This window comes from Pomacea canaliculata, linkage group LG4 (assembly GCF_003073045.1).
Source record: "Pomacea canaliculata isolate SZHN2017 linkage group LG4, ASM307304v1, whole genome shotgun sequence".
Classification (NCBI taxonomy): domain Eukaryota; kingdom Metazoa; phylum Mollusca; class Gastropoda; order Architaenioglossa; family Ampullariidae; genus Pomacea; species Pomacea canaliculata.
Genome location: NC_037593.1, coordinates 33,754,003 through 33,826,091, shown reverse-complemented (window position 1 = coordinate 33,826,091; position 72,089 = coordinate 33,754,003). Strand labels below are relative to the sequence as shown.

Here is a 72,089-nt window from a genome sequence, read left to right as displayed (position 1 = left end):
TCAGCAGCCTGTGACCCAGTTTACCTGCAGCCCAGGAACGAGGCCAGGTCAGGCGAGGTCAGGTCCAGCGGCCTTGCCCCATATTTCCAAAAGTCGGCGACTGCAGGTAACCGCGCGGATCCAACACACACCTGTCTGCTGCTGGCTGGTAAACATGGCCGCTGTGTGGTGGTCTACCATAAACATTCCATAAACACAGCTGATTCCTCACCTTCCGCACTCATCTATCGTGGTCATCTACAGGATAAACACACGGCAGCTGAGGTTATTACAATAAACACACGACAATAAACACACGACAGCTGTATAAACACAGGGTATCTGGGGCTATTATAGTAAACACATAGCTGAGGTTATTACAATAAACACACGGCAGCTGAGGTTATTACAATAAACACACGATAATAAACACAGCAGCTGAGGTTATTACAATAAACACACGGCAGCTGTATAAACACAGGGTGTCTGAGGCTATTATAGTAAACACATAGCTGAGGTTATTACAATAAACAGGCGTTAATAACACAGGAGAACTGGGAGTACTATAGTAAACACAACAGCCGGGCTATGACAATAAACATAGCATAGCTGGGACTATTACAACAAAACACAGTAATAAACACGTGACAGCTGGGACTATTACAATAAACACACGACAGCTGGGACTATTACAATAAACACGTGACAGCTGGGACTATTACAATAAACACACGACAGCTGGGCAATGGTTTCGCGATGAGGATGACGATGTTAATGATGATAACACTAGGGGCGATGATGTCGCGAAGGATGAAGACGTTTTGATTGGAAGCCGTCAACACCTTTGTCAGGTAAGAACATCAGATGTGACTCCTTCTGTCTCGCACCGACGTCATCAGCACCGGAACTCGTCCACACTTCAAGGTCTGACGGCCCCTCGTCCCTCACCTGGCCACAAGGGGCGACGCTGTGTAGACAGTGACACCTGTCTCTGATGTCTGCTGACAACAGCTTTACTCGGTGGTGAGTGAGTGAGTGAAGGGGTGAGTGAATGAGTGAGTGCGTGCGTGACTCTACTTCAACATGTTCCTCATTATCTGTCGCTGCAGTCCAGTCCAGTCCAGTCCAGTCCAGCCCATCAGGCCAGTGAGCTCAATTCCTCAGTCCGTGTAAAGAAGGAAAGGAGGCAACTACGTCATGGGGGTCACAGGTAGAAGAATTTTCCAGAATCAAAGCAAGAAGAGAATGTTGATACGAGGTCACGAGGTCACCAACGAGATTAAACGGACCGAGAATGAGAACAAGATTTGCCGAGTTCCTTATGATGCTGTGAGAAGACATGCCAGTCTCAAATGTTTGTCAACAAGGTATCAGCCAATGGAAATGCGTGTCTGGAGCCTCCGGGGTAGAGTGGGGGCAGCCACAGTTCCCAGGGTTAGGAGTATCTAGCCTCCCAGTGCTGTGTTGGAGGGTCAGGGACACACATGGCGTGCACCCAAAGCAAGGAAGGCATAAAAAAACACACAAAAAAACAAAAACCCAAAAAACAAATATAAAATATGGAAGACACGGAGCGAACAACCTCTCCTATCAGCAAAACCACGAAAAGAGCAGTTACAGAGTTACAAAGTTACAGAGAACATTTCAAACAGCAGTCAAGAGTCCAAGACAGCAGTCCAAGTAAAAGTAACGAATGAGACTAGACAAAATGACCTGCAGGGAGGTATGGCCAGGGTCGACGACTCGCATTACAATACTTACAGACCTTACAGTCAGGTCAAAGGTCAACCCACATCTTGGAGGGATTGAGAAAGGAGCAAACAGGAGGAAGACAATTCGCACGATGTTTGAAAGGTAGCATTGCTCTGCCCTCGAGACGTGCACGTGACAAACGTCGCTGATGCAGAAGCAGACAGCAGGTGGAGCCCGGGGGCTGATGGGAGCGCGGGTCAAGGACAGGTGGCGCTACCCGAGGGTCAATAAACGCTCTCTCATCTCCTCGCAGCGCGTGTGGAGCAAGGCAGACCAGGTGGGGGAGACAGGCACCACCGTTCCATGTCCATGCAGGTAGACAGACCAGGGCTCGCTGTCAGTCTACACCTGACCCCGCCACAGCCTACCTGTGAGGATACAGGGCTACACGGCGACAGAGAGGAGAGAGAGAGGGTGGGGTGTGTGTGGGAGGGATGGGGTGGAGGGGCAGGTGTAAGCAACGTAGTGTGATGATGGCCGAGTGCCGCTGACTCCGCAGCAACTGTATCCTCATCCCCAGGGTAGTCGACGACCTGTCAGCGCCGTGGTGAGGACGTGAAGACGTGGCGAGGACGTGGTGAGGACGTGGTGAGGAAGTGGCGAGGACGTGGCGAGGACGTGGCGAGGACGTGGTGAAGACGTGAAGAAGTGGCGAAGACGTAGAAGTTTCGGAAGCTGAGTTTTGTTGCTTTGCTGCGCTTCATGCTTCGAGGCCCTGTCAGCTGCTTGCCGAGGGTTGTTGCCACAACGGAAGCAAATGGCTGACCCTCCTTCTGTGGCGTGGACCGAGAGACAGCGGACCACAGACCGAGGTTAAAGCTGACTTTTCAAACACGTGACCCTGTCCACTGTTCTCTTGTGGAGGAAGCTACCCCCCTGTGAGTTCCGTGTCTGGTCCTCATCGGCTTTCCCCACAAAGGTGTGGACAGACTTTCCTGGATCCTTGCGAAGAAAACAGACGAGACGAGAAGTTCCAAACGCAAACTTTTGGAATTTTGATTTCATTTTAATTACATTACTGAAGGTTTAGAGGGCCTGAGCATCTTTCAACATCTCTCTCTGATGAGGAAGCTGATCTGGAGGCCACACAGTGACCTCAGGAGAGGTCAGCTCGATAACTATCGCGATTCGCTGATGGACAGACGTTGCTTGAAGTACGCGCGTGACGAGAGGTAAACTTTGTTGTTGATCCTTAATTAGACAGCTCATCAGCGTCTCCGCCCACCAAACAGACATTTGTCACAACTGTGCCTTACACTGGACCCCCTGTAAGGGCCTGACAGCACATCCAACATCTGTCCTCCAATGTGACATCGTCCTCTCCTCTAAAGACGACAGCACGTCACAATAACGACAGCGAAGCCAGCAAAGCAATCAGCAGCAAGGGCCGCCACCGGAAACCTCGAAGACAAACTCCTGGCCAGAACTCCGCCAGACATGCGCACAGGAACCCCATCGCCCGGAAGGAGTTCGGCGGAACCGGATATCGGTAGGTGGCGCCAGCTACAGAGTTTGTCATGCGCCAAGCTGTGGAGGGCTGAAGTAGTCTGCCTCCTCAGTGTCGTGCTGCGTCTCTTCACGTCGGGTTCTGGCTGCTTCTCCATGCGGCCTCGCTCTGGGAGAGGTGAGTGCGGCTGACTGTGCGCAGTGCACGTGTGGCGAGTGTTTATTTTGATTCGGGAAACGTTCATATTTATTCTGAAAAAATGTTCATAGTTTTGCTTATTTTTGGTGGACATTTATGTTTCTGTCTCGGCAATATCTGGTGTCTGTCGAGACCTACACCGAACAGGACAACCATGGAGCACGTGACAGGGGATGGTAAACATGGGGGAGCACGTGACAGGGGATGGCAAACATGGGGGAGCACGTGGAGATAGAGAGAAATCGAGTGTTGTCCTGGGTGTAAGAGTTCCCACCCTGGTAGTTGTCTATCAGCCATTGTTGCTACCAGCTGACAGGGAAATAACGGGCCGAGCGCTGGCTTACCGTCAGGGTGGGCGGCCATCCTTTACATTTCACGTCAGTCACGTGGACGTTTGACTTGCGAGATGTGACTGCGCGAGACAAGGGGGATGGGGTCTGGGTGAGTGGGAAGGAGGAGGATAAACACCTGCTGCACGATGTGCGTTGTTTTCTCTTTTACGCTGATTGATAGCCAAGTAGATTACCTCCCCTGTAGACGACATATGGAGTAGATTACCTCCCTTGTACACTAACGTTATAGACACTCAGCCCCCGGCCTCATCCCCGGCAGCTTCCAGTAGTGTAAGGGGCTAAAACACTCTTATCACCACTGCAGGCAGAGGCCCTGGGTTCACATCTCGTCTCGCGGCACTACCCTCAACGCTACATCACGTGACGGTGAGTCAGCTGAAAAAAACACTCACAGAGAGCGAGCAGAGAAACGAAAACCGAATGAAAAAACAAAGCGGAAAAAATAGAGCTCACCGACCAAACCACTCCTTCTCTAAATAATCGAACCAACAGCTGATCCCGCGCTTACCACTGCACTAAACAGCACTAAAACACTAAGCACAACACTAAACACAACACTAAGCACAACACTAAGCACAACACTAAACACAACACTAAACACAACACTAAACACAACACTAAGCACAACACTAAACAGAACTAAAACACTTAACACAACACTAAACACAACACTAAACAGCACTAAAACACTAAACACAACACTAAGCACAACACTAAACACAACACTAAACAGCACTAAAACACTAAGCACAACACTAAGCACAACACTAAAACACAACACTAAGCACAACACTAAACAGCACTAAAACACTTAACACAACACTAAACACAACACTAAACAGCACTAAAACACTAAACACAACACTAAGCACAACACTAAGCACAACACTAAACAGCACTAAAACACTAAGCACAACACTAAGCACAACACTAAAACACAACACTAAGCACAACACTAAACAGCACTAAAACACTTAACACAACACTAAACACAACACTAAACAGCACTAAAACACTAAGCACAACACTAAGCACAACACTAAACACAACACTAAACACAACACTAAAACACCAACAGTTCTACATTTAATTCCCAGTGGGGCTAACCCTATCCATCTTCAAACGCGTTTTGATTGGCTGCAGTGTGTCGGCCGTGACTGCTGACTGCGGACACCAGGCGAGTGCATCCATGCGTGTAATCAAAGACTAATTAAGTGTCGACAGTTATTGACTCACATCAGTGACATGATCAGTGGCAGTCAACGACGTCACAACCCTCCACGCCTCACGTCACGCTGTGACCTCGCTGAACTTTACCCTGTTTGTCGCCGCAGTGTGTTTGTTTACGTGTTTATGTAGACACGTGTCAGTCTATGTCTATATGTGTGTTTACGTGTTTATGTAGACATGTGTCAGTCTATGTCTATATGTGTGTATGTGTGTTTGTTTACGTGTTTATGTAGACACGTGTCAGTATTTGTCTATATGTGTGTATGTGTGTGTTTACGTGTTTATGTAGACACGTGTCAGTCTATGTCTATATGTGTGTGTGTTTGTTTACGTGTTTATGTAGACACGTGTCAGTATTTGTCTATATATGTGTGTGTGTTTACGTGCTTATGTAGACACGTGTCAGTCTATGTCTGTATGTGTGTATGTGTGTGTTTGTTTACGTGTTTATGTAGACACGTGTCAGTATTTGTCTATATGTGTGTATGTGTGTGTTTACGTGTTTATGTAGACACGTGTCAGTCTATGTCTATATGTGTGTGTGTTTGTTTACGTGTTTATGTAGACACGTGTCAGTATTTGTCTATATATGTGTGTGTGTTTACGTGCTTATGTAGACACGTGTCAGTCTATGTTTATATGTGTGTATGTGTGTGTGGACTTCACTGCATCTTGCACTTGTGTCCCCCATACACTAGCCACCATCACATGCCGTGATTGGCAGTCACTCCAAGACAACCGTCGTTATCGTCCAAACACTGACAGCAGCCTCCCTCCCGCACAGGAGAGTCTACAGAGAGTCGCAGTCTGGTCGTTGGCACCGACGACAGTGACGAGGTGACAACCTACCTGGCCATTTCCTCGTCCATTGCTTCATCATTCATGTCTCCGCATCTTGAAAAGAGCCGCGGCTATGAGGCTAGTGAAGGCGACAGGTGAGGTCTGCTCTCGCTCGCGTGCAGTCGATGTCTTGGGGGCGATGAGTCGCTCGTGACGTCAGTACCCAGAGTTCCTTGCGGGTTCCACCTTGTCCCCATCGACCCGAGAGATGCTGGTCTGGCGCGGGTGGGGACCACAGGCAGTTGGCGGGGTGGGCAGTGGGACCGTCAGGAAGGGACTGTCGATTCGTGTCAGGCTAGAGGCTCGTTCGTTATCGGAATCAAGCAGACCAATCGCTCCACCTACCAAGAACAGCCATGCACCCCGCCCACCCGAGTATATATATGTATCAGCGTCTCAGTCCTTACAGTGTCGGCACCGGGTGAGTTTTCCCGTGTTGAGCGGCATTGACCCTGCTAAATAGTACTTTTGACCTATGACCTCTCTAGGGAGTGAATAGAAGAGTGGAGGCAGCTGTCCACCCATGATGCGTGGCGTGATGCGCGAAGCTGTGTAGAGGAGGAAGAGGGAGGATAAAGGCAGAGGGTGGGGTAGGAGGTAAACAATTCGTCCTTTAATTTTCCTATTAGAGGGCAGATAACCCGAGGTACACGAAAATGAAGGCGGTAATCCCGCTTATCCTCCCATCCACAGCACCACCGCTGCTCCAGGATGACTGACAGCCTGGGTTGGTTCGTGACCCGGGTGGCCGAAAGACGATGAGAGAGCAAGGGGAGGGAATACGTTAGCACTGGAGGGGGCGCTACTCTGCTGCAGCTGCTCCTAGTCTTCTTCCTTGTTTGTTCCTGAAATTGTCACAACAAATTTTCTCCGTACCTGTCCCTCCGTTTACCTGCAACCTGCTGAGAAGTGCCGTCACCTTGGTGATGAGTGCACTGTGAGTGAACTCCCCTTACAGACCAGACAGTCGCTGCTTCCAGACGCGCTCTCCTTTGTTGCTGGACTACTTTCCCTGCCCACCCAGCGGCAACAGGTCCCTGCTTCGTCAGAGACGGCGAGAGGGAAGAAAGGTTGGTCGAGGCAGGTAGCAGCAGATTTGTAGCTGTCTGGCTGGCCGGCTGGCTGGCTTACATCACTGGAGAGCACTTGCACCTCTGGATGACTTGGCACCACGGGGGCAAAGTGTGGCGAAGGGAGAGAAAGCCAGAGAACTCACAGACCTGAGGACCAGCTCCATGAGTAGGTGTCAGTGAGTGATGTCCTGATGATGTGTCACTGAGTGTGTCACAGTCGACACTGTCACAGCCCCTCACAGTGACACACACAGGGACAAATTAACTACGTAAATGTAGTGATGAAGTAAATAGAATAGTTTGTAGTAAACATAGAGGAAGGTGGATATGTACACAAGTGGTGGTTAAGAAAAGGATGTATATATGTATATGTCTATGTCTATGTATATGTATATGTATATTTTTACAAGGTTCCCTGGAGTTGAGAGGAATCTCTAGAGGCCTCATGTATGTGTCTACAGTATGGAGGTAGACGGCGGCGACACGCCATGACAGCCAGTGACGCTGTGGGTGTCGGTGTGTACACTCAACGACTGTTGTTGTTGTTGTCACAGCCAGACGTCTGCCCACTACACCGAGCCATCGGGGCTCAACAGTTCGTTAGCTCCAGGTATTCGTGAATGTTTTTGTCTGACACAGTGTCCTGACACACCTGTCTGTCTTCCTGTCCTGACACACCTGTCTGTCTTCCTGTCTTCCTGTCCTGACATTCCTGTCTGTCCCACACGTGTCTGTCTTCCTGTCCTTAAATGTCTTGATGTACTTATTCTCAAAAGACAGGAGAATCACACAAAGCACACGTGCTTACACATTTACTGAATGTCAGCGTGTGGACGTCACACTGTATGTCTGCGAGATGTGTGTGACGTCACATTACGTGTCTGTGTGATGTGACGTGTGCGTACTCGTGAACTGTTCTCTCGGCTGCCGTTGGAGGGAAGAGGGCGGGGCTTAGGAAGGTCGTGGCATGTCTGACCTGTTGTTGACAAGTTGGTGGCTGACTGTACAATGCGTCATGTTGACGTCACTCCGGTTTCCGGTCCAGTGGTTAGTTGATACGCGGAAGTGATAAAGAATGTTAACTTGCACGACAAACAACTGGGGCGCTCAGCTGTCCTCAGCTGGCAGAAACAGTTGTGTGTTGGTGTGCGTGTGTGTGTGTAGGTGCGTGGATGTTGGTGTAGGTGCGTGGATGTTGGTGTGTGTGTACGTGTGTGTGCTAAGGTGTGTCTACTCCGGACGAGGTGATCTTACCCCGGTGCTGAGTGGTGTGTGTGTGAGGGGTGGGTGGATAATGATGCTGACCTCGGCTTTATAGTGAGTGCTGAGGTCGCTGTGGCAGCCGAGTGGTACGCTGTCTGCAGGCTGCTGGCATGTTGTCTCTGTAGTCTCTGGTTTGGTTGACAGCCGGCAGTTTGGTGTCAGCTTCTCTAACCTCGCGAGCCCCACTGATAAAGTCGTCGTCACGCGTTTTGACAAGTCGAGTAAGGCACGCGACAAGTTTGAAAACCACTTTGTCTTAAATGTCGTTGGCAATGCTTTGTACACCAGGACCCAGAAGCTTCCTGAAGGCAGACGTTTGATGAGAGAAGTCTACTGCAGACGACCACACAAGTCACCCACAACTGGTGTGACCCGCCGAACGTCGTCATCCCGCTCGTGGGTTGTCCAGATGGCGGCGCTGGCACCACGCTTGCCGGATGTGGCTGTAATCGCCGGCTGTTCACGTGACTTCTTTGCTGACGTCAGACAGTGAGAGCGAGGAGCGGGGTGGGGAGTCGGGATGTAGCTCCTTCCTCCTCCCATCTCCACCGCCCGCAGTGAAGTGGCGACGAAGGAAGCACATCGACATTTTCCTCAGCACGTGTGGTGCAAGTCAGGGAGGACAAGCACAGGCCGGGGGGTGTTGCCGTTTTTCGGTTACCTCCCCGTCTGTCTTCAGGCCAGGGTCGCGTTCACACGTTTCCATGGCAACTGAAAGGCCACCATAACCAAGACTGTAGCACAGTAGTTCACCTGCAGCCGTGGAGTCTTCTGCCGGATGAGCGGCTAGTTTCCTAAGTGAGCTTTGGGCAACTGAAGTTGGAGTCTCTTGTCCTCACAACACCGGCCTCCTCTTCCTCCTCATTTCTCTCTTTCCTTCGTTCTTTATATCTCTGTCATTTCTCTCTCCCCACTGTGGCCCTAAAGCACAGCCAGGCTACTCAACCACAGTTTCTTTCTTTCCCACAATATGCGGATGTGAGTTACAGCTATTTACCTAAAGTGTTTGACACACCGTTTACACACACAGACAACAAGCACAACACACACACACTCACACAGACAACACACACTCACACAGTTGTATCCGTCCGGAGCACTCTTCACCTCCTTCCTTCCCCGGTACACCCCCCAGCATCCGAGCCTGTAAGGGGGGGGGGGATTGGTGTTTTACGCCGTGTCAGCAGCTAAGGCTACATCACGGCAAGCAGCCAGCCCTGTAAACAGATGCCACGTGCAGAGAAAGATCAGCGTGCCCGAGACGAGAAATGAACTCTGGGCAGCCAACCTTCAGTGTATTGGTGACAGGCGATAACCATTGCACCACCGGACCGCTCTGAGCCTGTAAGGAGCTTTATGAAGGGGAGTGACCTCGTCAGCACATAGGTCATTGAAACCGGGGTGTCGCCAGGGTGTAGGCAAGGTGTAGCAAGGGTGTCGCCAGGGTGTCGCCAGGGTGGACACTCAACTACACAACCTTTCACTCGTGTGTGACGGCTGTAGGTAATGCGCCTGACAAGTGACAAACGTGATTCCTCCCTGAGGCCGCTTGTAACCTGGGAGGGTGCACTCCGGTACACAACACGACAGGTGTGCTTACAAGGTAAGACAAGCGATGCATCACAGCAGACAGGTGCTGTAACATCTTTGATCACACAAGGTGGGAAAGGGGCAAGGTACCCTGGCCTCGTCGCGTCCCCCTCCCCCTTCCTGGCGCAACTGAATGGAAGAGAGCCTGAGGGAGATAAGAGAATCGGATAGTCTCGAGGTTAATTCGTGACCTCTACGTGGCCTTATTCACGATGATTACAAACGGTAGAAGGGAAATTATAAACTAACTCACCCTCTCGTGTACCAAAAACATTTTATCAGCAACATCAGGTGTCCGCATCCTTTTCTCCACGTTGTCATCTTGTTTGAAGTTTGTGACTGTGTGGGATGACTGGTGCTCCTCGTGGAAGCTGTTGACCAGCGGTTTGCACTTTGTGACCTGCGGCCTGTGTGGCTGCCAGTTGAGCAGAACAGATGCTGGACCTCCACACCTTGACGGTCACGTTGTCGGGTGCCGGATGTCGGGTGTCTTGACAGCCACAAGGAATGAAGTTGATGAAGACGATAAAGACGATAATAATGATGAAAGTTCGTCTCACGCTGTCCTAAAATATCTGTTGACTGACTCTGTGACTCACAATCAATCCCGACTGTCTGCCTACCGCAAGCTGACTGCTCCACCTGATTCTTGTTGACTAACCACCTGACTCTTGTTGACTAACCACCTGACTCTTGTTGACTTCTGTTTACTCAGCGCCTGCTCACCCGCTACGTCCGTACTCACCCTCATGCAGCTCAAGTAAACTGACAAACAGCCTCATGTCCATGCTGTCCCCCTTCCTCCCTTCAGTTCAGTTTGTTGCTAACCTGAAAATTCCTCTGGTGGTCAGCGGCAAAGTTTCAAGTAACCCTGAAAACTTCATTTACATGAAATGTGTTCACACAGCCTGTCACACTGACATCATAGCGTTCACACAGCCTGTCACACTGACATCATAGCGTTCACACAGCCTGTCACTGACATCAGATATGTTCACACAGCCTGTCACTGACATCAGATATGTTCACACAGCCTGTCACTGACATCAGATATGTTCACACAGCCTGTCACACTGACATCAGATATGTTCACACAGCCTGTCACTGACATCAGATATGTTCACACAGCCTGTCACTGACATCAGATATGTTCACACAGCCTGTCACTGGCATCAGATATGTTCACACAGCCTGTCACACTGACATCAGATATGTTCACACAGCCTGTCACTGGCATCAGATATGTTCACACAGCCTGTCACACTGACATCAGATATGTTCACACAGCCTGTCACTGACATCAGATATGTTCACACAGCCTGTCACACTGACATCAGATATGTTCACACAGTCCGTCACACTGACATCAGATATTTTCACACAGCCTGTCACACTGACATCATAGCGTTCACACAGCCTGTCACACTGACATCAGATATGTTCACACAGCCTGTCACACTGACATCAGATATGTTCACACAGTCCGTCACACTGACATCAGATATTTTCACACAGCCTGTCACACTGACATCAGATATGTTCACACAGCCTGTCACACTGACATCATAGCGTTCACACAGCCTGTCACACTGACATCAGATATGTTCACACAGCCTGTCACACTGACATCAGATATGTTCACACAGCCCGTCACACTGACATCAGATATGTTCACACAGCCTGTCACACTGACATCATAGCGTTCACACAGCCTGTCACACTGACATCAGATATGTTCACATCGCCCGTCACACTGACATCAGATATGTTCACACAGCCTGTCACACTGACATCAGATATGTTCACACAGCCTGTCACACTGACATCAGATATGTTCACACAGCCTGTCACACTGACATCAGATATGTTCACACAGCCTGTCACACTGACATCAGATATGTTCACACAGCCTGTCACACTGACATCAGATATGTTCACACAGCCTGTCACTGACATCAGATATGTTCACACAGCCTGTCACACTGACATCAGATATGTTCACACAGCCCGTCACACTGACATCAGATATGTTCACACAGTCCGTCACACTGACATCAGATATGTTCACACAGCCTGTCACACTGACATCATAGCGTTCACACAGCCTGTCACACTGACATCAGATATGTTCACACAGTCCGTCACACTGACATCAGATATTTTCACACAGACTGTCACACTGACATCATAGCGTTCACACAGCCTGTCACACTGACATCAGATATGTTCACACAGTCCGTCACACTGACATCAGATATGTTCACACAGCCCGTCACACTGACATCAGATATGTTCACACAGCCTGTCACACTGACATCATAGCGTTCACACAGCCTGTCACACTGACATCAGATATGTTCACATCGCCCGTCACACTGACATCAGATATGTTCACACAGCCTGTCACACTGACATCAGATATGTTCACACAGCCTGTCACACTGACATCAGATATGTTCACATCGCCCGTCACACTGACATCAGATATGTTCACACAGCCTGCCACACTGACATAGATATGTTCACACAGCCCGTCACACTGACATCAGATATGTTCACACAGCCTGTCACACTGACATCATAGCGTTCACACAGGCCGCAGAAGGACGGACTGCTCAGTACAGTCGATCAGCTTACAAGGCTAGCTCGTGGATGTTCATGGAGGATGCTCACAGAGCTCTGGGAGTTGTCTCCCATTACTGTCAGAGTAGGATGTGACGTCAGAAGTAAGCTAGCGTCAATAGGAGGCTGTGACGTCCTGTCGTCAGAAGGAAGCCAGGTGGAGGAGCGCAGGCTGTAAGCACGCGCCAATAACGGGGGGGGGAGGTGTCACGTGTACACCCACTGACCCGACGATTGATGTCATCCCTGCCTTTCTGCGCACTCTCACGTGACGTGAGTGCACTTTCCGCTGTTTCAGCGCCATCTGCTCACCGCCCTCGTCACCTCCACCCCATGTGACCCCTACTATGACCCCAGACCTTTGCGACGCAGTGTGTCTCGGTGTAGACTGACGAGACCCACCTGTCCGTCCACACCGACGACCCGCGACAGCAGGTGTCACTGACTGCACGCTGCGCACTTCCTGTCTTCCCTTTAGTAGTGGCAGTGACGTATGGTGACATGACAGTACACTGTAGTCTTCCCTCTAGTTGTGGCAGTGACGTATGGTGACATGGCAGTCCACTGTATCACTGTGGAGTGTAATTGTGTGTTAATGTCAGCGCGTCAGTCCTCTGAATGTGTAGATGTCGCCATTACAGTATCGTGTGGGTGTCAAACGTCATCATTACAGTATCCTGTCGGTGTCATACGTCATCATTACTAAGGTGACCAGACGTTTCGGGGGCGAAAGCGGGACACGTGCCGATGATGGTGTCGTCACCGTCAGAGAACGCCGAAAAAAGTGATTTTTAAAGACAACTGGGACATTTGATGGACTTGCCAGAAAGCCAGAAAGCGGGACATTGGGCGTGCCGCCCGATGAGCAGGCGGGACACGAGGTCAAAAGCGGGACTGTCCCGCTAGTGTCATACGTCATCATTACAGTATCCTGTGGGTGTCAAACGTCACCATTATAGTATCCCCTAGTGTCAAACGTCATCATTACAGTATCCTGTCGGTGTCATACGTCATCATTACAGTATCCCCTAGTGTCAAACGTCACTACATTGTAGTGTAGCGGACCGCAGGTCGAGTGTCGCATGGCCACGTTACCGTGTAGGTGTGCAGTGCAGTGTACGTGGTGCACCGAGTGCATGGCGCAGACTGTGTGGAGCGTGAAGCACAACTGTGTCTGCGCCTGTCACTTTGGCCGACGAACTAGTGACGCGTGACTGCTTTGGAAGGACGGGCAAGATTGCGACCTTCGTCATCTGAATGTCTCCTAAGTACAGTGAACCACTCACGTGATTATCTCATGCCGGCTGTTCCCTTTGATCTTTAGCTTTTATGTTTCTCAGACAGAATGAAGGAGATGAAGGAGTGTCATGTGTCTGAATATTCGTCAGTCCTTAATTCTGTTATTCGTCCTGCTCGCTCACTCTCTCGTCACCCCCAGTCCCACCCCAGGTGGCGTTGGTGTGCATGTGTGAGGTCGTTGCCCCCAGTACCGTGGCCACCCTCCCAGGTGTGAAGCTCTCAGCGAGTCTTTGTGTTCGTCAACGATGCAATCCTAGGGGGAGCCACACAAAGCAGCCAGACTAGTGCACGTGCACGGGCCACCCTCAGCAGAGCGTGACGTCACAGCCAAGAGGAAAGGCGCGAGCATTACCTCCCCTACGCCGGCTTACGCACATCTGTAACGGTGGGTAAGCAGCCGGCACGTGCGACTGACTGACCTGTGGATGTGAACACCGACAGCAAACCTGGAATAACTGCACCCACTGACCTGTCGCTACACGGGGCGACAACTGGGACAGCGCGCGCATGTCAGGACTGGTGGGTACAGACAGGGAGGATACTGGTACCCTGTTGTGTGTTGGTTGGTGTGTGTATTTGTATGTTGGTGTGTGTGTGTGTTGGTGTGTACGTGTGTTGGTGTGTCTGTGTGTTGCTGTGTGTTGGTGTATCTGTGTGTGTGTGTTGGTGTGTACGTGTGTTGGTGTGTCTGTGTGTTGGTGTGTATGGGATGGTGTGTGTGTGTTGGTGTGTCTGCGTGTTGGTGTGTGTGTGTTGGTGTGTGTGTGTTGGTGTGTGTGTGTGTTGGTGTGTGTCTGTGTGTTGGTGTATCTGTGTGTTGGTGTGTACGTGTGTACGTGTGTGTGTGTGTTGCTGTACCCACTGACCTGTACACACCACCTAACAAGCCTCTGGCGCCCGACCTATGGAGTGGAAACACGTGGAAGGTGGTCAGGGACCGGACTAACAAAGCCTCGCTGTTCCACGTGTCACTCCTCGTCATCAATATTCACGCACAAGGTAGTGGACGTCACTAAGGCTATGACATGACATGACTACAGGCAGTGGACGTCACTAAGGCTATGACATGACATGACTACAGGCTGTGGACGTCACTAAGGCTATGACATACTGCTATGTGAACTGTGTGGGTACAGACGTGTCGCACCGCCATCTACATGTCAGTTGTGATGTTTTTGGTGTCGTTCACCAACATACGTTTGTAGGGGGAGGGGGGACTGAGGAGCGCTCACGCGACGGGAGAGCTTTGTGTGGTGTGACTTGTTACATATTGGCGGGGTGTGACGTGTGACGTATGTGTTACATGCTTGCGGGGGTGGGTGGTGTGGTGTGACGTGTTACATGCTTGCGGGGGGTGGGTGAGACCGCACAGTGAGGGGTTGTGAGGAGTCGCAGAAGCTGCCAGCAGTGCTGGCGACTGCTCACCCTCCCGAGCCGTTTACCTGTTCGTCCCGTGTAATAATAGCGCCCTCTGACGTCAGTGTGACGTCAGTGTGATACTTTTGAAGTGTGCCGCTGGCAAGGTGGGAAAACCGCTGTTCCAAATATAGAAGGCTACCTGCGGACTTGCCGAGCTGACAAAGTCCACGGCCCATTGGGCTCGCAGGTAAAAACGAAGTTTCACAGGTCACGTCAGGTCACTTCCGCCCTCTTCCTCCACCATCCACCCGCCTCTCTGTGAACCTCTGGCAACTCACCTTGGCACTCACTTCCCCAAGACGCTGACCGGTCATATTCTGTCCCCCCCAAACCCCCACATCTCCCCACATCCCCCCACATCTCCCCATCACCTTCACACTTAGCAGCAGCTTCCCTCGCTCTCTGTGACCCGACTACCGGAGTGCAGCTGTTGACGTGGCACGAGGAGTGTTTGTTGTACACCGTCTACTCTCCTCCCTCCTTCCAGCAAGTGTAGTCGCTACTGGCTACCACGTGCACACAGCGGCCCTCTCGGCCCTCAGTTGTGCGCAGCGCGTGCGAACCCTGGGCCCGGGGCTGGCGGCGCCACCAGCTGTGGGGCGGGCGGTGATGTTGTCTGGCAGTTGCTTGGCTGCTGACTTGTCTACACACGCGGTGGTGGATGTCGTCAGCAACAGTCGCTCTCGCCACTCGCCTCATCAGCCCCCCACCTGCCGCTGCCCCACCCCCACGTCCAGCTGTGCGCCCCATCCCGCCCACGTGTAAGGAGGGGGGGAAGCAATAAATTGTGGCTTCACGTCCAGCCAGCCAACACTAGCCGATCTCCGTCTCCAGGCGCTGAGCTGCGCCCGCCTGCACTCGACGCACCTTTCTCGGCCTGGTGTATGTTTTGCTGTAGACTGCACGTGCGAGGATGTTTGCAAGTCCGCACTGGGTGGGCTGCAGTAACTAAGTCGCCTCGCCACCCGACTGCCACGTATGGTGTCGTCAGTCGCTGGATTTTGTTTCACCTGTAGAGCTGCCGACTGTGAAATTCCACGAAGACGGTTGTGGTGGTGCTACCTGCTGCACCTGTACCTGCAGCACCCTCTGTGAATGGGGTCCACAGGTGTTCACAATGAACGAGGCCGTCTGTCAGGTACGTGTGCTACCCAGCTTCCTTTGCCTGCCTACGTGCGTTCGTGTGTGTGTTTCTCTCTCTGTGTATGTACAGTATGTGTGTACTGTGTGTTCTATTTATGTGTACATGTACAGTGTGTGTATAGTGTGTACAGTGTGTACGTGCACAGTGTGTATACAGTGTGTATGTACAGTGTGTATGTGTAAGTGTGTTCTGTCTATATGTATACAGTGTGTGTACAGTGTGTATACAGTGTGTGTGTGTACTCTGTGTGTGTGTTTGTATGTGAGAGAGAGGCTGTGAGGCGATGTGTGTTCCAGTGTTACTCGCCTGAAAACAGCGACGACAACTGAAAGCACGTGAGAACTCGGGGAACGACTACAAGAGTTTGTTTTCACGTGGATGCGACTGTCCACACAGTCGAGTTTGTTTATTTGTTTGTTTGTTTGTTTGTTTGTTTGTTTGTTTGTCCTGCTGACAGCTGGCTGCACTAAGTACTTACAGTATCATGTGGTCACCATGACGTCACCCACACACCTGCCGAGCTGACATCACAGACAGCTGACAGTGAAGTGACGCACGACGGTAGAATATTCTGGATGTGTGCACCCTGGATACACCAAGCTCTCCTCATTCCCAACTTCCAGTAGGTCTGCCTTCCCGAGATGCCGCCGTCATAATGCGCCCCCTGTCTTCACAACAACACGGGATGTGTGTATGTACAATAATAATGTCGGTCCTGTGACAGGCAAGTGAGGCACAAGAGGACATGACTGTCATGGCTTCCTGTTAAACAGGTTGACACATTTGTGTACAGTGTACACCGTTGTCATGCCAATGACCTGTGGGTTCACGCGATGCAGGCTATGACCGCGCAGTTTGCTGTGACTGAACAGTACAAGGGGGCTGTGAGGTGTCACTAGGGGACTGTGAGGTGTCACTATGGGACTGTGAGGGTGTCACTACGGGACTGTGAGGGTGTCACTAGAGGACTGTGAGGGTGTTGCTAGGGGACTGTGAGGGTGTCACTAGGGGACTGTGAGGGTGTCATTAGAGGACTGTGAGGTGTCACTAAGGGGCTGTGAGGATGTCGCAACAAAGCATTGTACAGACGCACGTGTCATCAGTCAATGAGGAGACAGCGCCATCTGTTGGACACGTGTGTTAACATAGCACCAGCCCCCTTCATGCATACTCTCATAGGTGTGACCTTTCTCTGGAGGTCAGGGTCAATGAATGCACCAGCAGTGACACCATCATGGAGAGCATGCTTACAGTTGATTGTCTGTTGACTTTGCTTTGTAAAGTAGGAAAACAGCTTTTTCACTCCCTGCTTTCTTCCACAGACCTCAGTCGTCATCTGTGTTTGTAGCCAGGTGGTGATGAGGTGAGGTGTGAGGTGTGAGGTGTGATACGTCACAGGTTACTGGCCACACGGTTTACAGTCGTCCGGTCACACTAACTCCTGCTCACTCGTTATTCTGAACTGTGAACTCTGGGGAGCAAGTCACCGAGCTTCAGTCTACAGATTATTTTCTTTTCTGCAAACATAATGAGCTATATACACACATAGTAAAGTAGTAAAGAGACTTAGTGGTATCATGAGTGGTTCACAGTGCCAAAAGCATATCAGGTGAATGCTAAAGTCCAGCCTCTCCTTTCGTGACTTCCCCTCTTACATACTTTCTTACATACACACAAACATCCGAGAGATGGACTATGCTGATTGAAAAGGTCAAGTTCCGCGACCCTACATCTCAGGTCAGTGTTTGTGAGGGCAGTGAGTGAGGGCAGTGAGTGAGTGAGTGAGGGCAGTGGGTGAGTGAGTGAGTGAGTGAGGGCAGTGAGTGAGGAGAGTGAGTGAGGGCAGTGAGTGAGTGAGTGAGGGCAGTGAGTGAGTGAGTGAGTGAGTGAGTGAGTGAGTGAGTGAGGGCAGTGTGTGAGTGAGGGCAGTGAGTGAGTGAGTGAGTGAGTGAGTGAGGGCAGTGAGTGAGTGAGGGCAGTGAGTGAGTGAGTGAGTGAGTGAGGTGAGTGAGGCAGTGAGTGAGTGAGTGAGTGAGGGTAGTGAGTGAGTGAGTGAGGGTAGTGAGGGCAGTGAGTGAGTGAAGGCAGTGAGTGAGTGAGTGAGTGAGGGCAGTGAGTGAGTGAGGGCAGTGAGTGAGTGAGGGCAGTGAGTGAGTGAGTGAGTGAGGGCAGTGAGTGAGGGCAGTGAGTGAGTGTGAGGGTAGTGAGTGAGTGAGTGAGGGTAGTGAGGGCAGTGAGTGAGTGAAGGCAGTGAGTGAGTGAGTGAGTGAGTGAGTGAGTGAGGGCAGTGAGTGAGTGAGTGAGGGTAGTGGGTGAGTGAGTGAGTGAGTGAGTGAGGGCAGTGAGTGAGTGAGGGAGGGTAGTGGGTGAGTGAGTGAGGGCAGTGGGTGAGTGAGTGAGTGAGCGAGGGCAGTGAGTGAGTGAGAGTACACACAGGAATGCCGGGTGCCGACCTGTGGCTCTCAGCCCCAAGAGGTGAAGACCCGAGCCATGAGCCACTTCCCTGTGCACCAGCAAACAAAACCGTTAAGTCAGACATGGCGGGTGGGGGATGGGAGCTGAGTGGGTGACTGCCCCTGACAGCAGCTCTTTGTGGCCTCACCCAGGCTGTCAGTGCGCGGGCTTTATGGCTGATCGGATGGCTGATCGGACAGGTGGGGGGAGATGGAGGAGGTGCCTATCGACGGCGTGTGAAGGCCGCCGTTGTTGTGACTCACAGAAGTTGGGCAGACGCCGCTGTGGCTCCAGCAACAGTTTGGCCTCCAAGCCGATGATGCTGGAACTTTCCACCGACAGGACTCGCTGACGGCGGCCATGGCGGTAAACGCTGGTCCTGACATCCCATGTCTGCTCACCTCCTGAAGCCTCGCATCACTGACCTGGTGGGGTGGGGGGGTGAGTACAAAGGTGAGAGGTTGACTAGCCCCCCGTCTTCTCTCTCTCTCTGCCTCCTGTGTGCGCGCGCATGCCGACACTAGTGACGTGGCTACTAAATATAGCACCAAGGCCACTGACTGTAGTGTAGACCTTCGTCTACCCGCATATCCACCCTGTCCGCAGCTTCTACTTGGTGTGGGATGTCAGGATAGTGTTTGTCAACAACAGCAGGTGTGTGATGTGTGGAAGTCGTAGCGGTCTCAACGTGGGCGTCTCCTGTGTGTTGTGAACCATGTGAACCCTGTGAACCTCTGACTGCCGGAAGTTGATTCTGTGGAGGGCCTGGTGCATTTTATTCTGGTAACAAAATTAGCGTTTATTCCTGGGGTTGTACTGGTCTCTGTTTTCATATTTCTTTCTTCACATTTTTTGTATGTAACAACACGCTTTATGACAAACAACTGCAGTCACCTGTCACCTGAGTCCTGCCTTCCTCTCGTGCGCAAACAAACAAACAAACAAACAAACAAACAAACGAGAAACTTGTTGACAAACAAACAGCGGCTGGTCTGGTCGTACTGTATAGAGTGTAATAGGTCACGTGTGTGGTGGTACTGTATAGAGTGTGGTAAGGTCACGTGCTCCTTGTTGCAGGTCCCATGGTTGTGGGGGAGGATGGAGCGAGCGGGTTGCGGGCGGCTGTGGCGCTGTGTGTGATGTACTGGCTGCTGCTGTCCTACCCACTGACACTGGCTCTCACCTGCCTGGGCACGCTGCTCATCACCGTCCTCATCTACCTCAAGGTAAGACTTGTTGATTGTCCTCATCTACCTCAAGGTAAGACTTGTTGATTGTCCTCATCTACCTCAAGGTAAGACTTGTTGATTGTCCTCATCTACCTCAAGGTAGCCCCCCCGTCCATCATTGTCCTCACTGACCACAAAGTCAATGCTTCTCCTCGTCATTTCCTCTCCTTTGCTTGTCTTTTGTTCCTTCATCTGCTTCTCTCTGTCTTCCTTCTGTTAGCACCCTTCTAGCTTCCTTACCACCCGATGTCTCCCTCCCCAGCCCTCAAGGAGAGCCGGCCACGCCCTCTAACCCCACGCCCTCTAACCCCACGCCCTCTAACCTCACGCCCTCTACCCCCACGCCCTCTAACCTCACGCCCTCTACCCCCACGCCCTCTAACCCCACGCCCTCTAACCCCACGCCCTCTAACCCCAGGTGTTGTGTCCACAGAGACTACTGCGTGCCCTCGAGTGTCCTGCGCGCCTCACCTGCCGGGACTCGGCGCTGGCCCGTCACGTGGGGGCCCACTGTCCCACCTTTCGCCGCATCCTGCGCCTGCCAGCCTGGGCCCGCAACTGTCACGTACAGAGTTGTCTGGGCCTGCTTGCCTGCCGCCAGGGGGCGCACTTTGCGCGCGAGTACCTACAGCTGCACGACGGAGGGCTGCTGGCCCTGGACTGGGCGGTGGGCAGTCAGTACGTCTCGCCTGCTCACCCGCTGCTGCTGCTGCTGCCGGACCTGACAGGAAGTGCCGTGCAGCTGTCGGCGCTGTGCTGCCAGGCCTTGACCTTGGGGATGAGGGCAGTCGTGATCAACAGACGCGGACAGGCGGGTAGCATTGTCAGCACCCCAAAGCTACCTGGTTATGGAGACACCTCTGACCTCCGTGAGGTCATTGGGTACCTGCAACGCACCCACCAGAGAGCCGCCCTTTGCGCTGTCGGGGTGGGGACCGGGGGAGACGCGCTTCTGTCTTACCTGGGGCAGTTCGGCTCCTCCGCCAGGCTCTCGGCCGCCGTGTGCATCTCCCCATCATACAACGCGGCTGACACGCTCCACGGCCTCCCCACACCCTACCTGCAGCTCTACCTGTCCCACCTGAAACAGGCGGTGCTCAGCAACGCCCAGGTGTTCGGGCCCCTGGTGCAGCGGGCGCGAGGCGCGTGGTCCGTGAAGGAGTTCGACCAGAAAGTGGTCAGCACGTGCGCCGGTTACAATGACCTGGAGGACTTTTGGGAGGACAACGAACCGCTGCGGGAGGCCGACGAGGTCAGCGCCCCCGTGCTGTGCGTGTCCAGCCTCGACGACCCGGTGTGTCGCCCCCAGCACATCCCCTACGACCTCTTCCGCGCGCTGCCCAACTTCTTCCTGCTGACTCTGCCCCACGGGGGCCACGCGGGCTTCCGACAGGGGCTGGGCGGCCTGTCCTGGGCCGAAGCCGCCGCCATGGACTTTGTGCAGGCCATGCTCAGCTTTCAGCCATGCACGTGCTACGTGGCCAACGGCGTTCACGTGGCCACGCAGACCAACGACTTGCTGGACTGGACGCCGGACCCCCTGACCCTCGACCTAGTGACCTTAGAGCCTGAAGACACGAGTCGACTTCCTCGGACGCTGCCTGCGGAGTGGCACGGGTGACGTGCGTGCTGGTGACGTGAGGCTGTGTGACGTGACTGCTTTAGCAGCGTGCTGTGACCTGCCTGTGACCTCACACTAACTTGGAGGTAACGGAGGGGTGAGTACCCGGATTATTTGGGACTCCCCCCACCCTGAGTACGGTGCGCCCTACCCTGAGAGACCTTCACCTGTGACCCCGACGCCCACCACCTGGACAAGAGGAGGGACAGGATGGACACGCAGGACCTGCCACATAGACGGCAGTGGTCACGTGACGGGACGCCAGGACCTTGACTGTGATGGCGACAAGCAAGTCATTGACCTCTGTGTCACTGTCATGTCACGAAGTTGTATGTCATATGTTAATTGGAGGTGTAGAGGATGTTGACAGACGACTTCCTACTTCTGGGAGGAGCCTGCTGCCTCGCTCTGGTGGTCAAGGTCGTCAGAAAGGTCTTGAGGTCAAGGTCGTCAACATCGAGAAGAAGGAGACGAATGAGAACAGGTGTGACACTGTAGGGAGTCTGTGTGTGAGTGTCAGCTAGGATGTACTAGCCAGTGACTATGTCAGCTAGGATGTACTAGTCAGTGACTATGTCAGCTAGGATGTACTAGTCAGTGACTATGTCAGCTAGGATGTACCAGTCAGTGGCTATGTCAGCTAGGATGTACTAGCCAGTGGCTATGTCAGCTAGGATGTACCAGCCAGTGACTATGTCAGCTAGGATGTACTAGTCAGTGGCTATGTCAGCTAGGATGTACTAGCCAGTGGCTATGTCAGCTAGGATGTACTAGTCAGTGGCTATGTCAGCTAGGATGTACTAGTCAGTGACTATGTCAGCTAGGATGTACTAGCCAGTGACTATGTCAGCTAGGATGTACTAGTCAGTGACTATGTCAGCTAGGATGTACTAGTCAGTGACTATGTCAGCTAGGATGTACTAGCCAGTGACTATGTCAGCTAGGATGTACTAGCCAGTCACTATGTCAGCTAGGATGTACTAGCCAGTGACTATGTCAGCTAGGATGTACTAGTCAGTGACTATGTCAGCTAGGATGTACCAGCCAGTGACTATGTCAGCTAGGATGTACTAGTCAGTGGCTATGTCAGCTATGTCAGCTAGGATGTACTAGTCAGTATGTCAGCTAGGATGTACCAGTCAGTGACTATGTCAGCTAGGATGTACTAGTCAGTGACTATGTCAGCTAGGATGTACCAGTCAGTGACTATGTCAGCTAGGATGTACTAGTCAGTGACTATGTCAGCTAGGATGTACCAGTCAGTGACTATGTCAGCTAGGATGTACTAGTCAGTGACTATGTCAGCTAGGATGTACCAGTCAGTGACTATGTCAGCTAGGATGTACTAGTCAGTGGCTATGTCAGCTAGGATGTACTAGCCAGTGACTATGTCAGCTAGGATGTACTAGTCAGTGGCTATGTCAGCTAGGATGTACTAGTCAGTGACTATGTCAGCTAGGATGTACTAGTCAGTGGCTATGTCAGCTAGGATGTACTAGTCAGTGACTATGTCAGCTAGGATGTACTAGTCAGTGACTATGTCAGCTAGGATGTACTAGTCAGTGGCTATGTCAGCTAGGATGTACCAGTCAGTGACTATGTCAGCTAGGATGTACTAGTCAGTGACTATGTCAGCTAGGATGTACTAGTCAGTATGTCAGCTAGGATGTACCAGCTAGTGACTATGTCAGCTAGGATGTACTAGTCAGTGGCTATGTCAGCTAGGATGTACCAGCCAGTGACTATGTCAGCTAGGATGTACTAGTCAGTGGCTATGTCAGCTAGGATGTACTAGCCAGTGACTATGTCAGCTAGGATGTACTAGTCAGTGGCTATGTCAGCTAGGATGTACTAGTCAGTGACTATGTCAGCTAGGATGTACTAGTCAGTGGCTATGTCAGCTAGGATGTACAGTCAGTGACTATGTCAGCTAGGATGTACTAGTCAGTGACTATGTCAGCTAGGATGTACTAGTCAGTGGCTATGTCAGCTAGGATGTACCAGCCAGTGACTATGTCAGCTAGGATGTACTAGTCAGTGACTATGTCAGCTAGGATGTACTAGTCACAGCTAGGATGTACTGACTATGTCAGCTAGGATGTACTAGTCAGTGGCTATGTCAGCTAGGATGTACCAGCCAGTGGCTATGTCAGCTAGGATGTACTAGCCAGTGGCTATGTCAGCTAGGATGTACCAGCCAGTGACTATGTCAGCTAGGATGTACTAGCCAGTGACTATGTCAGCTAGGATGTACCAGCCAGTGACTATGTCAGCTAGGATGTACTAGCCAGTGGCTATGTCAGCTAGGATGTACCAGCCAGTGACTATGTCAGCTAGGATGTACTAGCCAGTGACTATGTCAGCTAGGATGTACTAGTCAGTGGCTATGTCAGCTAGGATGTACTAGTCAGTGACTATGTCAGCTAGGATGTACTAGCCAGTGACTATGTCAGCTAGGATGTACTAGTCAGTGACTATGTCAGCTAGGATGTACCAGCCAGTGACTATGTCAGCTAGGATGTACTAGTCAGTGACTATGTCAGCTAGGATGTACTAGCCAGTGTGTGGATGTACTAGCTGTCTGCTCGCCAGGATGTGTAGAGCCACTCGTGTGTCTGCTGCAGGATACACATTGTGTACAGACTAGGATCTCGTGCATCCCAAACAATAAATAACAACATAAATAAACTAACAACATCTTATCACAAGTACAACTCCTGACTCGTCTGTTTCCTGTCCTCGTTATTGTCAATGTGCGAGTGACTGCGCATGTCTGCATACTCACTGACATGAACTTCCGGCAGACACTGTGACATGAACGTCTGCTTGATGTCAAAAAGCGCAAGAAATCAACTGTTTGCTGTGTCATACGGGTATGTACATCTCTTGTAAGTGGGCGAGGTGGTGGGAGGGCGAAATGGGGGACTGTGTGCGCATGCGCTGTGCAATGGAAACTTCCTGGCGGAAGAGCTCTAGGGTCGTGACACTGTTATGAGCATGACATGGGGTTGCGTCGTCACGTGGTATGTGTCTCATGTCTGTCCTCGTCAGTCAGTTCTGGGCGTCACCCGCAAGTCAGCACGTCACCGTTGTTGACACGGTGATGACGTCTGTTGAGTACGTCACTCTAATGAACATGGCGGGTGTAACGTTGACACGTGTGTGGCCAACCTGTCTGTGCGTCACTCTACTCGATTCACTTGAATGCAGCACGTCACTACTGTCGCGTTCCACCCCCAGCCTCGCCAGAAGCACGCGCACAGCCGCTCACACAGCCGGCCAGACACGCACAGACACTCGGCCGGAGGTAGTCTACGACTTACCCCTCGAAACCCGTGCACGGCACAAACCACGACAAAGACGGGAAAAAACGATACAAGCACGCAGTTTAATAACAAGTATAAACACGCATACACATACACCCACACACCCACCGAAAAACGGATCAAAAAAAAAAAAAAAATACACCTACGAGTACTCGTCAAATAAATATAAAAACAACAGGGGACTGCCTCCCCGCCAAGAGGTTACAAATAAAATACACACACAGCAAAGAAAATACAAAGTGCACTGCGACACAGCACAGTCAGTGTATGCTCAAAGTGTTCATATAATCAGCGGAAACACCAGTCTTCTTCTCCTCCAGCTGGCCCCCCCTCCCTCCTTGCGTCCAGGTACGAGACGTGGGTAGGCCGTTGGTCACGTGAACCCCTGCTCGCCGGTCCTAACCCTGGCTGCTCCACCTAAGGCTGGCCGCACACCCGCGCAGCGAGGTCACGTGTTCACACGCCGATGAGATGACGTGGGTACAGGGTGGCCGACGGTCAGCTGCCCTCCACAAAGGAATGGCAGAAACTCTCCCGTGGAAGTCCGCGGACACTTTCCAAGGGAAACTCAAACGGCCTGGGTAAAACGGCGCAGCCCACACTGCCCACAATGGCCCGGCCTCCCGCCGTCGTTTCAGACACAACACGCTCCTCTCTCCACCGAGCCCAGGTCAGAACTGCCACGAGGGACGCTGCTCTCTGGGGGTCACTTCCTGTCGCCCAGGGGCTGTGACCAATCGTCAGCGCCCACGACACCCAGCCCATGCCAAGGCGCGTGAACGCTTTTCACGCCAAAACCTTGGACAGGGAAGGGAGGGGCCCGACCAGTGCACCCCCAGAGCTCCCACCGGCAGCACACAGCACTCGAGCTGACGTCACGTGACGTAGCAAGAGCGTGACGTAAGACACGGCTACGGTCAGCGGGAGAAGGCCTTGACCTTTATCCCCGCGAACTGTACAAAAAACAGCCGTCAACCGTCGTCTGCTGTGAGCTGCCTTACTGAACAGGAGCGTCCCCAGGCGCTGACAGAAAGGCCGAAATCGTGACACGCGACAACTACTGTGTCATAGCTTCACGAGACTGGAGCAGAGAGCTTAGATGTAGAGAGGGTGCACTCCTTCTTTATCCTTACTGGTTGGAAAAGTAGTGACGCAGTTGCGTCCCTTCGCTGCGTGATGCTACGCGCAGTTGCTACTAGCAACCACTACTGAACAAAGTCGTCGCTAGTAGTGTTTATCTTTGGAGTAAATATCTAGGTGTTTGCGATATCAAATGACCTTTATCTAAGAAGAGATTTTTGTGTCTTTTATTGATGAGAATTGCTTAGATGAGGGTAGTTTGGGAGATTTTAATACATGTATGACAGCTGACTATATTTAAAAAGGATAACTTTTATAAATTCAAACAGCACATCCATGAGCACAAATGTGTATTTATTTAAAATCCATAAAATTCTAATTTATGAATATGAGAAAAGCAGTTAAAAACAGACTTACACATAAATATACACATGACACATTCAGAAGACTTGCTCACATACTGAGACATAGAGATTTCTGTTTACATACAAGCATGGGCAATAAATTCTCACACAAATCATAATAATCATGCTAACAAATCACAATACTACTATCAATAATAATGTATATATTTATGTACATTCATATCCATTATTGTAAGAACATTGGTGGACAATTTAAAGATAACAGCTATGCTTACTATGAAATATACAGCAAGCAGATACTCAAAAGGGATCATTCACACATGTACTTTAAATGAAGATTTATAACATTTTCTTTCACACTTTTCTATAATAATTTTAAATTACTTTAGCTTAAAAGCTACAAATGATGTAACTTAAACATTTTCTGATTTCTTTTTGTTCCTTTCTCAAAGAAGACACAGAGCTATCTTTCACAGAAAAATGAAGGTGAACATTGATAAATTAATTAATCACACTTCCTTTCAGATCACACGCACCATGTGGACAACAGAGGTCAATGCTTTTTAGCTCTTCCCACAGAAGTGGAATCAACTGAGATTTAACTCTTTTCCCAGGAATTAACTGGTCAATATTTTTACAATAGGCACACTCTAATATCTTAACTGTCTCTGAAGACTTTTTTTTTGGGTTTGACAGTTGTACTGACTTTCCTCGAAATGATCCGAGCAGAGAGAGTATCCTTGTCTATACACATCAGATGGTGTAAGATGGTCAACATCTTTCCTGCTCGTAAAGTTCATCCATATTTTGCACCTGTTGTAATAATTTTTTCCAATATTAATAACAAATATTTTTATAACACCAGTGACGAATGCCTTAAATAAAAATACTATAACAAATTTAAATAGGTTTGTAATCAGATAAGTGAGAATTCATCACACAGTTTCACAGTATAATCAGTAAAGTCGTTTTAATAATCACAGAAATCAAGCAAACGTGTTGTAGTAGACTGCTCTCAACTACAGTACACTTATGGATCGTAATTTGAGAATAAATTTGTAGCTTACCTCTCTTCGTCCTTTGGGAAATTGTGGAAAAGTTTTTCTTTTGAGGTTGATTTAAATCTGGCGTTCTGACAGTTAATTGCAGAACAATTTGCCCACCTTGCCTCAGACGATCGCCTTGTGCCAGTTGTTTCGTAGCATCCCATTACGAAAGATAACTCTAACCAACGAGTTTTCCCTGCGGTCACGAGTGAACCCTCTCTTTATCTAAGTTCTGTGACTGGAGTCGGGTCACGAACCGCGTGCGACTTGACTTCTGTCACGCATGCGCACACGTCTTGTAACCTGTCCTTTGATGGTGTTGAAGGAAAGTCTTAAGACTTTATTAACCGTGCGTACAATGGAGTACCCTTGAGGTTAACACCGGGGAGACGGACAATATGGCCGACGTGACATTTCTCCTGTGACACGTTGACGTCATTAACCGTCAAGGTTTGTTTATTGGTGCTTTATGCCGTGCCAGCAACTAGGGCTATATCACGGGAATAAAAGTAATTTTAAGTTTAAAGGTTTCGAGGTAAATCTTCTCAAGTCATTTATCTTTAAAAACAAACCAACATAGTGAGTGAACAGTGATCAAGATGTGAAAGAAAAATGAAGTGTAAGAAGGGTTGTGAAGCCCAAAAAGGTCACCAACACACCAGAAATCAAGTGAGAAATATCAGAATGTAAAAACTTAAATTTGTTGAAATAGTCTTATCCTTTTTAAAAAGGCAAAGACTGCTGCCGATGGGACCGACCTAAATAAGAGAGATAGAGAATTTGCTGTAAAAAACTGTCGTCGGATGGTCCGGAGCTCTGGACAGATAATCAAAAGGTGTGACACATTAAAATTTCCCTTACACCAGGGGCAGCCTGGTGGTAGTTCACCTCGCAAGAGGTGTCCCTGCGTGGCATAGGTGTGTCCTATCTTTAGTCTTGTAAGGACCACCTCCTCCCGCCTTGTGGTATGACACAAGGGTGCGCTGTCAGAAAGACAGGGAAGAGTGGCGAATAATTTATTTTGACGGAGGGTGTTCCAGAGGTCTTGCCATAAAGTCAGAATGTAGGTTGAAAGTAAAGTTTTGCAGTCAGATGAGATGAGAAACTGTATTTTACCAGGGGACTGACATGCAGCCTTAGCAGCCTGGTCTGCTCGAACATTGCCTGGAATACCAGAATGGCCAGGAGTCCAACTAAAGACAATGTCCTTATTTCGTTGGATAAGTGCTGCATGAATTTTATGAATCTTGACCACAAGGGGGTGGTCAGAATCATTTGAAATAAGAGCTTGGAGAGCAGAGAGGGAGTCTGAAATTATCAGAAAGTTGTGCTCCGAAGAGCGGTGAGCATGCTGCAAGGCAAGCAAGATGGCATAGAGTTCTGCTGTAGCGGCTTCTAAGCCGCAAACCTGTTTGGCAAAGTCCTTCCTGTAGTCCAGCGATACGTCACGACACCACAAGGCCTCGCGTGACGTCGCGAGATCATGTGTAGGGCTCACCCTGACTCTCACCACACCAGGAAGTCGATGACAGGGCAACACTTTAGTTTCTAGTGAAAGAAATAAAATATGTCAACGATGGAGGTTTTTGAGCCTGGAGCACACGCACGTGACAAAGGTGTGACCTCTCATGACCTACATTTGTCATGTGACTTTCCGATTACGAGGAAGCCGCTGAAAGTGTTGAGGGGGATACAGCCCAGCGTCCTTCTGGGTAAAATAACTTTGAACGGCTGCCGTGGACAGACAGGTGTGGGCTTGTGGGACAGCAAGCTTCTGACAGACAATACCGCCCGACAGATGGCGCTTGTTGCACTGGGCGTGTGACGTCGACTGCTGAGGGTGGCGCTGCATGTGTGCCCCACACTTTGTGTCACAAACCTGCTGAGATGTACAGTGATACCTCGGTTCTCGAACGCCTTGACTTTCGACCAAATCGGTATTCGACCAGGAAATTCGAGAAAATTTTGTCTTGGAATCCGAACAAATATTTGGAACTCGAACATCCGAACGTCCGAGATGAGCCGAGTTGAGCCGAGTTGAGCCGAATGACGTTCATTTCGGCCCAGCGCGCCTTGCTTGCGTCATCAGTGTGAGTGCAGAGGAGAAAAAAACAGCAAACAATTGACAAATTCTTCCGTAAAGAAATCAGACAAGCAACTGCAGAGCAAGATTCTGATTCTCCTCAGCAAAAGATACAGAGAACAGAAACACCCGAAGAGCAGTTACCCTCTGTTTTTATTGAAGAGGACTCCCCTTCAAAACAATAACCATCCCCCTTTCCTCCTCCCTCCACATTCATTCCCTCCTGCCATAAAGTTTGGTACAGGTACAGTAAATGAAACAAAATTTACTGTACTCTACTGTACAGTACATTTGTTTTTTTTTTTGTTTTAATAAATACACTTTTATTTCTTATTTCTTGTTGAGACTCATGTTTTTCTACATATTATATACAAATTAGGCCAGTAAATAGGCATTTTCTGGGGCTTGGAACGAATTAATCCAGTTTCCATTATTTCCTATGGGTTTCATTGCTTCGGTTCTCGAACAATTTGGTTCTCGACTGTCCTCCCGGAACGAATTATGTTCGAGAACCGAGGTATCACTGTATTTTATAAAATGTTTTTTTTTTTAATTAGTAAAAGTAATTGTTCGGGTGAGGTGGTAAAGACAGCTATCACTGAGGCTGTTAGTGTCAACAGTCTGAGGCATGCCGCGCCATACGGGGATGGCCGGCCGGTCTTTGTGTAATTAAGTTCTGTTGATAGGTTGTTTGGTGGTTACTTTGAACAAAGGAAAGAGTGTGGTAGTGTGTTGGATGTGTGTGGTTTGATTGGGGTTTTTCCTTGACGGGAGCGGGAAGAAGGGACAGTCTTCTTGGTGTTGTCAGTGCGTCCGGAGCGGACGGCTATTGTTTTGTAACCAGTCTTGACGGACTTGGTGTTGTAGACCTGTGTGTACAAGTCCTGACCAGACTTGGATTGTGTGTATAAGTCCTGAACCGACTTGAAGTACCAGACTTGTTTGTGTTTTGTTAACATTGAATCTGTTGAAGTTTTCTTGTGAAGTTTTCTTGTGGATTTTTACTTTTGGATTTACTTTTGGATTTTCTTGTGAATTTTCTTATGGATTTACTTCTGGATTTACCTTTTGGAGTTACCTTTGGATTTACTGTTGAGGTTTACTGTTGGATTTTATTTTGGATATAACTACAAGACGAAGTGGAAACTTTGTGTACTTTTTCACGTGGATATATAGTACATGTTAGAAGTGAAAACATTGTGCCGTTTCAAGTGGAGACTTTGAGAGAAACGGGACGAGAGGATTGAATACTTTTGAAAACTGTTGGAAGAAACGTGTGTACGAATTGTGGGGTTGGGAAATTAGGAATCGTTTTGTATTGTGTTTATTTATTTTTTGTTTTCTTCTTTTATTTTGATTTTTAAATTATATTATATTTCTAAAGTTTAAACTGTTGTCTGTGTTTTGATTTTATTAATTGTCTCGTCTGAAAGGCGCTGTAGAGTTCAGGTGACAATATTAATGGGGGCTCTGTCCGGGATTTTATAGGCAATATATTGTCGTTTCAGACGAGGTTAGAATTTTTTTTTTAATTGTATTGGAACGCAGGGTTTTTTAAAACTGTTTAAATATTGTGTGTGATATTTTATTTGTGTCATGGCAACTGGACTCGATCCAGAAGAGTTGAAAGAAAAAATGTCTGTAGAAGTAGAGCAGGGGTGTCAAACTCAATTACCCAGCGGGCCAAATCTCACATCACACACAAGGTGGCGGGCCGAACGTTATTATTTAAGTCCGATAACTTTTTATTGAACACTAAATAATGAACTTTTTGTTATTAATTTTGTGTAAACAAAATCATACAAACCAAGGCTTAGCAGTTTTTGTTTTTAATTTATTTTGTCAGAAGTGGACGTTTCACATCTTTTCTTGGCAACAAGTTCGTTTATGTTTGGGGTAAGTTTCTGTGATGTGGAGATTCTCAGGATGGACTGCAAGTGTACATCAGTAAGACGACTCCTGTGTGATGTTTGTTGATCTTCATCACAGACAAAAGTTGCTCACACAAATATGTGCTGCCAAACATGCTCAAGATTCGAGCCGCATGTAGACGAAGGTGGGGCATCGTTTGTGGGAGGGAATGAGTGAACTGTGCAGGCCCCACACAGTCGTACTTTGCCTTCAGTCACTCATTACACTTTCTTTAGCTTCTGTTCTGCATTCAGGCTTTTCAACTTGTCCTGATGTTTAGTCTGGTAATGCCGTCTCAGATTATATTCTGTGGTCACAGCTATTGTATCTCCACAAAGTAGACACACTGGTTTACTGCTGATATTAGTAAACATGTAGTCAGCCTCCCATTGGCTTTGAAAGACTGTTTTCAAAATTAACTTTTTTTCTTGGCCATTTTAACGGCTAGCTTTAATTTGAAATTTGGTTGGTATTGAAATTACAAAAGTCCCTTCACTACACTAATGTTCTCGATCTTCATTAAGTAAATTAACATTAAGTAAAAGTCTTTAGAAAAGTCACAACACGTGCTTAGCTCTGATCATCTGCCTTTGTTCCCCGACAGATGGCGCACCAGTACCTACGACTAGCGTTAAGTTCGCACACTACACACAGCTTTCAATTAATTCTAATAAACAATCGCGTGCTCTGCTCTGCTCAGTACTATTTGCTCTTATTTAATCAGTATATGTAAGTAAAAGAAGATATAATTAGGCAAAAAAGACACAAATCGTCAATACACAAGCAGCAACTATTTCAACACCGTGGCTTGCTGTTTATACTCGGATACTTATCTCTTTGGCGGCAGTCATTCCCTCTTGACGACGCAGGAACTGGACAGTCAGTATTCCACAGTTGGCACTTATCATCCACAGTCCACGTGTATAATTCACAGTTGACATGTATCATGCACAGTTCGCACATATAATTCCAGAAGGTATATATATAAAAGTCCTTGGAGAAGCTATACTCCCACCAACTTGATCTCCACAAGTTTGCTTCTCATAACTTAACGTCTCATCGAGACGACTTCCGCTCGCCAGCCCGCATTCAGAAAGTGACGAGTTTCTACTTGTCTGAGGATGAGCTGCCTCATCATACACGTGGGTTTCCCCTAGTCACCCTTTGATCTCGGACCGACTCAGGGAAGTTAACAGGTACTAAAAATCTTCGACCCGACGCCCGTGTTCAGGGCAGGGTGTCCCGTGTCAAAGGTCAGATTTATGGGCCCCGCCTTGACCATCCCTTCAGGTCATCAACAGGAGCAGGTGGTAATTTGACCAGTGCACTGTTGGTGGTCTGTACAAACTTCACTAAACTCATCTCATCTCTGGCTGTCCTCGACGGGAACTTTTCTGTTGGTTGCCTTCTACTTGTCGCCGGGCCATTAACAATGATTTACTAAAATTCTTTCGCGGGCCAGGTAAAATTTCCTGGCGGGCCGGATGTGGCCCGCGGGCCGTGTGTTTGACACCCCTGAAGTAGAGGGAGACTCCGGTAAACTTCAGAGATGGACATCTGAAGCTAAGTTACTCGCCACAGAGCTTGGTCTGACAGGTGATGAGTTGGTCAAGTTTGTAGCGGCGGAGTTGAGAGACCGTCGCCAGGAAGAGAGGGAGGGAAAGAGAGAAGAGGAAGAGAGAAAGAGGTTTCTTCAACTGGAAGAAAGAAAACTTCAGTTGGAGGAAAAAGAAAGAGAACGGAAACTTCAACTGGAAGAAAGGAAACTTCAGTTGGAAGAAGAAGAGAGAGAAAGGAAACTTAGGTTAGAAGAAGAGGAAAGACAACTAGAACTGAAATTGAAAGAAAGAAGGTTTGAATTAGAACAGGAAAGAGAAAAAGAAACTCATGACCGACAGCTAGAGAATGGAGTGGGGTCAACCCCATCTAACCCATGTATCAGTACTTACAGTGTGAAGCTTCCTGTGTTTGATGAAGCTGTGGAAGACTTAGATACTTTCTTAGGACGCTTTGAGTGTGTAGCTCAACTACAGAACTGGGATGTAAATAGCTGGGGGGTGATGCTTGGGGGTCAATTGAGAGGCCGAGCAGCGGAGGTGTACCTGTCACTCACAGACACTGAGAGACGAGAGTACGAGGCTGTGAAAGTAGCACTGAGAGAAGCATTTCAGCTGACTCCAGAGTCCTACAGGTGTCAGTTTAGAAATGAACGAAGACTCGACAGAGAAACATTTCCTCAATTTGCCACCAGACTAACCCGCTATGTAGAAAGATGGCTTAGTTTGTCTGGAAAAGAGAAAAAGTATGAAGACTTGCTTGATCTAGTTTTGCAAGAGCAGATGTTAGAGGTTATAGGAGGAGAGATGGCCATCTATCTCCGCCAATGTTCACCAAAGACAGTGAAGGAATTAGCGATGTTGGCGGAGCGCTATGCTGATGCACGTAGAGCTGCCAAACGTTCACCAGGAGTGCCAGGTCGAACAGACTATGGGCAAAAGGATAGGAATGAGTCGACAGAACAAGCTGGATCGCAGGAAATCACATGTTTTAATTGTGGGAAACCGGGACACATAAAGAAAGACTGTAAAAACCGAAAACAAAGTTTTGTTCCTGGAAATAGTTCGAAGGTGACTGTTGTTAGGTGCGCCGACCAGCCAGCACAATCAGAGACAGGGTCCTACAATCCTTATTGTCTGGCTACTGTCGGGGAGAAGACATGAAAGCTTTACGTGACACAGGAGCTGATGTGTTGGTAGTGGATGCAGATTTGGTAGCTCCAACTGATTTGCTACCTACACACCGCAGTATAACCATGGCTAGCAAGAATGAGGTTCGCTCATGTCCAACTGCTTTAGTGCGATTACAAAGTCCATTCTATTGTGGTGAAGCAATAGCTGTGGTACTCGCCAACCTGGTGGTGCCTGTCATCATAGGCAACCACATCGAGCGGAGAGATGGAACCAAAGTGCCAGTGTCGGTTCATCCTCCATTACCACCAGTGCCGCCACCGCCTGTTGCAGTTGTGACTCACTCACAAGCTAGGAGAGATGTACGAGGTTTACGTGTCATAAAACCTTTTAAAACGACCAACTCTGTGAGGAGAGAAGTAGACAGCCCTAAGACAGTCAGAGTAAACATGAGAGAGAAGGGAGGTGGGCTTTGTGACTGTAACTGTTGGCATTTGTTGTGCCAGTTATTACTGGAAAGGATAATGTGGGCTAATTACCTGAGCAGGTTAGCTCCGTAGAAGTGTAACCAAGCCGTAGGTTGGTTTTGGTGGGGGGCTATTTGTCACAAACCTGCTGAGATGTATTTTATAAAATGTTTTTTTTTTTTAATTAGTAAAAGTAATTGTTCGGGTGAGGTGGTAAAGACAGCTATCACTGAGGCTGTTAGTGTCAACAGTCTGAGGCATGCCGCGCCATACGGGGATGGCCGGCCGGTCTTTGTGTAATTAAGTTCTGTTGATAGGTTGTTTGGTGGTTACTTTGAACAAAGGAAAGAGTGTGGTAGTGTGTTGGATGTGTGTGGTTTGATTGGGGTTTTTCCTTGACGGGAGCGGGAAGAAGGGACAGTCTTCTTGGTGTTGTCAGTGCGTCCGGAGCGGACGACTATTGTTTTGTAACCAGTCTTGACGGACTTGGTGTTGTAGACCTGTGTGTACAAGTCCTGACCAGACTTGGAGTGTGTGTATAAGTCCTGAACCGACTTGAAGTACCAGACTTGTTTGTGTTTTGTTAACATTGAATCTGTTGAAGTTTTCTTGTGAAGTTTTCTTGTGGATTTTTACTTTTGGATTTACTTTTGGATTTTCTTTTGGATTTTCTTGTGAATTTTCTTATGGATTTACTTCTGGATTTACCTTTTGGAGTTACCTTTGGATTTACTGTTGAGGTTTACTGTTGGATTTTATTTTGGATATAACTACAAGACGAAGTGGAAACTTTGTGTACTTTTTCACGTGGATATATGGTACATGTTAGAAGTGAAAACATTGTGCCGTTTCAAGTGGAGACTTTGAGAGAAACGGGACGAGAGGATTGAATACTTTTGAAAACTGTTGGAAGAAACGTGTGTACGAATTGTGGGGTTGGGAAATTAGGAATCGTTTTGTATTGTGTTTATTTATTTTTTGTTTTCTTCTTTTATTTTGATTTTTAAATTATATTATATTTCTAAAGTTTAAACTGTTGTCTGTGTTTTGATTTTATTAATTGTCTCGTCTGAAAGGCGCTGTAGAGTGCAGGTGACACTTTGTCCTCAGGCTGTTAGCTGTCGAGGGACCAATGATTGTATAACTTTGCTACAGCCATTGTCAGCAGCTACACAGTTGGAATGTCAGACATGTTACAGCTGACGGCCTGCCTCACCTTGCTATACTCCTCCTCCCTTCAAGCTAGTCGCTGGTCACGTGACTAATGTCCATCAGCTGGGCGCCGGGCACTGAGCGGTCTAACATCAAGCTGTGGAGACCAACATTGGGACTGGCAGTAGGGTCCGAGTTGTTGCCCATTGCACGAGGCCCGTGCCAACAGCTGGGATTATATATGTATAAAGATTATACTGAGGCTGACCGGGTGACACACCTGCTGACTGTAGTGTGTTTACTGTCTGCAGCAACAGGTGATACAACATGCTGCTCGCTGCACGACTCTCACCACAACTACTGACAACGTAGACGTGGTGACCACACCGCAGCCACTCCATGGCCATCAGCAGCAGCACCACAGTTTTACCTGTACCGGGCGGTCCGGTGACAAAGAGTGTGGGAGGCGCCGTGTGTAGCAGGTGAACTTGCTCCGGGAAGAGTGTGATGACAGCAGTATAGCACTCTCCTGTCCACCACACGGCCTGACCCAGGGTCTTGACACTCACACGTGGAGGTCACGTGCATGGCACACTCACTGTTGTCGCCGGACCACACAATCTACTCAAATCAATAAAAAATGAAGTTCAGATTCTTCTTTTAAGTCGTTAACATTGAAATAAAATCTTTGTGAGCACCTGTAGATAAGTAACAAGCTATAGAATGTATTGTGAAATCAATTACTCTTTCCTTTTTGCCTTTCTTTTTTATTGTTTCCACGAAACATTCGTCGTTGCTGTTTTAAAGATTTAAATTAAAGGGTTCTGTCGTCTTAATGACCCAAACTAAGATATACTGATACAGTTGTTTACAAGGACAGTAAGAGCTGTTGACATTTCAATACTTAGTCACTACAGCAAAGAGTACAACAACTTTTTTGTAGAATGTAAAATACATGCAAACAGCTGGCACTGTCAGGGTTACTAGAAGATAAATAATATAACCTGATAAAAGTGATAGAAATGATATTTTTATTACTGTGACATACATTAAAATCATGTAACTGTGTTTAATTAAGCAACCAAGTGCTGTGCACCCTACACAAGACAGACCTCGGGACAGTTTGCAATGTTTACTGATATTCTACTGAACACGACAGACATGTAAGGTGCTTCCTTCACTTGAGGTAAAGACACATCGACAGTCGACATTATCTTTTTCTCCTACTGTGTCAAGAACACCATGTTGTCAGGAGAATTATAGTATCAAGTATTAAACTACAACTGACCATTGCGGGACACCACATCTCAAGACAAAGGCATGTAAGTATATTCCATTCACACACAGTCTGGGTTCGGTCCATGAGACAGGATCACTAGTAGGACAAAGCAACAGGAATACCAGAAGAGTGGAGAAGTCTGTGTAGAGGTATACATTAATCTACACTACAGTATCAAATGCAGCTGACAAGTGTAACAACCAGAAATTATTTTGCCGCCATGTTAAGGATGAAGACAGTTTAGAATGGTTTCGGGTATCTCTTGTGAAAACTACCCTGGGACTCCAGTGCATGTCTATGAGGGAGGTATGCAGTGTCTACACCGTCCAGTCTGGGGTTCACTCGTGTCTTAGAACTGGAACCGCAGTATGAGTGGCCCACCTGTGTTCTCATAAGGTGATTAACTTACCTGTAGACTTCCTTTGACTACTCGCACCGACAGACCAAACATGGAGCGCATGTAGCCAGTCCTCTAGCCAACTAAACACACCTGGCAGTTCACATCTCAATCACCATGTTTGTACATATTGTAATTTCTCTGTCTGCCTTTTATCGCTTGTTTCAAATTTATGTATTTTTTAAATTTCTGCCACGTAGTCCGAGAGCTCGATGTCAAACAACATAACTCTTGCTTTTTCTGTTGCCCTCATCAATAAAGATTTGTCATTTATCTACACATGTAGGCTATAAATAGGACGATCTCAGTTATTGCAGTTTCCCGAAAATGGAGAAGACATTGTCTTTCCTGTCTCCTGGCTCGTTTGCTGTTCAAGATAACTAAAGCAGTTCATTTTATTTGAAAGCAAAGGACAGTTGAAGAGGTTTTGCCTCTTAATTTGTAAAAATTGACTTTGTAAAGTGTGAAATACATGCATTCAGGTAAGATTTATTTGATCAAGAGTATGTTTGGTAGTTGATTGTTGTATTTGTTGTCGGTAAGCAACATGTTGCCGCCATTTGCATGGGTAGGGCGCAGCTCCTTTATCTTGTCTCATTCTGATCACCGACACTTGTGAACAATGTCTGTAGGTTGTTGTCCCATTGACAGAAGCAGGACAACAAGGACTGCAAACCCTTCACGCTCATGACTTTCAGTCTCTCTCAAGCTGCAGTGTTCAACCATCCACATGTTCCTACTTGAACATATCCCATAATAGTGCACGGTCCTCGCTTTTTAATCATTATACGCTGACCTTTATAACAAAAAATTCTTACATTTTAAAAAATTCCTAAGGCAGATATGTTATTTCTGTTTGTTTTGGTTGTGCATTCTTTAGTAAACACTTTCCATTGTCTCTTAAGAAAGAACACCTGTCCATACAAACTAAAAGATAATTAGTATTGTCTGCAATCGTTTCCTACTTTTAAGTTTCTTTTGTAAACTGAAGAAATTTAAAGACGGTCTACTAAGATGGAGTAGTTATGATTATTTGTTTGATCAGCAAGAGAAAAGTGTTCCTCTCTCTGTCTTGATATTTACAAAATAGTCTGAAGTTTATGTTACATTTGTTCATCTGATTGTCTTGGTGTGTACACAATTGTTATTATGTTACCGGTGTATTTGTGTGTGTGTGTGTGCATACATTAGGTTAGCTTGTTTTATGTTAAGAACTTTATTATTTTACTTTGTTATGCTCTTTGCGTTAGGACACATTAGTGATTTCTATTGGTTAGGTGTGTCGTACGCCGAGCGAACTCTTGATGGTCTTTGCCACCCGGGGTAGAAATCTTTGAACCATTGTGTTCCGGCCTCTTGACGAGCTCCAGACACTTCAGCTCGTGTCTCCTCACCATCTGAGTTGCTATGGTAGCACAATTATATTCTGTGTAACATGCCAGGACTCTTCCCTCTTGCGATTGGCAGTGAGACGACACACAGTACATGTTATCAACCAGGTCAAAGGTTATCTGTGAGGGCCACACTTCCAAACTGCGAATGATAACCGAAGGTGGAACATGGAGTGCACGCTGGACAACTTCACTGATGTTTGAAATACTTTCCTTCAACTAAACACTAGTCCTCCCTGCTGTAGAACATTAGAGAATGTTCTTGTTCTAGAAATCCACAGTGATGTTGCTAAGTGATGACAGATGTGTTTATTGAACTCCCCTATGATCTCAGCGAATGTTTACAAACATGTTTAATGAACTGTCATCAGTGTGTCAGGGAAGCGTGTGTACACGGCACGACACCCTGTCGAAGACTGTCCCTCCAGGCAGCTTGGAGGGTGGCCGGCATCCCGGTGGCCAGAGGAAGAACCGACTAACGAACCTCTGAGTTTCTTTCTTCCCGTGTATCGAAGTCACGTGTTTGTAGAGGAAACAAGTAGAAGTGAGATAAACATAAAGACCAGTACAACAACTGCACACCTCAGTAAACTTCAGCAAAGGACGGGTTTGGTTGTACAGGTTACAGAAATATTCTTTTCTTGAAAACTGTATAGTAAGAGTAAAGAGTGTGTGACGAGTGAAGAAAAAGATATAAAGGAATCGAAAGATGGAAAAAGTGAGTAAGGACAGACAGACAGACAGACAGACAGACAGACAGAGTGTAACGAACATCCCGCGGACATGCGCACTCTTTCAAATAAACAACAGGAGATGGCTTCAGTTTAGGACAAATACTTATTAAGCAAAGCGTCACGTGACATTTTAGAATACAACACAGCGAGGCAGTGCAGGCAACAGTCCCTCCAGAGTTCAGTGGGGACAAAAAACTAGCAACCTCCCTCTTGAATATTGTAACAGAAAGTTTGTAGTGGAAGTTGCACACAGAGAATACACAGGTGTGTCACCAGGTGTGTGTCGCCATTTTTCTAGCACCTTGAAGTTAGAGCTCTTCAGTGTGGAACAAATATTAAAATAGTTTATTTGTTTGTACAATTAAGTTATAGATGTGATGTATCAACTACCGTTATCATTAGTTTAAAGGGGAGATAACATTGAGTACATAGTGATGTTATTACATTTAGTCAAAGCGGCAAATACCAACAATACTACTGATAATACTACTGATAATACTACTTATAATACTACTAATAACACTACTTATAATACTACTTATAATACTACTTATAACACTACTAATAACACTACTTATAATACTACTTATAATACTACTTATAACACTACTAATAATACTACTTATAATACTACTGATAATACTACTGATAATACTACTGATAATACTACTGATAATACTACTTATAATACTACTGATAATACTACTGATGATACTACTGATGATACTACTGATAATACTACTGATAATACTACTTATAATACTACTTATAATACTACTGATGATACTACTGATGAATACTACTGATAATACTACTTATAATACTACTTATAATACTACTGATGATACTACTGATAATACTACTGATAACACTACTTATAATACTACTTATAATACTACTTATAATACTACTGATAATACTACTGATGATACTACTGATAATACTACTGATGATACTACTGATAATACTACTTATAATACTACTTATAATACTACTGATGATACTACTGATAATACTGCTGATAATACTACTTATAACGCTACTTATAATACTACTTATAATACTACTGATGATACTACTGATAATACTGCTGATAATACTACTTATAATACTACTTATAATACTACTGATAATACTACTTATAATACTACTTATAATACTACTTATAATACTACTTATAATACTACTGATAATACTGCTTATAATACTACTTATAATACTACTGATAATACTACTTATAATACTACTGATAATACTACTGATGATACTACTGATGATACTACTGATAATACTACTGATAATACTACTTATAATACTACTGATAATACTACTGATGATACTACTGATAATACTACTTATAATACTACTTATAATACTACTTATAATACTACTGATGATACTACTGATAATACTACTGATAACACTACTTATAATACTACTTATAATACTACTTATAATACTACTGATAATACTACTGATGATACTACTGATGATACTACTGATAATACTACTGATGATACTACTGATAATACTACTTATAATACTACTTATAATACTACTGATAATACTACTTTATACTACTGATAATACTACTTATAATACTACTTATAATACTTATAATACTACTGATAATACTACTGATAATACTACTGATAATACTACTTATAATACTACTTATAATACTACTGATAATACTACTGATAATACTGCTGATAATACTACTGATAATACTACTTATAATACTACTTATAATACTACTGATAATACTACTGATAATACTACTTATAATACTACTTATAATACTACTTATAATACTACTGATAATACTACTTATAATACTACTTATAATACTACTTATAATACTACTGATAATACTACTTATAATACTACTTATAATACTACTGATAATACTACTTATAATACTACTGATAATACTACTTATAATACTACTTATAATACTACTTATAATACTACTGATAATACTACTGATAATACTTGATAATACTACTGATAATACTACTGATAATACTACTTATAATACTACTTATAATACTACTGATGATACTACTGATAATACTACTTATAATACTACTTATAATACTACTTATAATACTACTTATATATACTACTGATAATACTACTGATAATACTACTGATAATACTACTATATAATACTACTTATAATACTACTGATAATACTACTGATAATACTACTGATGATATACTACTTATAATACTACTTATAATACTACTGATAATACTACTGATAATACTGATAATACTACTGATAATACTACTTATATACTACTTATAATACTACTGATAATACTACTGATAATACTACTGACTGATAATACTACTTATATACTACTTATAATACTACTGATAATACTACTTATATACTACTGATATAATACTACTGATAATACTACTGATAATACTACTGATAATACTACTTATAATACTACTTATAATACTACTTATAATACTACTGATAATACTACTTATAATACTACTTATAATACTACTTATAATACTACTGATAATACTGCTGATAATACTACTGATAATACTACTTATAATACTACTTATAATACTACTGATAATACTACTTATAATACTACTTATAATACTACTGATAATACTACTTATAATACTACTTATACTACTGATAATACTACTGATAATACTACTATAATACTACTTATAATACTACTTATAATACTACTGATAATACTATACTGATAATACTACTTATAATACTACTTATAATACTACTGATAATACTACTTATAATACTACTGATAATACTACTTATAATACTACTGATAATACTACTGATAATACTACTTATAATACTACTTATAATACTACTGATAATACTACTGATAATACTACTTATAATACTACTTATAATACTACTTATAATACTACTTATAATACTACTGATAATACTACTGATAATACTACTGATAATACTACTTATAATACTACTTTACTACTGATAATACTACTTATAATACTACTGATAATACTACTTATAATACTACTTATAATACTACTACTACTATAATATACTTATACTACTTATAATACTACTTATAATACTGATAATACTACTATAATACTACTTATACTAATAATACTACTGATAATACTACTACTTATATACTACTGATAATACTACTGATAATACTATATACTTATAATACTATAATACTACTTATAATACTACTGATAATACTATATACCTGATAATACTACTGATAATACTACTTATAATACTACTTATAATACTACTTATAATACTACTATAAATACTACTTATAATACTACTCTAATAATACTACTATAATACTACTTATAATACTACTTATAATACTACTTATAATACTACTTATAATACTACTACTAATACTACTTATAATACTACTTATAATACTACTTATAATACTACTTATAATACTACTTAAAACTACTATAATACTACTACTACTATAATACTACTATAATACTATTATAATACTACTTATAATACTACTTATAATACTACTTATAATACTACTTATAATACTACTATAATACTACTTATAATACTATATAATACTACTTATAATACTACTTATAATACTACTGATAAACTACTTATAATACTACTTATAATACTACTTATAATACTACTATATACTATAATACTACTTATAATACTACTGATAATACTACTGATAATACTACTTATAATACTACTTATAATACTACTGATAATACTACTTATAAACTACTACTATAATACTACTGATAATACTACTTATAATACTACTTATAATACTACTGATAATACTACTTATAATACTACTTATAATACTACTTATAATACTACTACTAATAATACTTATAATACTACTTATAATACTACTTATAATACTACTTATAATACTACTTATAATACTACTTATAACACTACTTATAATACTACTTATAATACTACTTATAATACTACTTATAATACTACTTAAAACACTACTAATAACACTACTTATAATACTACTTATAATACTACTTATAATACTACTTATAATACTACTTATAATACTACTTATAATACTACTTAAAACACTACTAATAACACTACTAATAACACTACTATAATACTACTTATAATACTACTTATAATACTACTTATAATACTACTTATAATACTACTTATAATACTACTTAAAACACTACTAATAACACTACTTATAATACTACTTATAATACTACTTATAATACTACTTATAATACTACTTAAAACACTACTAATAACACTACTAATAACACTACTTATAATACTACTTATAATACTACTTATAATACTACTTATAACAGTACTTATAATACTACTTATAATACTACTTAAAACACTACTAATAACACTACTAATAACACTACTTATAATACTACTTATAATACTACTTATAATACTACTTATAATACTACTTATACTTTTAATTGCTTTTATGAAAATATCTGTTCATTCTTCACACTAGTTCTATTTGTTTTTATGAAAAGTAAGCTTCGCTCATAAGTTTGTGAAAATGTCAGTTTTCGCTTAAATAAAGCATACTACAGGACATTGTAAAGTTTGACAACATAACACAAAATAAACTTCAAGCAAATAATGAACAGCAGTGTTGGATTCAATCAGTATCAAAGTTTTTGCATAATTTTAAAAGGAAACTCTCGGATGAGTGCTTCACACTGAGTCAACTGCCAACATTGTATAAACTATGAGGTGTATAGCTACATGTCATTACATGTCTACTATAAACTATTAGGTGTATAGCTAATATATAGTTCATGACACGTTTACTATAAACTATCAGGTGTATAGCTAATATATAGTTCATGACACGTTTACTATAAACTATCAGGTGTCTAGCTAATATATAGTTCATGACACGTTTACTATAAACTATCAGGTGTATAGCTAATATATAGTTCATGACACGTTTACTATAAACTATCAGGTGTCTAGCTAATATATAGTTCATGACACGTTTACTATAAACTATCAGGTGTATAGCTAATATATAGTTCATGACACGTTTACTATAAACTATCAGGTGTATAGCTAATATATAGTTCATGACACGTTTACTATAAACTATCAGGTGTATAGCTAATATATAGTTCATGACACGTTTACTATAAACTATCAGGTGTATAGCTAATATATAGTTCATGACACGTTTACTATAAACTATCAGGTGTATAGCTAATATATAGTTCATGACACGTTTACTATAAACTATCAGGTGTATAGCTAATATATAGTTCATGACACGTTTACTATAAACTATCAGGTGTCTAGCTAATATATAGTTCATGACACGTTTACTACAAGCTAGGCACAATTAAATGCTGAATTAATTAATTAAACAGACTTTACGTTTGTAAACAAGTTAGTTTATCCAAGCAAACCCAAATGTGAAAGAAGTAATACAACACGTGTATATTATAATCACCAGGCAATATACTCAAAAGTAAACCATTAAAGTACAGTAAGTAGTCTGCACTAGAGTCAGATGCTAGACTATTGCGAAAGATTAATGTACACTGAGCTCACATGGAACCTGTAGTGAACAGTGAACAGTGGACTGGCGGTGTAAGCAGTGAGTACAGGAGACAACTGTGTTAGTCTGACTTTATCTTCATCTCCGAGAACGTCACGCGGCCGATGTCAGCCCAAGTCATCAACCTTCTATCAGGGCTGTTGAGGTTAGCCTTGCTGCTACAGTCTTCCGTGTACCACCAGGGGCCCTTAGTGGATGTCACACAGCCGTCCTCGTTGAAGTCATAGGTATAAAAGGCGCTAAACTTAATGATTCCATCTCCTGTAAACACACAAACACACACTTGTATACTAGTAGACACACAAAGTCCTAAGCACAAATATATCATCACTACAACACATCTATACAAACTTTTGTTATTAAATGTGTTATTTCCGTGTTGTTCATCATAACAAAGCCAAACACCACGCAACACAAATACAAACAGAGTTTTTTTTAAATTCCTAATGATGTTTCTCCCAGCATATCATCAACAACATAAGAGTGAAGATAACAGTTGTTAAACAGAAGAATGTCTCAGCTAAAATATGTACAAATGAAAGAGTATAACTAACTCTCCCCTGTGGGACCCCGGGGTATGCTTGCCTAGCAAGTATTGTAAGAATAGGGTCCCTGCCATCCAGCCAGGCATGTCGTAAGAGGCGACTAAGGTGGACACCTCACCTAGAGGTAAAATAGGTTGTGGTAGGGCTAACAACCCCACCATGTAAAAAAAGTATGTTACAGAAACTAAAACCAGAGAACTCGTCACAGATGGCGGAGGTAATGAAGCACACCAGGAGACTGGACTAATGACGGACGACAGCCAAACCCGACAGTGGATTTACTGAAGCCGAGGCAAAAGTTGAGGGTGGGGTGCTGGAACGTGCAGACCTTGTACCAGACTGGCAGGATGCTCCAACTAGTCAAGGAGTTTGACAACTACAACTTGGACATCCTGGGAGTCAGTGAGGTCAGATGGACCGGCACGGGAAAGAGGAGACTAGCGTCAGGACATACCATCTTGTTCTCAGGAAGATCAGACGCTCAGCACTCTGAAGGAGTAGCTCTACTCCTCAACAGAAAAACTGAAAAGGCACTGCTGGAATGGAAGCCTTACGGACCCAGGCTTTTGAGAGCAAGATTCCATTCAAAGTACACCAAGCTGACAGTGCTAGCCTGCTATGCACCAACAGAAGTCTCCGAGGCAGAAGACAAGGATGCTTTTTACGATCAGCTCCAGGCAGCCTCAGAAAGCGTTCCAGCCCACGACATGTTGCTCATCATCGGCGATCTCAATGCCAAGGTGGGAAGTGACAACACCTGCAGGGAGCATGTCATGGGCAAGCATGGAATTGGAACCATCAATGACAACGGAGAGAGACTGGCAGACTTTTGTGAAGAAAACAACCTACTGATTGGAGGCACACTCTTCCACCTCAAAGACATCCACAAGTCAACGTGGACATCACTTGTTGTCGCACCGCCACCTATACATGCAGGAAAAACAAATATCTTCTCAGAAACAGCTGGAAACCTTGGCTTGAAGGTCAGCACACAAAAAACTAACAGAATGAGAGTGAACGCCAGAGTCCAAGACAGCATCAAACTAAATGGAGAAGAGATTGAGGAAGATGACAGTTTCTCCTATCTTGGGTCCAAAATGTCAAACACCGGGGATGCGGAGGTGGAGATTCGAGCCCGACTGTTGAAAGCCAGCCAGGCCTTCGCCTCACTCAGGAGCACATGGAAGGCAAACATCAGCCAGAAGATCAAGCTGAGAATCTTCAAGTCAAATGTGATCAGCACCCTCCTTTAAGGATCACAATCATGGAAGATGATCAAAACCATCTGTAACAGACTTGATGTCTTCCAAAACAGATGCCTCAGGCGCATACTTAACATCTTTTGGACAAATAAAATCACCAACGAAGAACTCCACCAAAGAAGTGAAACCGAGTCCATCACCAACGCAGGTTCAACGAAGGCGTTGGCGATGGACTCCAGACGGCCGAAGTAAACGAGACCGCCCAAAGGAAAGTTGGAGAAGAACAGTGGAAAGGGAGATGAAAGGAAAGGGCTGGACATGGGGTCACCTGGAGCGGGTTTCCGCCGATCGACATCGGTTGAGGCCTTATGTGCAACCTGATGCACGAAGAGGAATAGAGATTTAGATAATATCTCTAAAATGACTGTAAAGTTTACAATAGGATATAAAAAGTTCATCTTAACCTTTAGAATGAAAGTAAACAAGAAAGTATAGAGAGGAAAGTATAGAAGTAGACATGTTGATCTTAAGGTCACGGAGAATGTAGTAAGGTCATTTCCTTCCCAGCATTACCCTCGGGTGGACTACTGCAAACATCGTCCCTTCCTGTTCGTAGTTCACTATGCTTGTCTTCGTGTCAACAGCTGTCTGTAGGAATCAGCAAGAGAACAGCAAAGTGTGGTGTCTGTTCTGTTTACCGACAACAACAAGATCCATAGAGTGAGGCTCGGCATGGGCCCTGACGATTGTCTTCAGATTATTAGCTTATCTGTTTCTCTTCATGTTTCATTTTAATTGCTTATATTCCTGGACCGGATGTTTATTGCCACATGTGACAAATGTACAAAGACATCAACAAATAATGGATTTCAAACCAGAGTGCACACACTAATCTCGTACTTAGTGTAAGCTACATACAGTGCACACACTAATCTCGTACTTAGTGTAAGCTACATACAGTGCACACACTAATCTCGTACTTAGTGTAAGCTACATACAGTGCACACACTAATCTCGTACTTAGTGTAAGCTACATACAGTGCACACACTAATCTCGTACTTAGTGTAAGCTACATACAGTGCACACACCAAATTCTTACTTAATGTAAGCTACATAGAGTGCACACACTAAATTCTTACTTAATGTAAGCTACATACAGTGCACACACTAATCTCTTATTTAGTGTAAGCTACATAGAGTGCACACACTAATCTCTTAGTGTAAGCTACATAGAGTGCACACACTAATCTCGTACTTAGTGTAAGCTACATACAGTGCACACACTAATCTCTTAGTGTAAGCTACATACAGTGCACACACTAATCTCTTACTTAGTGTAAGCTACATAGAGTGCACACACTAATCTCGTACTTAGTGTAAGCTACATACAGTGCACACACTAATCTCTTACTTAGTGTAAGCTACATACAGTGCACACACTAATCTCTTACTTAGTGTAAGCTACATACAGTGTACACACTAATCTCTTACTTAGTGTAAGCTACATACAGTGCACACACTAATCTCGTACTTAGTGTATACTAAAGGAGAGCGACATACACAACAAAGGTGTTGTTGATGTGACCTGTGTTGTAGCACAGAAGATGTCTGTAGACACGATATAACGACACGTGCTGTCTGCAGCATGACTTTGCTGAATGATGTGATACTAAAGACAAATAATGTGTTTATTGTTTATTGCTATTGCGTAAACAACTTGTAACAACATGCCAAACATTTCTTGGATGTACTTGTACGTGTTCTATTGTTATCTCATGTTAGAGTTTACTAAATCACATGATAAGCCATGATAAGCCACGAAGGTCTTAGGTTGTCACTTCCACACCCGACGTGTGACATCACGTGACAACACGAGCCTCCGTCACCTAACTTGAGGAATGGAGCGACAGATATCAGAATTTCTAATTCCACCGCCACCCAAGTCAAAGGTGAAAGGTCACACTGCCCTGTAGGTCAAAGTGTGAGAAAATTTCTTCCATATGTTAGAACGGGACTGGTGTGGCATTGTGGGGCTGGACAGGTCAAAGGTCATGACTTGGGGAGACAACAAACGACAGGGGACATAATCTCTGCTACAGTGGAGAGGATGCCAGAGACAGGATACATCGTGGTCCTCCTCGTGATAAAGATATTGTTGTAGCTGTCCTTTACCCAACTACTGGCATGTCACTCGCCCATTCTCAGTCCTGTAGTCGCTCAAAACAAATTTCAGGACACAAAAATAAGTTTTCTAAAATGTAAAGCCACACAAATGAAGTTCACAGTAGTGATACAACATTCGCCACCTGCCACGAAACGAGTCTCAAGTCGCACACAGCAGTCGGTACTCCAGGTGATTCCGGTCAACTGAGTGCAGCCTGACTTACTGAAAGTTTTGTCACTTGCCCTAGTATTCCGCTATGTCAACCATGCAGTTTTCTTCATTTTGTTGTAATTTCCTACTTACACTAGTAGATAATGTTTGAGTTTTGTGCTGTTTGTGTGAGTGTGCATGCTGAGTAGATTGCAGTAACAGTTGTTGTAACATTAATGTTTAGTTTGCTAACAGGTCAAGGTTCTAATAGCACTCACTTATTCATGTCTATGTATTTTTATTACCTGAAATGATGTAACTTGTCGTATGTTATCATCATGCAAACTTTAGCACAGTGTCAACAATTAAAGTATCCGATGCTAGGGAGACACATGGGTTAGCTGAAAATCTTTGAACCCGCTTTTGTCAATAAGACGACCAGCGTACTTCCACATTTGTAATACATATAACTCAACTTTACGACGAGAAGAATAACTTTGTATCAAATACGGAGGCTAAACCCTGTACATTAGCAAAAATATCCAATTTGTGAAATCTCAAATTTCCTACTTGACTCATTTCGTCGTGGCGGCTCACATGTCACAATAATTATTAATAATTTGCATGCAGTCAAAGCCTGACAGACTCAAAACGGATTAAAAACAACACAATGACTACAGCCAGGCCTGACGAGAGGGGGGGACAGGGGGGCCTGGTGTACCCGGGCCCGCGGCTGTCAAGGGGGCCCGGCCTTGGTCAGTGGATTTTTTTTCTTCTTCTCCTTTTCTTTTTCTTTTAAAGAAAGGTCTAAGGACAGAACACTCAAGTATTACACATGCAGAAGTTGAGTTTCAAGTCTGTAGAATACAATTTCGGGGTACCGGGGCCTGTCGTGAGAAGTGTAGTCAGCGGGTATCATATTCTCGCAGGACAAGCCAAGAGGTGACGGCCGCTGGACACCAAAGATTTTATCGCGTGTGAACCGCCCTGAAGAACGTTGGTGCCATGAGATTGCTGGCTACAGGTGCCACTACGGGGAAGGGTGGGGTGGAGGAGGGGGCGGGCCCTGCAAGCAAATCGGACTTAACAGTGGAGATCAGGCAGGTATGTTACTGATGTGTGCACTGGCCACTCTGTGAACCGACATGGTGGGGGCCCGCCCCTGGCGCTGCAGCCTGTAAGCGAGAGACATCAAGGCTGCTTTTTTTCGTAGTTACAACCGTATCTCCATCACCATGCAAACAACTACATTAGTCTACATAGTAGATCCTTGATACAATGAGACTATTTTATCCTGTAATACTATCGCAGCCACCAAAATAGAACACATTATTTCAAAACATTTTAAAAACTGCCGTCCCGCAAATATTAGGTTTATAAATTGATCACGGTGGTTCTTTTGCTCTTTGCCGACAAAGCCCCCGGTAAAAAGGAGATACTATCTACCCACCATCCGTCCCCAAAAGCCACCTCGGAATCTTTCTGATTGTGCGCTAGTTGTCTTCAAGGAAGCTGTCATATATGATGCTGTATATTGAGTTTTGCGATGGCTGCGACATTTGCTTTTCGAATTATCACATATATTTGAATGTGTTTTTAAAGGAGCTTCGTGTAACGTATATTTGTTTCACGATGAAGAATGGAAGAAAAGAAAAGTTTACAGATGTGTTATGAGTTATGACATAAGTGTTAGTTTGTCCACGTTTTCATTAAATTTCTCCATGTCTTGAACCCCACAATCAAGGTAGAGGCAAATTATGTTTTAGTTTAGACTTAGAGGCCAGTGACTAAGATGACAGCAACTTCCACCCATGCCGGCCATCGTGGGCCGTAATGCATTGTTGCTGACAACACGACAAAAGGGAAAGGGGGTGGGGGTGTGATAGTTTCTGGAAGACTCCACGGAATGGACTGGGAATTAAATGGTCGGGGTTTGGAGCAATTGGAGGTGTAGACTGACATTTTTATGAGATAGACGAGTCAGCGGTAAAGTCGCCGTGTGTTTGACCATCCCTTTCGATCGGAGTCATTGAACCAAAGAAAGCTTGGACAGTTGGACCTTAGAGATAGCGATAGTCACTTAATTTCACACTCACTCTCCTGCCTGTCGCACGCTGTCTTCTACACTCGAAAAGCCGAGATACGCTGCATTTTGTTATTATGGTAAGTACACTAGTTTTTTATTTATGCTTCTATGATTTTCTGTTTATTGGCAAATAGCATTTGACAAGGCAGGAACATCAGTGTCAATGAGAGTGACTAGCGTCTCAAATTGACTGACAATAATGAAGTTTGTGAGAAAAGCTCATTAAGTTTGTAGCACTCTAGTAGTGTACGAAGTATAATGTCTTTGGGTTGTAGATTTGCATCTATATTCTAGAATGTTCAGCACGGCAGCAATGTAAAAGGTAGAATGCCTTGTGCGAGGGAGGAAATGATGTTCAACAATGTAGCGATGTTCAAAGTAAAATGTCTGCGAAGAAGGGCTAGAATGTTCGAGGGTAGGGAGAAGAAATAGTAGGACTGACAGTGGGATGGCAGCTTTTGTGAATTTGAGAGAGAGCAGTTAGGCCAGACGCTGAGCAAAACTGAATAAAAAACTTCAGTGCGGAATTCAATCTCTGTGTTATTTCTGGTACGACAGCCCCCTCTACGTAGCCATTTGACATGTTGGTTACAAGTTTTTAGTCAGCAGGTAAAATGACAATATTAGTACTGTATAACTTTGTTCTAGGAACTATTACGATTCAGCTAAAATATGCTAAACATTTCTATTTTTATGTCATTTTTACAAAACCTTCTAATCTCCTTGAATATTAAAAGTATTAACACTTACTAGCTAACTAGTCTTTAAAACAGTTGCTTTGTCTTCTAAAACTGAGCAGGTATTTTAACGGCTAGTGACTGATGGCGGTTGAAGTCGACCGAGTTTATGCTTCGTAAAAAGTTGGATAAATTCAAAATGTGTGTGTGTGTGCGCGCGCGGTTTTGCTAAAGGAATAATATAGGAAGGGACTTTCGATAGGTGCTGCGTGTTTGTTATGTAAGTTGATAAAAATGATGACTGATGTGCTCTGCTGTTTGTCGCAGCAAACACTTTTTTAAATGAGGTTATTAACGACACTCGATGAAGACTTGTTTAGGCATTTACTTCTTTGGTTCTTCCTCTTTACACGTAGAAGTATAAATCACTTACATCTAGAACATTTCCTTGCACGTCAGTGAGCTTAGTACAAAAGGGCTATGTGATACCACAGTGTTGGGATAGACAGAAGACAATTAGAAGAGGTACTAACGAGATTACGAGAGAGATACGTCTTAGCCCTAGGCAGTTTTTAAAAGGTGATTATTGTATGACACTACAGTCAAATCTCGCTACTATGCCACCTACCGGGACCGAGCAAAAGTGGCATAGTAGCGAGAGTTCGTAAAAACGGCTTTATTTGCTCAAGTTACTTGTCAGTCCAAAGCTCTCAAGAATCGTCTGCTGGCGCTAGCTGTCTCCTCTCATTCTCCCCCTCACCTCTTCTTCCTCCACCCCTCCCAACCACATCCGCACACCTGCATCCTGTCGCTAGTCGACCCCATCCCGCTCTTCCGCTGTCACCCGCCCACGACCACCACCCCCACATCGCCAGCTCCACCCTCCCTGTGTGCGTGCTAGGTTCCATCCCACTAACTGCGATGTCCACACACTACCATACAGTATAGTAATCGAGCACTGCGTGGAATTTCACAACTTGTGTCTTTTAACAGTCCGTGCCTCCTTTGTTTTTGTTTTTTTTGTGGCAATTGCGCCTGAGTTTGGTGAAAGGAAATGGAGGGGGGAGCGGGGTGGCGTAGCCAGCCTGTGTGTGTGTGCCCTCTGCGATGGACAGTCAACGGCGTAATTAGTTGACGGATATAGAGGTCGTGAACCCCACGTGAGTTTCGGACCTCACGTGCGGCTGAAAGAATGCGACACCTGGTCTAGGGACTGGGGGTGAAGATTTAAGGCGGACAGTAGCGTCGGTCGGGGGGGGGGGGGGGAGAAACGAGTAACAAGAGGAAGTATCGAGCAGCGAGTTGAGGGGGGAGAGAGCCATCCAGCGATCGAGAAGCTGATTGATACAGCGGCGGCTGTTAATTGTGTTAATTGTGAGTGGAGTGTATTGATGACGGACTCGCTGTACCGTGTTTGCTACGGAGCCGCTGCTGTTGCTGTGTTTTGGGGATCGCAACTTCAGTAGAACTGCTGCTGAAGGTTCTCTCGCCGAATCTGCTACTGGGGAGCGGTGGACATCGCCGAGCTGAGAAGTTCCAGAGAAGAAGAACCCGAGCCGACGACTTATTAGGCGGGCAGCATCTCATCACAGCTGGGGAGTGTTGAGCAAGTGGGCTCCACTCTCGTACTTGATAACGACGACGACACACCGACCGCGTGGAGGGCCGTCGCTGTCGTCTTTAAAAAGTCGTGCAGTGGAGTGTCGAGGACACTGACGATTTGATTGTCCGCTGGTGCCGACAACGCAAAGTAAGACTTTTGCCTTTTGGGTTTACCTCCAGAGAGAGAGAGGGGGGGAAGGTCGTACCCCCCATTGTTTATCTCCACCGTCAACGTTAGAGGGAGAATAAGACGGTTTACACGGACTGTGTGTATGTGTTTGATGAACTTTTATGAGTACACGGACATTGCTGGTGGCTAGAAAGGTGCTCGGAGAGACGTATCGTTAGATGTGGATTGAAACGGACATATGTATGAGAACTGTTGTAGCAGCCTGCGCGCTGCCGTAGTGTCGATGTTGAACCAACCTAGGATGTATACTTTCTGATTTAGAACGGATAACAGTGAACTTGTGCTGTATGGTTTAATTTGACCTGCTGGAAATTCTTGTATTACAATTTATGTTTTTTTTTAGTATTTTTTCTTTTTGGTGTATAATAAATAACAGAACGTCTCAATCTGAAGTGATCTCTTGTCGTTCTTCGTAAAGAATGCGCAATGTCCGACTACCGGTCGTGACACTGAATGAAGTGTAGATATTGAGATTCGAATTGTAAACATACATTATATACTGGGAAAATAATTTACGATTACAAGTACAAGGGGCCCGGAGAGGTCGTCTGTCCCGGGGCCCGGGCTGGCTCTCGGCGGCCCTGACTACAGCTCAGTAAACACGATTGTACATAATGAAATTACTCTTTAAACAAGTCTGTCACGACTTCACACTACAGCCCTGAAGAAAACGGTCAGAAGCTCCTAAGAACACACACACAAACACACAAACAAATCCCAGACAAGAAAGAAACCCGCGGAAATGTCTTTTCCTTTCTCTGTTTCCCTGATCACTACACCTGTTGTTTCAAGTTACATCAAGGGAATCGCACGCGATAGGAGGCGCTGTCACCCTCGCACACATGCACACAAAGCCACTCACAAATGTAGTCATCCACTTATTTCTTAAGCAGCCAGACAACCAGCCTGCCAGCTAATGTGCGTCTCACTATTTCTTACTGTTGAGTGGTCACGTACGTACCTGCGTTACCAGAGTAGCCCAAGTTAGGAAGTGAGAAGTAAGGCACACAGCAGAACCTGAAACCCGTGTATTGTGCCCAGTAGCGTCTCCCGTACTCAGCCACCAGCTCCACTCTCAAGTTCCTAAGACCTCCATACTGTGTCAGGTCGTGAATCGCGCGCAGGCCTGAGACAAGACAAGGCAATGACCTCATGTCAACAGACAAGTCCAGCAGTGAAATATTTGTGTTGATCTTGCTCAAGTTCTCATGAACACAGAAGTGTCGCTGGTCATTACCTGTCCTATGATGTTATAAACATGTTGACATTATTGCTAGACTTCAGATGACTAAAAGGTAAATCACAAACTGAGTTTTCAGCTCTGTTGTTATTACTACCAATAATAAAGTGTATTCTCCATGTAAGTTCGAGGTCCATGCGCTGTATACAAACAATAACAAATGTACAGTCATCCATACAGAAACATTAGGATAAACATCAGAAAGCTTACATCAACATAAACTGTACAACAGATAACACCAGCACTGGAGGAAGAATTAATTAGTGGGTAGAGCTGTACTCCTGATTACAAAATATATTTCTGAAAGAGATAAGGTTTTAGGAAGTATTTGAAGGCTTCAGATGTAGGCACAAGGCGAGGAGAGGGAGGACATGTCAAGTAGTCTGGTCTGAGTAGGAAACTGAGAGTTTGCCGGTCTAGTGTAGGACACAGAGAAGACAGCAACACAGACTAGGTGGTAAGGTGTCAGTACACACACAGACTAGGTGGTAATGTGTCAGTACACACACACTAGGGTGGTAAGGTGTCAACACACAGACACACACACAGACTAGGGTGGTAAGGTGTCAGTACACTAAGCTAAGGTGACCAGACGTCCCGCTTTTGACCTCTTGTCCCGCCTGCTCATCGGGCGGGACGCCCAATGTCCCGCTTTCTGGCTTTCTGGCAAGTCCATCAAATGCCCCGGTTGTCTTTAAAAATCACTTTTTTCGGCGTTCTTTGACGGTGACGACACCATCATCGGCACGTGTCCCGCTTTCGCCCCCGAAACGTCTGGTCACCTTAACTAAACCGTCCTTTGTCTGTTCCCACATGGTTACGCAAACGTAGTCTCAACCTTTATTTGTCCCCCTCCTCCACCCGTGGGACCAGACTTCCTAGTCTTGTTAAGTGTGTGTGTCCACGTGTCGAGGGTAACTGTGTGTGGGTGTGAGCGCGCGCGTGTGCGTGCGTAAGTACGCTGCGACGGTTTGTGTGTGAAGGTGGGTACGCACGCATACATCCCCCCTCCCGCACTGTCTGGTCATGACCTTCCTAAGTTGGTCACGCCGCTTCGTAACTCAGGTGTAACAAAGGGTCAATGGCTACCGGCGAGACAGTTCAAGGCCGGCCATTACGTACGCAGCAGGCGTGGGAAGGGACTAAGCATAACTTGTTTTCGGTAATATGTTGTTTGTGTTGCCAAAGGACTTCTGCGGGCCGCAGAGAACCACTTGGCCGCTATTTGCCCACCCCTGCAGTATATCCTATAAACAACAACAAACCACATGATGTGTCGCAGGGATGTATTTCCTCGCAACCTTCGTGTTTCTTTCTATTTGAGACTTTGGCAACTGAGACACTACAGGATCATCAGCCATCCATTCATTCCATGACTAGCATCATCATTATCACAGCAAACAAAGCATGCTAAGGAAACACTACACAAAATAGTGAGCAATAAGCATCGTAGGACAAAAATATAATAGAACGACAGAAACAGCAACCTGTGTATTGACCAGAATACATCACACAAACAACACAATAAAACACAATACTGACTACAGCCTGACTTTGAATGTCAAACAAATGTTGAGGTTACAGTTATGCAGGAGGAGGGATAATGCCAGAGAATGCAAGAGATATGTCAACATCTTACCCAGCCAGAAGTCTCCAGAGAGATCACCAAAACCGTTGTCATATTCTGTCCTGCTCCGGTTGAAGTCAACTGTGAAGTCACGACGTCTCTGGATGACCTGCACATGACACAAGTTCACAGGTCGTTACTATGGTAACAAAGCGCAGCATGTCGACAGGATTCAGCACTAATTACAGTTTAATGAGTTGACAAAGGATAAGTGATAATTGATAAAATATAACAGCTTGTGACTTTATTAGCTGTGATCATGATTATAATGTCAACACTTGACGGTTACAATACACTATGTGAACATGGTGTAGTAGTATATAGTGTAGTATATAGTGTAGTATATAGTGTAGTATACAGTGTGGTATATAGTGTAGTATACAGTGGAGTAGAAAGTGTAGTATATAGTGTAGTATATAGTGAAGTATACAGTGTAGTATATAGTGTAGTATAAAGTGTAGAATATAGAGTAGTATATAGTGTAGTATATAGTGGAGTAGAAAGTGTAGTATATAGTGTAGTATACAGTGTAGTATACAGTGTGGTATATGGTGTAGTATACAGTGTAGTATGTAGTGTAGTATACAGTGTAGTATATAGTGTAGTATACAGTGTAGTATATAGTGTAGTATGTAGTGTAGTATACAGTGTAGTATATAGTGTAGTATACAGTGTAGTATATAGTGTAGTATACAGTGTAGTATATAGTGAGTGTAGTATATAGTGTAGTATATAGTGTAATGTATAGTGTACCATATAGTGACAGTCATGTGAACACAATGTACACTTTCCTGGCTGTAAATGTGTGACATCAAGTCGCTGTGATCAATTACATGGCAACATAATAAACATTACAAAAAGCATTTTTTCAACTCCTTATCAAACCTACAGTCGCTGATCATGAAGCAGGAATGGATGCAAGGGGTTAAAGGATGCGACTACAAACAACCGACACACACACACCAACACACTAAATGTCGGCCTGTCTACAACCACCCTCAACACACGGAGTCTACCAGCGACATAGACAAACTGTTGGAAACAGAAGGTGGACAAGCATCCTCTCCTGCTTCGTGTTGTAAATGTCGAGAGATATCAAAGAAAAGTTATTTGTGGATACTATGAGATGTAAGGATATAACCCTGGGTATAAGTGGTGTCGCACTTTTGTGAGCAGGATACAGTGTGTAGGAGAGATGCTACCTGAGTCACACACACTGACAAACACGACCACACGTACCAGCCAGCCGCCGCCCGCAGTGTCCATGTCACACCACACTGTGACAGCTCCCTTGTAGAATTCTCCTATTAGCTGAATGGTGTAGACACCACTCTTTGCTCCTTTCTCCTGCCAGTCTCGACAAGACCCTATTTGTACACAAACAAATCATTCCGCTCGTAAGTGATTGTTACAAAGGGCGAAGTGGAACTTCCTACAGTGACAGAAACAATGGAGGACAAGTAGGGCAATAACCATGACAACTTCAATAGTTAATAAGACAACAGTCAAGGAAAAGACTCAGTCCCTCAGGCAAACTGTTTATATGTGCATGCATTACACAGTTCACACAGCACTGATACAAGACAGTCACACTTGCTGACCGCCGGTAACACTAGCCATCCCATAATTCTAGCTCTGTGTCTACGAGTATCTGACTGCCACGTGTACATATTTTATTCCTCCTCCTTAATGTCACTTCTGCCTCCTCATCTTCATAGCCACTTCCTCCTCTAACCTTTACAATCAGTTTAGTTATAAAGTAATAAAGTGACAGTTAGTAACGACTTTCACTAGAGTAGACAACAAAGATATGTGGTAGTGGCAGCTGTGATGTTCTTCATCGACACATTCCCCTCTGTGGTGGTCTAGCGCTTTAACCTTTAACCCAGTGTATCTGAGGTTCATTGCCATCTTACAATTATTAGAAAGGAAGAAAACCGTTAGCTCGTGGACATGAATAAACACTGAATGCTAAACTTGTTAAATCCCAAATATTATGTAAAAATTAAGATGACAGTTGTTTGATGAAAATAATTACTGTAAACAACTTACTAGAGTATCTTTACTGTAAGAAACAGACAAACTGACGGTAGACAACATGTGTAGACAACCTGAGTACTACTCATCCTTCTACTGCTTCTCACTTACTTGCAACAACACACTTCTTCTGTGCTTCATTGAAGGCAAAATGGCATACACATCTGCCTTTGAAACAATCGCTGTATGGGTCAGGGCAATCAACCCTGCTGTCACACACTAAGTTGTGCCATGTACGGTGTGAGGCAAAAGTGGACTTGCAGGATCTCTGGTAGTGGGTCCAGCCTTTGCTCCGCTTAGGAGACCAGTTTGAGGGAGAGTCATGAGCTGTGACATTATGAAGCCGACACAGACCTCCACTGGCTGGCACAGAAGGTAGAGAGAGAGACATAAGTGAACATGATGCAAAACATTTTGAACACAGAAGAGTGAAAGCAAGTTATGTGAACATTTCACTAAAGGTTATTCTGTTACTTAAAGGTTTTCAGCAAAAGGCGCGGTACGTAGTTGTTTATTTGTGATTGTTTACTGTTGTCTTGCTAGCAGCATGCCTGTCACACACTAGTTGTACAATAATTATAAAGTGGAATGTTTTCTCCATTCCTGCTGTGCTCCCCCAGTGTTGTCAGTCCATGGTCCTGATGCTAGAGTCCTGGATGTCTTGTTGTCAGTGTCAGAGCTGCAGGGCGAGCTGAGGAGGTCTGGCACTTATCTATCATTAGCGATGACAAGACATCTTCCACAGATGACAGTGAAGTTTCCTAGATAGCTTTCTCTTGATATATATGAGATCAGTGTGACAAGATAATCACTATCCAAGTTCTAAATATTTCTAGATCGTTGTACTTCAGCTAAAGACTTTAAAATAGTCACGATACTTGTTTGTTGTTTACCTAAACCACTTGTCATTCAATGTTCATGCAACAACAACTGTATGCAATTAGTACCAGATAGATAGACAAAAGTTAGCTGCAAGGTGGCTTAAGTAACAATAAATAATAAGGCTATATCACGACAAGGCAGCCAGCCCTGTAAACAGATGCCAAGTGCAGAGAAAGAACAGCGTGCCCGAGACGAGAAATGAACTCCGGGCAGCCAACCTTCACTGTATTGGTGACAGGCGCTAACCGTTGCACCACCGAACCGCTGACAGAAGAAGGAGACACAGACAGCAAAGGAAGACAATGATGAAGACGACTGATGACTCATAAAAACAAATGAAGGAAAGGCAAGGAAAACTCAGAGAACAAGAACTGAGAGTGTCGGTATTCAGCGGAGGATGACGACGAGGGAAGAAGCAATAAACGGAAAAAGTGGAGAAAGGAGCGGTTGACAAAGGACAAGCATGATGTGGACTGTGTCAGTATTGCTCAAGGTGAGGTGTGTCTTCAGTGCCAAGTGAACAGATTCCATGATGGACAGGTGCGGAGGTAGAATAGAAGAGTTGTATTGTGTAGCTGCTCACGAAGTAATAAGATCATTGGTGGACGATTCAGTGATTCCTTTACACTTTCTTCCTACAGAAACTAACACTATCAAAGTTAAATTAGCACATTAGCAATGTTATAATCATGTAATTTTCACTCACTTTGTTGTATCCTAACTAAATGTATTAATCACCTTTTGTATTCAAAATGTTTGTAGATTATGGCGCGTGGAAGTTTGCTGTGAAATGTGTTTGTAGTCTTTATGTAGGCGACTACAGATGGTAGAAATATACAGACAACATATTTCAACAGTGTTGCCATTGTTTACGGGTTTCCGTTGATTTTGTTGACAAAGCGTGCTATTAATAGAACACAGCGCAGGACACGTGACGCAGACTTTAGCAGTTGTAGAGTGCACAGTCACCTGCCATCTCTAACATCATGTTAGTATACCAATGTTTCAAGCTTTTCCCATACAGACCTTTGAAGTCAAAGGTGAGGCAACGCTTGTCAGTCTGGCACCTGTCCTTGCAGGCTTCCACAGTGAGTCCATCCGGGCTACCAATGAGGTTTGCACGTAGAGCGCTGTCAGGATAGTCTGTGAAGCTGTCCTGCATGTCGTCTGGTCTACAAGCTAATGTAAACAACTGTGGTCAGCAACTATTTACAGACTGATTAAGTTGAAGTCAATTGTTCTACATTTACACGCATTTCCTACAACATCCATAATCAAGTGAATACATTTCTAATTTGTTTTCGGCCCACGTGTTGTCTTTCATCCTTTCTTCCTTTTATTCAGTCTATCTAAATGCGGCTATGTTGTTTTACAATTTATTCCTTTAAGAATGCGAAAATCATAGAAAAGCTCTTCCGTCCCTGACTGTAACAAGCCGACAACAAAGTGGAGTTTGTTGCTGTCAATCACACCACAGAACCATTGTCTACTCACTGCTAGTACACGTGTCCTGTGTGGTGTAGAAATACCCGGGTTCACACCTACAGACACGTTTGTAGCACTCGGCGTGGTGCACATCGCAGTCGTCGTCAGTCGTGCAGCTTGCGTTGTGCCACTTTCTTCAGCTCGCCTACAAGACAGTCACACTTGCTGACCGCCGGTAAACACTAGCCATCCCTAATTCTAGCTCTATGTCTACGAGTATCTGACTGCCACGTGTACATATCTTATTCCTCCTCCTTAATATCACTTCTGCCTCCTCATCTTCATAGCCACTTCCTCCTCTAACCTTTACAATCAGTTTTGTTATAAAGTAATAAAGTGACAGTAACGACTTTCACTAGAGTAGACAACAAAGATATGTGGTAGTGGCAGCTGTGATGTTCTTCATCGACACATTCCCCTCTGTGGTGGTCTAGTGCTTTAACCCTTAAAGTGATTAACCCAATGTATCTGAGGTTAACTGCCATCTTACAATTATTAGAAAGGAAGAAAACCGTTCGCTCGTGGACATGAATAAACAGTGAATGCTAAACTCTGTAAATCCGAAATATTATGTAAACATTGCGATGACAGTTGTTTGATTAAAATAATTACTGTAAACAACTAACTAGAGTATCTTTACTGTAAGAAACACACAAACTGACGGTAGACAACATGTGTAGACAAGCTGAGTACTACTCATCCTTCTACTGCTTCTCACTTACTTGCAACAACACACTCCTTCTCGGCTTCATTGAACTTGAAGCCTGGACGGCATAAACATCGTCCTGACAAACAATCGCTGTTTGTGTCAGGGCAATCAACTCTGCTGTCACACAATAAGTTGTACCAGGTGTCGTTTGAGGCAAAAGTGGACTTGCAGGATTTCTGGTAGTGGGTCCAGCCTTTGCTCGTCTTAGGAGACCAGTTTGAGGGAGAGTCATGAGCTGTGACATTATGAAGCCGACACAGACCTCCACTGACTGGCACAGAAGGTAGAGAGACAGAGACATAAGTGAACATGATGCAAAACATTTTGAACACAGAAGAGTGAAAGCAAGTTATGTGAACATTTCACTAAAGGTTATTCTGTTACTGAAAGGTTTTCAGCAAAAGGCGCGGTACGTAGTTGTATATTTGTGATTGTTTACTGTTGTCTTGCTAGCAGCATGCCTGTCACACACTAGTTGTACAATAATTATAAAGTGCAATGTTTCCTCCATTCCTGCTGTGCTCCCCAGTGTTGTCCAGTCATGTCCTGATGCTAGAGTCCTGGATGTCTTGTTGTCAGTGTCACAGCTGCAGGGCGAGCTGAGGAGGTCTGGCACTTATCTATCATTAGCGATGACAAGACATCTTCCACAGATGACAGTGTAGTTTCCTAGATAGCATTCTCTTTATAAATGTGAGATAAGTGTGACAAGATAACCACTCTCCAAGTTTTATATATTTCTAGATCGTTGTATTTCAGTTAAAGACTTTAAAATAGTCACGATACTTGTTTGTTGTTTACCTAATCCACTTGTCATTCAATGTTCATGCAACAACAACTGTATGCAAGGAGTGTCAGATAGATAAAGGTTAGTTGCAAGGTGGCTTAAGTAACAATAAATAATAATAATAAATGTGTGATGTGCATAGTTCACACTCCTGCTCCTAAGTAGCCTGGTCTTAGCGATTGACAGAAGAAGGAGACACGGACAGCAAAGGAAGAGAAGGATGAACACGACTGATGACTCATAAAAACAAATGAAGGAAAGACGAGGAGAAATCAGAGAACAAGAACTAAGAATATCGGTAGTCAGCAGAGGAGGTAAGAAGCAATAAACGGAAAAAGTGGAGAAGGAGTGGTTGACAAAGGACAAGCACGATGTGGACTGTGTGAGTATTGCTCAAGGTGAGGTGTGGCTTCAGTGCCAAGTGAACAGATTCCATGATGGACAGGTGCGGAGGTGGAATAGAAGAGTTGTATTGTTTAGCTGCTCACGAAGTAAACAAGATCATTGGTGGACGATTGAGCTATTCTTCCATTTGTTACTTGTATTCAGTCGTAATGAAAGTGGAAGTGTGTAGTAAACACAGGAGTTTATCTCTGTCTATGTGGTGTAGTACATTGACACTCACTGCAGTAGTAACTAGATAGTCGTGGGTTCACTGTGATCCTACCTTTACACTTTCTTCCATGTCACGGATCAGTCCGTGCCTCCTTTGTTTTTCGGCAATCCCGTCTGAGTTTGGTGAAAGGAAGTAGAGGAGGGAGCGGGGTGGCGTAGCCAGCCCTGTGTGTGTGTGTGTTTTGTCCCTCTGCCATGGACAGGCAACTGAGTAATTAGTTGACGGATGTAGAGGTCGTGAACCCCACGTGAGTTTCGGACCTCACGTGCGGCAGGAAGAATGTGAGAAAAAGCATGCATGAGTGAGTGAAATGTTCACCGAATTGGTAAGGTTTGAGAAAAGTATTGAGTCGGGCATCCCCGCACGAGTTGTCAACTAAGACAGACGAATGTAATTTGAGATAAAGAGAGTGCGGAATCAGTATAATTCCTTGCCTAGACAAGGTATGTAAAGTGATGTTTTAATATCTTTGTCTACCTCCATGTGATGTAATAATATGTGGTTGTTGAGATATTAATTAGCCCCATATGAATATTTAAAAGAATATAAGCGTTTCAGGAATTACCGGCGAGGACGAAGTGCCGGAAAGAGGAATTATCGATAAAGACAGATTCTGAAAGCAGTCGCCAAGACGGGTGATACGGGTACATGTGTGAGTACAGACAACGGAATTGGTGCTTGGAGTTCATTGCCAAGGAACGGAGACTATGTGGGGGGACGAGTAAGGAGGACCCGCCGAAACGGATCTCTAACGACCGGAGGGCCTGGGAGCCTGGTATCGTCTACCAGCAAGTGTGTTATTTTTCATGAGATAGTCCAGTGTTGTGTGAGGGTAGTTGTTCGCAGGAGGAACATTCCTAACGCTGAGGATCGAGAGAGAGTATCCTACATCAAGTGGCAGATGACTGGACTGGAAAGAGTAAGCTACACGAGGAGAAGTAAGTGAGGATGTTTACCAAAGGACAAACTAGTTGTGTATTCGCCAGTGACGTCTGCCACCTTCTCAGACAGTCAGTTGAACTATTTTGTTGACAGAAGGAGAGACTTGCGTCTACTTAAAAGAACTTTAGAGAGATTGAAAGTTACTCTTCGTGTGTGTGAAAGTGAAAGACTCTGTGACATTTTTGAATGTATTAACGTGCTTAGAAAAGTTGTAGTTGGATTTTGTTAGCAGTTTAAGAAACTGCAGAAGACCTGCCTGCGAGCGGTCTTGGATTAAGTTAACAGTTTCATTGAGTGTGCTGTGTTCATTGTAGTTGTGTGCGGTGTGTATGTTGGAAGTTTTGTGTGTATATTAAACGGACGTCCTGAACTGAGGTGATCTCGTATTGTTTTCGTATTCTTAAAGAATGCGCACGTCCGACATCAGGTCGTGACATTCCTACAGAAACTAACAACTATCAAAAGTTAATTAGCACATTAGCAATGTTATAATCCATGTAATTTTACTCACTTTGTTGTATCCTCACTAAATGTATTAATCACCTTTTGTATTCAACATGTTTGTAGATTATGGCGCGTGAAGTTTGCTGTGAAAATGTGTTTGTAGTCTTTATGTAGGCGACTACAGATGGTAGAAATATACAGACAACATATTTCAACATTGTTGCCATTGTTTACGGGGTTTCCGTTGATTTTGTTGACAAAGCGTGCTATTAATAGAACACAGCGCAGGACACGTGACGCAGACTTTAGCAGTTGTAGAGTGCACAGTCACCTGCCATCTCTAACATCATGTTAGTATACCAATGTTTCAAGCTTTTCCACATACAGACCTTTGAAATCAAAGGTGAGGCAAGTCTTGTCAGTCAGGCACCTGCCCTTGCAGGCTTCCACAGTGAGTCCATCCTGGCTACCAATGAGGTTTGCACGTAGAGCGCTGTCAGGATAGTCTGTGAAGCTGTCCTGCATGTCGGCTGTGCTGCAAGCTGATGTAAACAACTGTGGTAAGCAACTATTTACACACTGTTTAAGTTGAAGTTAATTGTTCTACATTTACACGCATTTCCAACAACATCCATAATCAAGTGAATACATTGAAAATTTGTTTTCGGCCCACGTGTTGTCTTTCATCATTTCTTCCTTTTATTCAGTCCATCTACATGCGGCTATGTTGTTTTACAATTTATTCCTTTAAGAATGCGAAAATCTTATAAAAGCTCTTCCGTCCCTAACTGTAACAAGCCGACAACAAAGTGGAGTTTGTTGCTGTCAATCACACCACAGAACCATTGTCTACTCACTGTTAGTACACGTGTCCTGTGTGGTGTAGAAGTGCCCGGGTTCACACCGACACTTGCGCTTGTAGCATGCGGCGTGGTGCACATCGCAGTCGTCGTCTGTCGTGCAGCTTGTGTTGTGCCACTTCTTTAGCTCGCCTACAAGACAGTCACACTTGCTGACCGCCGGTAACACTAGCCATCCCATAATTCTAGCTCTATGTCTACCAGTATCTGACTGCCACGTGTACATATCTTATTCCTCCTCCTTAATGTCACTTCTGCCTTCACTTCATAGCCACTTCCTCCTCTAACCTTTACAATCAGTTTTGTTATAAAGTAATAAAGTGACAGTAACGACTTTCACTAGAGTAGACAACAAAGATATGTGGTAGTGGCAGCTGGAATGTTCTTCATCGACACATTCCCCTCTGTGGTGCTCTAGTGTATTAACCCTTAAAGTGATTAACCCAATGTATCTGAGGTTAACTGCCATCTTACAATTATTAGAAAGGAAGAAAACCGTTCGCTCGTGGACATGAATAAACACTGAATGCTAAACTGTGTAAATCCGAAATATTATGTAAACATTGAGATGACAGTTGTTTGATTAAAATAATTACTATAAACAACTTACTAGAGTATCTTTACTGTAAGAAACAGACAAACTGATGGTAGACAACGTGTGGGGACAAGCTGGTACTACTCATCCTTCTACTGCTTCTCATTACTTGCAACAACACACTCCTTCTTTGCTTGATTGAACATGAGCCTGGACGGCATAACATTGTCCTGACAAACAATCGCTGTTTGTGTCAGGGCAATCGATCCTGCTTTTACACAACAAGTTGTACCAGGTTTCGTTTGAGGCAAAAGTGGACTTGCAGGATTTCTGGTAGTGGGTCCAGCCTTCACTCTGCTTAGGAGACCGTTTTGAGGGCAGACTGATGAGCGGTGACATCATGAAGCCGACACAGACCTCCACTGGGCTGGCACAGAAGGTAGAGAGACAGAGACATAGTGAACATTGATGTAAAACATTTTTGAACAAGAAGAGTGAAAGCAAGTTATGTGAACATTTCACTAAAGGTTATTCTGTTACTGAAGATTTTCAGCAAAAGGCGCGGTACGTAGTTGTTTATTTGTGATTGTTTACTGTTGTTCTTGCTAGCAGCATGCCTGTCACACACTAGTTTGACAATAAGTATAAAGTGGAATGTTTTCTCCATTCCTGCTGTGCCTCCCCAGTGTTGTCAGTCCATGGTCCTGATGCTAGAGTCCTGGATGTCTTGTTGTCAGTGTCAGAGCTGCAGGGCGAGCTGAGGAGGTCTGGCACTTATCTATCATTAGCGATGACAAGACATCTTCCACAGATGACAGAGTAGTTTCCTAGATAGCATTCACTTTATAAATATGAGATAAGTGTGACAAGATAACCACTATCCAAGTTCTACATATTTCTAGATCGTTGTATCTGAGCTAAAGACTTTAAAATAGTCACGATACTTGTTTGTTGTTTACATGAATCACTTGTCATTCAATGTTCACGCAACAACAACTGTATGCAATTAGTACCAGATAGATAAAGGTTAGTTGCAAGGTGGATTAAGTAACAATAAATAGGTATAATAGTTTAGCTGCACAGTAAACATTCCGGGACCTGAAGATAGTCAAAGTAAGTCACTGTGTGGAGGGACTGAGTACCACAGACTGTGCACAAGGTAGCAATTGATATTCAGTCGGTTCATACTTTGTTATGTATGTCTTTATGCCAGTTCACCTGCAACTGTTTGAGCATCATTTCAGGCCAGTACACCGAAGAAAACAGTTCATTGGTGGACGATTGAGCTATTCTTCCATTTGTGACTTGTATTCAGTCTTAATGAAAGTGGAGTGCTGTGTAAACACAGGAGTTATCTTGTCTATGTGGTTCTAACATTTCACTCACTGCAGTAGTAACTAGATAGTCGTGGGTTCAGTGTGATTCTACCTTTACACTTTCTCTTCCTACAGAAACTAACAACTATCAAAAGTTTACATTAGCACATTAGCAATTTATAAATCATGTAATTTCACTCACTTTGTTGTATCCTGAACTAAATGTATTAATCACTTTTGTATTCAAAATGTTTGCTAGATTATGGCGCGTGAAGTCTTTGCTGTGAAAATGTGTTTTGTAGTCTTTATGTAGGCGACTACAGATGGTAGAAATACACTGACAACTATATTCAACAGTGTTGCCATTGTTTACAGGGGTTTCCGTTGTTTTAAGTGTTGACAAAGCGTGCTGATTAATGAACACGCGCAGACACGTGACGCAGGACTTTATCGTTGATAGAGTGCACAGTCCACCTGCCATCTCTAACACCATGTTCCGTATACCAATGTTTCGAAGCTTTTCCACACAGACCTTTGATCAAAGGGAGGCAACGCTTGTCAGTCTGGCACCTGTCCTTGCAGGCTTCCACAGGGTCCATCCGGGCTACCATGAGGTTGGGTTTGCACGTAGAGCCTGTCAGGATAGTCTGTGAAGCTGTCCTGCATGTCGTCTGGGCTACAAGCTGATGTAAACAACCTGTTGTCAGCAACTATTTACAGGACTGTTTAACGTTGAAGTTAATTGTTCTACATTTACACGCATTTCCAACAACATCCAGAATCAGTGACATACATTGAAATTTGTTTTCGTGTTTTCATTCATCCTTCTTCCTTTGTTCAGTCTATCTAAAGCGGCTATGTTGTTTCAATTTATTTCTTTAAGATGCGAAATCATAGAAAGCTTTCCCGTCCGCTGACTGTAACTAAGCCGACAACAAAGTGGGTTTGTTGCTGTCATCACACCACACAACCATGTCTACTCCACTGTTAGTCACGTGTCCTGTGTGGTGTAGGACAATCCCCGGGTTCACACCTACAGACAGTTTGTACGCACGTGAGTAGGGCATCGCAGTCGTCGTCAGTAGAGAATTCCTACTTGGCCCCAGTCTTTTGGCGGACATTCAGTGCCTTGGCAACTAGAATTGTGTACTTTTGATAATTCTTAATAAATCTGTTATTATTATTTATTTTTATATATTATTTATAGCACATCAGACATCACATGATACATCAAGAGACATTAAATGTTAACATACATAAAACAAACACAGGAGAGACCAGGGCGCTCCGGGAAGTGAAGCAGCAGTGTGAGCAATAGACTATCGTGAAGCATGTCACTGAAAACAAACAATTCTTTTTAAGTTTTGTCAATTATTTACATATTATTTAGACGACTAACAAACGATCAGTGTCAATTTGTTATTGACTACATAAAGCTTTATTGTTAAACCATTTGTCATGTATTGTAGCCAAAAGTCAGATAGAGTACACGTTACCTTCCTGTCGCTGTGAAACGACAAGGAGCGGAGTGAGGTGAATTAAAGACGCCAGCATTGTATCACTGTTAAGCGAACATGCACAACAGAATTCGTGAGTTTTCTGTTATATTTCTTTATATTTAATTTAATGAATATTTCGACTAGCATATAACAGTTCTATAATATTTTCAGTATCCTCTACAACATACACGAGGAAGCGATCCTCAAGCTTAAGACTAAAACCTGTAGTGGTCTGGGCATGCAGGAAGATCAGAAGTACAAAGAACAGTGTCAAAGGTGACAACCACAATAGTCAATCAACAAAGGTTTAGTAGGAAAGACATTCAAGTGATAGGAGTTAAATATAGAAATGATCAGTATGTAACTTGTATTCAAAACAGTAGTATGTTCTCCTTGGATATTATTCATAAAGGTTACGACAAAAAGTGACTAGGCAGTGTCTAAGAAGTGTAGAAAGAAGAATACAGGAAGACAGAACGTCACTAGCAGGAAGAAAGCTGATAGACTCTCTACAGTAAAGAGACTACAACTTTAAATACAGTCTCTAGAAATGCTGTCACAACAAGGATTCTGGAGTGATGAGGAGAACGAAGACATCTGTATGTGGGCCAGAATCAGTGGAGAGGTGTAAAGCACTTCCCAAATATTAAATAAAGGGATTGATGATTGTGGTCAGATAACCCTTGTGAGAGTACCAGTAGTCCAATGCACCTGTTAGTCCAACCTGTGACAATCAGATCACAGAAAAGGTCAAAGATGCAATTAGTAAAATGTTTCGCAGCCCAGATGGTATGTGTCATATATTGATTGACAGCTTGCATTCCTGGTTTTACTCTTGCTAAACTGTTCTGTATGACAAGAATGAACTCGTCTGTTCTACCCATATAAAAAAAGGTGACAAACGTCAGAATCGAGGTATCTCCTATAAATTAATTAGGAAAGCTTACTGCTCTCTAATAAATTCCAGTGGTGCGAAGAGCCAATTCACATGGACAATGACAATGGTAATTCCTTTTATGAGAGGTAAATAAGTAAGAAATGCATTTTCCTGTGCTCCACCTTTACAGGAAAAAAATACTGAAGTAATTTACAGTACTTATGGATTAACGTAGGTAGTGAACTGAATATGTCAAAAGATGGTAGGTCAAAAAAACATTATATTTACAAGTTTCCTGACTTAGAGTATCTCTAGGCCTCATCTAATTTCTTGAATGTGCTGATGGTAGAGTTCATGAAGTCAATTGCTAATGGAGAGGAGGCTGTTCGAGTATTCTCATATTTTATTAAAAATGTCTGAGTCTGATGGAAGGTAAGTTTTGAAGAAGTTGTGGTTTTACTTGGAGGAGAATGTAGACAGTGTATATATGTTTACGTCGTATTCCTGTATGAAACGCATCTGTTTCTGGAGAAGGACGCTTGACAGACAAACAAAAGCAGGTTGTGTCGTTTATCCTTTTTAACTGTGGTGCGGGCAGTAGAGACCCAGTTATCCCCGAATATCGAGCTACACCGTAGCATCTGTAGACTGTCAGAAAGCGAACCAATATGTGTCAAGCATCTACTACCCGAGCTATCACACCACGTTGCCGAGGTAAGCTTAAAGATATAAAATGCCTGTACCAAGTGTCCAGAAGAAATCCAGAGCTTTGCTACAGAAAATTCGTATGTCGCCAACGAATCACGCGCAGCTTGACCACGTGGCTTGTGTAGTGTCCGGCCGTCATCCGCATCCCTCTAACGACCGGAGCCTGTCCTGTCTCAAAAGACCCTGTGTCGCCACCGGCTACTTAGAACAGCACCGCCCACGGATTTCTTACTGCTGCTGGGTGGTCACTCCTGACTTGCATGTGTCCTCACAGTACCCGCGCTTACAGTCAAACCCCTGTTCGGTGATTTCACCTGGCTGTGTGTCACTCCATCCGCTGCGGTCCACCCCTAGTCTGTGGTCACTCCGTGGTGCTGGTCACTCAGCGTACCCGCCTTCAGTCACCCTAGTTAGTGGTCACACCTGCTGCTGTGTCCACTCCGTACCCGCTTGTACAGTCCACCAGTCTGGGTCCATCCGGCTGCTGCTGTCCAACTCACTACCCGCCATTGCAGTCACCTAGTCTGGTGGTCACTCCTGGCTGCTGTTTGTCAACTCGACACGTCAACCGCCTTACAGTCGCACCCCTAGTCTACTGGTCACTCCCTGGCTGCTGCTGTTCCACTCACAGTACCCCCGCCTGCAGACCACCCTATCTCGTGGTCACTCCCTTGCCCAGACTCCTCGTACTGTCACAACCACCCTCCTCTCAGCCGTCTCGGGTACGATGCCCCCAAGACGTACGCATGTGGGGTTGCGTACATCTTCCCAGGGACGTGACCAAATGGCCAAGCGCCCACACCAGCGTGCCTACAGCGCGTTGAAGCTTTTCGCCAAACTGCGGACTGGGTGGGGAGGTGGCATGACCACATGCTGCAGCACAGAAGAAGGAAAGGAACGGTCGATTATGAGTATGTGAATTATACACAAGTATTCAAGACAAATCATGGAGCCGTAATCGTGCAGTTGAAATGTTATTGTGGTGTTGACAAATATAATTGTATTTTGGAAAAATGAGTGTCAGGTATCTTTTTCACTGACAAGCAGTGTGACATACGAAAATCCATCACAATGATATCAAGACGTAGCCATCAAGGCTATCAGAGAGAGAGCTAAGATGGCGCTGACATAACCACAACCTTACACGACGTAGCTCGCTCTGTCATCTTCCGTTGATTGCCTCGCTGGCACGTCAAAACGCACTGTCTGCTCGTCCACCGTTGTAACGACTAGAGGGGAGATTCATCTTGTAAGAATATAAAAGAGAACATCCTTCTCTGTGACCTACTTTGGTATTTGTGTCTTATTTCTTAGTTAGCAGGTTAGGAGATGCGTTGCTCCCCCCAGGTAAACTTTAAAACATATTTGTACAACTTTGGCTGCGGCTCACGTTTGTTCATCACAGTGGCAAGAACGCCGCATGAGCGTAGTTCCCACAGTTCGAAGGCAGTCTTTTGAGGAAGCCTTGCTCAGCAGCATTTTCATTACACTTCAAGCGTAATCGTCTAGTGTTTGCCTGCCGGCGAAGTAAAAGTCTTCATCGTCCATCACGTCGGTTGCTGAGCGTGGCCTTTCTGGACGCTCAGAGCGGGTGGATGGTGAACGGGGAGGTTAGCCACCAGTACGTTGCGTCCGCCCTCCTCACTCCTCCTATCCATCCTGCACACTGGCACTTCAACTGTCGTTCATCGGCACGGCAGTGGAGCAGCACGTCGATTCGGAACTGGCAGGCATGACTGCGTGGTTCTCCGCCATGTGTCCCTTGCTGGCTGCTTCTTGGTCAGTGGGCGAATCCTCGGCAGGGCGTGTCGCTCTGACGGTGTTAGCGGCTATGGCGCGCCACAGAAGGACTGAGCGTTGTC

The 72,089-nt window shown here is 44.7% G+C and overlaps 2 protein-coding genes and 1 long non-coding RNA gene across 6 annotated transcripts in view; 1 reads left to right on the top strand and 2 right to left on the bottom strand.

Annotated features, from left to right (window-relative positions):
* LOC112562677 overlaps positions 1-17,383 on the bottom strand; it is a 20,668-nt gene extending 3,285 nt beyond the window's left edge. Inside the window, exons 1-2 of the long non-coding RNA XR_003098900.1 lie at positions 16,688-17,383; positions 1-237 (exon numbers count right to left, since the gene is read on the bottom strand). The exon at positions 1-237 is cut by the window's left edge and continues 466 nt beyond it. This is a non-coding gene — a long non-coding RNA (uncharacterized LOC112562677). The remainder of the gene's footprint in view (positions 238-16,687) is intronic.
* Positions 7,296-22,136, top strand: LOC112562676 (protein ABHD15-like). 2 transcript variants are annotated; one of them, XM_025236077.1, is made up of 3 exons: positions 7,296-7,482; positions 19,741-19,889; positions 20,326-22,136. In XM_025236077.1, the coding sequence occupies exons 2-3, from the start codon at positions 19,746-19,748 to the stop codon at positions 21,511-21,513; spliced, it is 1,332 nt and encodes a 443-aa protein (XP_025091862.1). In that variant the 5' UTR covers positions 7,296-7,482; positions 19,741-19,745; the 3' UTR covers positions 21,514-22,136. The 2 variants fall into 2 exon arrangements, with proteins under 2 accessions (XP_025091862.1, XP_025091860.1); XM_025236075.1 differs by lacking the exon at positions 7,296-7,482 and adding an exon at positions 14,906-16,203.
* Positions 22,137-44,688: 22,552 nt separating this feature from the next.
* Positions 44,689-66,211, bottom strand: LOC112562933 (fibrinogen-like protein A). 3 transcript variants are annotated; one of them, XM_025236556.1, is made up of 9 exons: positions 64,822-64,955; positions 61,657-61,914; positions 60,944-61,079; positions 60,476-60,628; positions 58,679-58,930; positions 57,770-57,897; positions 56,543-56,639; positions 54,625-54,789; positions 44,689-45,307 (listed from the first exon to the last, which is right to left on the bottom strand). In XM_025236556.1, exons 4-9 carry the CDS (start codon positions 60,609-60,611, stop codon positions 45,108-45,110), a joined length of 978 nt encoding a protein of 325 aa, XP_025092341.1. In that variant the 5' UTR covers positions 60,612-60,628; positions 60,944-61,079; positions 61,657-61,914; positions 64,822-64,955; the 3' UTR covers positions 44,689-45,107. The 3 variants fall into 3 exon arrangements, with proteins under 3 accessions (XP_025092341.1, XP_025092340.1, XP_025092339.1); XM_025236555.1 differs by lacking the exons at positions 60,476-60,628; positions 60,944-61,079; positions 61,657-61,914 and adding exons at positions 65,290-65,424; positions 65,997-66,211 and having other exon boundaries at positions 64,822-64,974; XM_025236554.1 differs by lacking the exons at positions 60,944-61,079; positions 61,657-61,914; positions 64,822-64,955 and adding exons at positions 65,290-65,424; positions 65,997-66,210.
* Positions 66,212-72,089: the final 5,878 nt, after the last annotated feature.

Coding starts and splice junctions, on each gene's coding strand:
- LOC112562676 (XM_025236075.1), top strand. CDS start 16,161: ATGGGGTCCACAGGTGTTCACAATGAACGAGGCCGTCTGTCAG. Junction 16,204..19,740: donor TGAACGAGGCCGTCTGTCAG/GTACGTGTGCTA, acceptor TCCTTGTTGCAG/GTCCCATGGTTGTGGGGGAG. Junction 19,890..20,325: donor CCGTCCTCATCTACCTCAAG/GTAAGACTTGTT, acceptor TTGTGTCCACAG/AGACTACTGCGTGCCCTCGA.
- LOC112562933 (XM_025236555.1), bottom strand. CDS start 66,048: ATGCCGTCCAGGCTCATGTTCAATCAAGCAAAGAAGGAGTGTGTTGTT. Junction 57,898..58,678: donor GAAGAAGTGTGTTGTTGCAA/GTAAGTGAGAAG, acceptor GTGTACAAATAG/GGTCTTGTCGAGACTGGCAG. Junction 45,308..54,624: donor GGGCTACTCTGGTAACGCAG/GTACGTACGTGA, acceptor GTGTGTTTACAG/GAGATGGAATCATTAAGTTT.